The sequence below is a fragment of the Somniosus microcephalus genome, chromosome 19 (assembly GCF_052327205.1).
Source record: "Somniosus microcephalus isolate GS21.2 chromosome 19, FLI_Smic_1.0, whole genome shotgun sequence".
Classification (NCBI taxonomy): Eukaryota; Metazoa; Chordata; class Chondrichthyes; order Squaliformes; family Somniosidae; genus Somniosus; species Somniosus microcephalus.
This window is the reverse complement of record NC_141005.1, coordinates 13137530-13209618: the sequence shown is the minus strand read 5'-3', so window position 1 is coordinate 13209618 and position 72089 is coordinate 13137530. Positions and strand designations below refer to the sequence as shown.

General features: G+C 44.5%; 1 protein-coding gene and 1 long non-coding RNA gene across 2 annotated transcripts; one reads left to right on the top strand and one right to left on the bottom strand.

The window, feature by feature from the left end:
• Nucleotides 1-14649: 14649 nt before the first annotated feature.
• On the top strand, nucleotides 14650-33204 carry LOC147103558 (uncharacterized). The gene is made up of 2 exons (XR_015081792.1): nucleotides 14650-15032; nucleotides 31164-33204. It is a non-coding gene; the product is annotated as an uncharacterized LOC147103558 (long non-coding RNA).
• On the bottom strand, nucleotides 25532-69409 carry gnb1l (guanine nucleotide binding protein (G protein), beta polypeptide 1-like). The gene is made up of 8 exons (XM_086011997.1): nucleotides 69334-69409; nucleotides 66048-66154; nucleotides 44923-45055; nucleotides 38057-38182; nucleotides 35287-35449; nucleotides 32453-32551; nucleotides 29886-30101; nucleotides 25532-28911 (listed from the first exon to the last, which is right to left on the bottom strand). The coding sequence occupies exons 3-8, from the start codon at nucleotides 45036-45038 to the stop codon at nucleotides 28645-28647; spliced, it is 987 nt and encodes a 328-aa protein (XP_085868123.1). The 5' UTR covers nucleotides 45039-45055; nucleotides 66048-66154; nucleotides 69334-69409; the 3' UTR covers nucleotides 25532-28644.
• Between the last annotated feature and the right edge of the window lie 2680 nt (nucleotides 69410-72089).

The window sequence follows — 72089 nt, the reverse complement described above, 5'->3', positions numbered from 1 at the left end:
TGACAGGGTTCGATAAACAGGGGTGGGAGGAGGCTCGTGTGGAGCATGAACAACAGCACAAACCAGTTGGGCCGAATGGCCGGTTTCTGTGCGGTGAATTCTGTTTACAATTGCCTGCGGTAAAGGGGTGCATTAAAACACCAACTTTAATTTTGCAATAAAGTAGTTTACACTTGGTGTGCACACAGTGACGCTCACTAGTGATCTGAATACAGATCGCCCAGAATGTTGGAAGCGAAACACCTGAAGTTAAGGGGATTCTCACCCAAACTGCAGATCCCAGTTCCTCAGGTCTAAACACGGTTTTCCGCAGTGCACACAGTATGGTTACGGGCATCTTTCTAATATTTGTCATGTCAAAGTGTCCGAAAATCAAAAGACTGCAAACTGGTATCAAAATCCGGAAGAAAGATTAGGATTGGAAGAGCCGGTGTAAAGTGTAAAGTGTAAATGCACAGTAATATTATTCTGACGGAAGGCCTTCGACCCGAAACGTTAACTGTCTCGCTCTCCACGGATGTTGCCTGGCCTGCTGAGTTTTTCCAGCGTTTTCTGTTGTTATTTCGGATTTCCAGCATCCGCAGTATTTTGCTGCTGTAATATTGTTCCTGTCGTGTGTAAAAAAGACTCATTCATGCTTGTAATTCCCGCCCCCCCCCTCCTTAAGTCAGAAATCTTTTCATTAGAGCACTATTATTCCTGACATAACGTTGTTTTAATGATAACTGCATCCCACAATCAGTTTCTTTCACACTGTATGCAAGTCAGTATCATGTTCCCAGCATGCCAACTAAATGCAGATGTTTGTAGTTCTCGCTAAAGCAGCGAAGCTCTCCACAACAACTGGAGTTGGAGTTGCCTGCAAGAAGTCATATATACATAAATAAAGGCTTGCACCTAGCATGTCCATCGCACTCCCCGTGTCCAGCTATGTATAAAATACCAATTCATAAGAGAGCAATTTTTTTTAAACAAAAACGTTTTTTAAAAAATGAGAAAGAACAACAGTTATTTCCTGCTGATTTCTCTTGATTGTGAGCTGATGTTACTTCTCACTAAGGAAAGGGGCCAAGCAGCTGCCAATTTAGAGAAACGTTTGACAGAAAGAGCAATTAGCCATTAATTGATCTCGGGTTGTGCCCGTGACAGAAAGGAAGCATCTTGTCAATTTTGCCACGGGATTGTTTTTTTTCCACAGTGCAAACAGGGTTAAAAAAAACTAGAAATAACAACAGAAAACGCTGGAAAAACTCAGCAGGCCAGGCAACATCCGTGGAGAGAGAAATAGAGTCAACGTTTCAGGTCGAAACCCTTCTTCAGAAAAAAAAACTAGGTGCACTCCCAGAAAACTGTCCAGCTTATTTTGATGCACAATAGCCGCAGAATATAAACATGATTCCTGTGTCAGATATCCAAGGGAACGGCCGAGCCATTCAATTCAAATACTAACACCCTGTTGGTTTTGATTGGCAGCTCTATTAAGAGATACATATTTAAAATTCCTTTTACCCGGTCAAATGAAAAAACAAAGTAGCTAGAATCAGCAAGTGATTAAGAAGGCCAATGGAATGTTGGCTTTCATTGCTAGGGGGATAGAATATAAAAATAGGGAGGTATTGCTTCAGTTGTACAAGGTATTGGTGAGACCGCACCTGGAATACTGCATACAGTTTTGGTGTCCATACTTAAGAAAGGACATACTTGCTCTCGAGTCAGTACAAAGAAGGTTCACTCGGTTAATCCCGGGGATCAGGGGATGGACATATGAGGAGAGGTTGAGTAGATTGGGACTCTACTCATTGGAGTTCAGAAGAATGAGAGGCGATCTTATTGAAACATAAAAGATTGTGAAGGGGTTGGATCGGGTGGATGCGGTGAGGATGTTCCCGATGATGGGTGAAACTAGAACTAGGGGGCATAGTCTTAGAATAAGGGGCTGCTCTTTCAAAACTGAGATGAGGAGGAACTACTTCACTCAGAGGGTGGTAGGTCCATGGAATATGCTGCCCCAAAAAGCTGTAGAAGCTACATCATTAAATAAATTTAAAACAGAAATAGACAGTTTCCTAGAAGTAAAGGGAATTAAGGGTTACGGGGAGCAGGCAGAAATTTGGACATGAGTCTAGGTTCGGATCGGTCATGGCCCTGTGGGTAGCGGAGCGGGCCCAGGGGCCGTGTAGCCTGATCCTGCTCCTATTTCGTGTGTCTAATTCTGTTAGATTCAGGAGATGGTTCTGTGATAGTAGCTTGGCGGTTAGGGTCAGATCAGCCATGATCTTATTGAATGGCGGAGCAGGCTCGAGGGGCCGATTGGCCTACTCCTGCTCCTATTTCTTATGTTCTTATGTTAATCTTACAGCACAGAAGGAGGTAATTCGGCCGGTCGTGCCCGTGCCCGCTCTTTCAAAGAGCTGGCCTATTTAGTCCCACACCCCAGCTTTTCCCCCATAAACCTGCGAATTAGTCCTCTTCAAAGACATGTCCAATTGCGTTTTGAAAGTTCCCATGGAATCTGATTCCACCACCTTGTCAGGTGGTGCGTTCCAGATCTTAACAACGCTCTGTGTGAAAAAAAATTCTCCTCATTTCGCCTCTAGTTCTTTTGCCAATTATTTTAAATCTATGACCTCTGGCTATTGACCCACTTGCCAGAGTCTGGTTCCAACTGATTAGTCTATCTGAAGAGATCAGGGAGATATTGACATATTCAGGGACCTGGTGTACCTTGCAATTTAGCATGGCGGATACAACTATTTATTATTTTCCACCTTCACAACATAGTAGCTTGCTAGGCCACTTCAGACAACATTAAGGGTCACATGTTCCTGAAGGCCATTACTGAACCAGTTGGATTCTTATGACCATCCAGAAGTTTGATCAACTTTATTCCTGGCGTTAACCCATAAATCACCAGATTTCATGAATTCAGTTTTAATAACTTACCATGGTGAGATTTGAATTTATGACCTCTGAGTTGCTAGTCCAGTACCTTAGCCACTACAGTACTATACACAGGGCAGTGTCCTAGGTCCAACCATCTTCAGCTGCTTCATCAATGATCTTCCCTCCATCATAAGGTCAGAAGTGGGAATGTTCGCTGATGATTGCACAGTGTTCAGTTCCATTTGTAACTCTTCAGATAATGAAGCAGTCTGTGCCCACATGCAGCAAGATCTGGACAACATCCAGGCTTGGGCTGATAAGTGGCAGGTAACATTCGCACCATACAAGTGTCAGGAAATGACCATCTCCAACAAGAGAGAGTCTAACCACCTCTCCTTGACACTCAATGGCATTACCATCACCAAATCCCCCACCATCAACATCCTGGGGGTCACCATTGATGAGAAACTTAACTGGACCAGCCACATAAATACTGTGGCTATAAGAGCAGGTCAGAGGCTGGGTGTTCTGGGGCGAGTGACTCACCTCCTGACACCCCAAAGCCTTTCCACCCCCAAAAGGCACAAGTAAGGAGTGTGATGGAATACTCTCAACTTGCCTGGATGAGTGTAGCTCCAACAACACTCAAGAAGCTCGACACCATCCAGGACAAAGCAGTCCGCTTGATCAGCACCCCGCCTTAATCATTCACTCCCTCCACCACCGGCATACCATGGCTGCAGAGTGTACCATCTACAAGATGCACTGCAGCAACTTGCCAAAGCTTCTTCGACAGCACCTCCCAAAACTGTGACCTCTACCACCTAGAACGATAAGTCAGCAGGCATATGGGAACACCACCAACTCCAAGTTCCCCTCCAAGTCACACACCACCCTGACATGGAGATATATCACCATTCCTTCATCGTCGCTGGGTCAAAATCCTGCAACTCTCTACCTAACAGCACTGTGGGAGTAACTTCACCACATAGACTGCAGCGGTTCAAGAAACATAGGAACATAGAAGATAGGAGCAGGAGTAGGCCATTCGGTCCCTCGAGCCTGCTCCGCCATTCAATGCGATCATGGCTGATCATCCAAATTCAGTAGCCGGTCCCTGCTTTCTCCCCATACCCCTGGATCCCTTTAGCCTTAAGAATTATATCCAACTCCTTCTTGAATATATTTAATGAATTGGCTTCTATTGCCTTCTGTGGTAGAGAATTCCACAGGTTCACCACTCTCTGGGTGAAGAAATTCCTCCTCATTTCTGTCCTAAATCCTTATCCTTAGACTGTGACCCCTGGTTCTGGACTCCCCGACCATCGGGAACATCGGGAACATCGTTCCTGCAAGAAACCGCCACCTTGGGGATGGGCAATAAATGCTGGCCTTGCCAGCAATGCCCACTTCTCATGAATGAATAAATAAAAATATCTATACTCCAATTAACCCTGGAATTCCCTAGCTAACACCACCATGGAAGCACCCTCAGTACAAGGACTCAGGGGCTCAAGGAGAAGATCCACCACAACCTTCTCAGGGCAACTAGGGATGAACAACAAGTTCTGCCAGTGGTTTCCTTCACCCAGAGAACACATTCTCTGAGGAAGGTTAGTTAAGCCTGTAACTCTCGAAAATCTACAGTATGTCATTAACTCTGTTTAATTACTCATTTGCTGTTTAACAAATTTGCTTGGCAGTTTTTAATCCAAAGCCACATTCCAGCAACATGTTTGTCCACCATCTTCACTAGTCAAGGAAGGTCATAAGGGCATGTGATATAACTAGTAAGCTTAAACAGCAACAAGGCCTTTCTGTTCAACCCCTAGACATGCTACGAGTTACCTATGTATTGGGCAGATAAAGGCACAGTCGAGCACATGGGGACACCTCTCCTGCAAGAGTGCTCTGAGAGCCTGAAACTGTGAAAATCTAGAGTAAAAAGCCAAAAGATGCAGCAGTGCTACCTAGACCATTCTCCATAGGGAGCACGACCTTAAAGGGACAGGCCAGGTTAGCAGTTAAACATTACAACCATGCTCCAACCCAAGAGCAACATCACATAAGAACATAAGAATTAGGAGCAGGAGTAGCCTGTACGGCCCCTCGAGCCTGCTCTGACATTCGATAAGATCATATAGAAAGAAAGATTTGCATTTAAATAGCGCCTTTCATGACCACTGGATGTCTCAAAGTACTTTACAGCCAATGAAGTACTTTTTGAAGCATAGTCACTGTTGTAATGTGGGAAACGCGGCAGCCAATTTGCACTCAGCAAGCTCCCACAAACAGCAATGTGCTAATGATCAGATAAACTGTTTTTAGTGATGTTGATTGAGGGATAAATATTGGCCCCAGGACACCGGGGTGTTGCTCTTCTTTGGAATAGTGCCACGGGATCTTTTACGTCCACCTAAGAGAGCAGACGGGGCCTCGGTTTAACGTCTCATCCGAAAGACAGCACCTCCGACAGTGCAGCACTCCCACAGCACTGCACTGGAGTGTCAGCCTAGCTTTATGTGCTCAAGTCCCTGGAGTGGGACTTGAACCTACAACCTTCAGATTCAGAGGCAAGGGTGCTACCCACTGAGTCACAGCTGACACACATGACATCAGGCTGTGTTTTCCAGCAAAAATATCTCAAAATGGCGCATCTTGAATGTAAAAACAATATTATTTTGGAGTGAAACTTTTACTTATTTTCTTCTACTCTTATCAGTTGTTACAGAGTGCAGCAATGACATGAATCCATTATATGTCATAATTATAATCTATATACTGAACATAGTTTCCCAGTAATGAACGTACAGTGGTGAACTTGCAGCAATTACACCGCACTCAGTAAATTTTGAACAGGGACTTCACTAATCACTAATGAGAACGGTTGTGTGCAAATAAACATGAACTGAAAATGAAATGAATCTATCCACATGAATTCCATATATGCATTTTCTTTTAAATAAATACGCTGAAATAAACCCGAGCCTGGAATCTTATTCTGGGCTTCATATGATGATTATAAACTATTCAAGTTTAGATTTCTTGAAGTAGTTCATCTGGTGTCACCAAATCCTTTGTGCAATTATTGCATTCAAATCCTTCCCAGGTATCTATTCTTATGCGCTATATGATTATTGAATTAATATTAAGCAAGAAATAACTTACAGCACTTTTCACATCCTCAGGATGTTACAAAGCACTTCCTAGCCAATGAATGGCCTTGTTACTATTGTTTTATAGACAAACATGGCAGCCAATTTGGGTACAGCAAGATCCCATACTAACAGCAAATGAAATAAATAACCAGGTAATCTGTTTTGTTGAGGGATGTATGTTGGCCAGGACAATGGGGATAACTCCCCTGCTCTTCTTCAAATAACACGATAGGATCTTTTACGTCCACCTGAGAGGGCAGATGGGATCTCGGATTAACACCTTATCCAAAAGACACCACCTCCAACAGTTCAGTACTGGCACTGGAGTATCAGCCTAGATTTGTGTGCTCAAGGTCTACTTGGAGTGGGACTTGAACCCACAACCTTCATGACTCAGAAGGCAAGAATGCTACCCACTGAGCCAGTCTGGACACCATTGAACATACCTGTCTACATCACAACTGACACAGCTGCCACTCTTTGACAGCTCAGTATTTGTCACTGAGCCACAGATACCAAGAAGGTGCTAGAATCTGTGCTGAGCTACCTAATCCCAGCAAAAACAGACTGCATCAAGATAAACTCATGCGAATTGGCTATTATCAAAAGTGATGTCCCTTCATTAAGTTTTAATGGTAATATTATGTGCTTCCTTAAACTTTTAACGTCTGGGCGCACAATTACTAATTTACAAAGAACACTTTCTTTTCCTCAGCTGTACTGTACTATACTCATGTGAACATCAGCAAATTGGTTACCTCAGATATGAAGTGTGATCTGGAATTATGTGACTGGTTGGCCCTGTGTGTTGAATTAGATGAGGCTTTCTTGCCCAACACCCACAGAATTCAGTTCCCAAGAGCCCAGGGAACTATTAATTTATTTTTCTATTCATTCTTGGGATATGGGCGTTGCTGGGAAGGCCATTATTTATTGCTCATCCCTAGTTGCTCTTGAGAAGGTGGTGGTGAGCCGCCTTCTTGAGCCGTGGTGGTCCGTGTGGTGAAGGTGCTCCCACAGTGTTGCTAGGTAGGGAGTTCCAGGATCTGGATCCAGTGACGATGAAGGAACGGTGATATATGTCCAAGTCAGGAAGGTTTGTGACTTGGTGGGGAACTTGTCTCAAATCTTCTTTCAATAATAGGATAATTTCTTAAATACACCTCAGTCACTGATGCATTAAACACCTTACTAAGACTATCAATGATGTTTACAACTATGAAAGCAGAGAGGGAAAGTTTGCCTGACCCAAGCATCTCTTCTGCAGAGATTATACTTCCTAGACTAAATAGGTTCAAGGATTCTGAAGTGAAAGGCTTTCAATATCAAATTCTTCTAGTTCCAAAAGGTGCAATGGTCTATCAGCAGTAACTGCCCCTCGAGCCTGCTCCGCCATAAAATAAGATCATGGCTGATCTGCTACCTCAACTCTACTTCCCCGGCCTATCCCCAGTGCCCGTGCTAAGGCGATATCTGGAGCCGAATCTGTTCACCTTGCACAGGTAAGCATTTTAACTCTCATGGCTAGAAGCACTGGAGGAGCTGATGTTGGGCCAGATATATGGCGCAAGTCTATGCCAAGTGTTATTTAAAGCTGGTAATTTCATGGTGGTGAACCTCTACGCAATCTGATGATGCATGCTCGTAATATGAGAATATCAGTTGAAATGGACACTCAGTGCTGGCCATTGTCCATTTCCTCCCCTCCCCCATCCTCCCCGTTGCTGTAAGCTACTATGTATGACTGGTATCAATGAGTGGAATGTCAACTTTAAGCCCAAGTTGGCCTTTCCTTTCAATTTTAAATTGGCTTGAATTGAAATAATGATGTGTTCATTCACTTTTTTTGTTTTACGCATACAGCACAGTGGAGTGAACTATAGAATATTATAAAATAAATAGACTGGTTTAGGTGTGGTATAGGGTGGATGTTACAATTTGGGTCATCTCCAGCAGTCTTTACTCAGCCACAGCGAAATGTCAATGTCTGTTAGCAGACGCATATCTCCAATGATCTGGTAACTTAAAACCCTGTGCTTGTCATGTGTGAGATAGATAGTGTGTTGCAAGTCTGACAATTATACTTTTTCTTAGCGTGTTAAATGCTGCAGATCATGTGGGTAGCCCACTCCAAAAAGGTGACCATATCATTCAGGCTAAAACTTGTAACCAAATTTATTTACAAAAATATGATTACATAGAAGCAAAAGTTGACCAAATAATCAGCAATACAATGCTTGATTTATACAAAACTATCCCAAAAATTAATTAAAAGTCCAAAAGCTTAATGTCTTTTCCAGAATCTTTAAACAGAGTCTTTGATGAATGTAATATGAGTGCTTCAAATATATGGAGCCCCTCCCACTGCTGTGTCATTGACACCACTAGTCAAACAGGCAACTGGAGGAAAATCAGTAGCACTTCTATTAATCAAAGAATGCCGCAACACCTTAGATCAAAGAAGTTCTTTGGCTGCCAATCATGTTATTAATCAACTTCATTTAGGTAGATAGCAGACAACTGATAGCTTCTAGTAGCTTGATTATTTTTGGTGTCTGATTTGCATATCAAATAGCTTGGTTCCATGAACAACCATACAGTTTCCAACAAGTACTTGCACGTTTTGCATGCATTTAACATTTCAAACAATTTCTGATGCAGTAATCGGTGAGCACATGTAATGATTTCATAGGAACACAGAAACAGTGCGCCATTCAGCCCCTCGAGCCTGTTCTGCCATTTAGTTAGATCACGGCTGATTTGTACCTCAACTCTATTTGCCAGCCTTTGTGTCATATCCCCTGAAACCCTTACCTAACACATGCCTATCGATCTCAGTCTTGAATGCACCAATTGTCCCCCAGCAGCCACAGCCTTTTAGGGGAGAGAGTTCCAGATTTCCACCACCCCTTGTGTGAAAAAGTGCTTCCTGATTTCACTCCTCTGCTGCCGTTCATTTGTGATCTATTTTCATGGCAATGTGTAATCCTGGTTCCAATCCCAGCTATCCCAAAGTAGCCACCAAATTGTTACAATTAATTTCACAATTCAAGCTTTTCCTTGTAATTTCTTGTGCTCAACACAAAAGCCAATTCCTATAGGCAAGCCAATGCTTTCTATGAACTGAAGGATGACTCTGTATGCATAGGAATCATACCTAGCACAAAGGAAGTTGGCTGTGGTTGTTGGAGGTCATTCATCTCAATCACATGACATCACTGCAGGAGTTCCTCAGGGCAGTGTCCTAGGCCCAACCATCTTCAGCTGTTTCATCAATGACCTTCCCTCCATCATAAGGTCAGAAGTGGGGATGTTCGCTGATGATTGCACACTGTTCAGCACCATTCGAGACTCATCAGATACTGACGCAGTCCGTGTCCATATGCAGCAAGACCTGGACAACATTCAGACTTGGGCTGACAAGTGGCAAGTAACATTCGCACCACACAAGTGCCAGGCAATGACCATCTCCAACAAGCGAGACTCTAACCATCTCCCCTTGACATTCAATGGCATTACCATCGCTGAATCCCCCACTATCAACATCCTGGGGGTTACCATTGATCAGAAACTGAACTGGACCAGCCATATAAATACTGTGGCTACAAGAACAGGCCAGAGGCTGGGAATTCTGCGGCGAGTGTCTCACCTCCTGATTCCCCAAAGCCTTTCCACCATCTACAAGGCACAAGTCAGGAGTGTGATGGAATACTCTCCACTTGCCTGGATGAGTGCAGCTCCAACAATACTCAAGAAGCTCAACACCATTCAGGATAAAGCAGCCCGCTTGATTGGCACTCCATCCACCACCTTCAACATTCACTCCCTCCACCACCGGCGCACTGTGGCTGCAGTGTGTACCATCTACAAGATGCACTGCAGCAACTCGCCAAAGCTCCTTCAACAGCACCTCCCAAACCCGTGAACTCTACCACTTAGAAGGACAAGGGCAGCAGACGCATGGGAACATCACTACCTACAAGTTCTCCTCCAAGCCACACACCATCCTGACTTGGACCTGTATCGCCGTTCCTTCACTGTCGCTGGGCCAAAATCCTGGAACTCCCTTCCTAACAGCATTGTGGGTGTACCTACACCATATGGACTGCAGCGGTTCAAGAAGGCAGCTCACCACCATCTTCTCAAGGGCAATTAGGGATGGGCACTAAATGCAGGCCTAGCCAGCGACGCCCACATCCCATCAATGATTAAAAAAAAAAAAGTTATCGGGGCTAGAGTTCCCTGAGCATAGATCTGTTTATTGTTTCTTGATTAAATATAGGATTTCAACTATGCACCCATGTAACTTCATAAGACAATGGGTCAGATATTCCGATCCCTACGGGTGGGTACGCGCATTTCCGATCTGTCAAAAGAGAAGGGCCTCTGCGGGCGGAGAGTTCCGCTTTTTGGAGACCCTCCGCCCACAGAAAACACTTACAATTCTTGCACCTGGTAAAAGCAGGTAGCCTGCTTTTACCAGGATAAGAGTTGAAAAAAGTTTTTTTTTAAATTTCCACTGATTTATCATTTAAAAATACTTTTAAAAAAGTAAGTTTATTTTTAGCCCCGTTAAAAATTTTAATTATTTTTTTCAAAAATTTAAATTTGTTTAAAATAGTTAATTTATGTAATTTCAAGTCATTTTAAAAATGTGATTTAAAAAAAAATGTATTTTAAGTTTTACTATGTTTTGGGGATGATCTTGATTCATATAATTGACAGGTCTTCCTGTCAAATGTATGAAGGGAGATTCCCTTCTCTGATTGGCTCCCCCTGGCCCATGTGATCCCAGGGACGCTGCGAACCGCCTGCGCCTCTGGGATACGTGGGCCCTGCACACCGGCAGTTTGGAGAGGCTCAGCATCAGAACTGTGCGCCTCCCGGGAGCCCTCAGGTACGGGCGCAGATTTTTCCAGATCGCAGCCCTCTGCCCGCGGAAGGCCTGCGATCGGAATATCTGGGCCAATTAATGCCAGACACTTCTGTAACAGACTAGAAGGACAAGGGCAGCAGGCGCATGGGAACACCACCGCCTCCAAGTTCCCCTCCAAGTCACACACCATCCTGACTTGGAAATATATCGCCGATCCTTCATCGTCGCTGGGTCAAAGTCCTGGCACTCAATTCAATTCAATTCGCTTTATTGGCATGACAAGTTCCATCTTATGTTGCCAAAGCATCGAAAAACATTCATGTTTGTACACAAAAATACAGATCTATCCATACAGTGTATAAACAGATATATCTCTGAGTGTATAAATATACATTCATATATTTTATATATGGGGGTACTGTGGGGGTACCTTCACCACACGGACTGCAGCGGTTCAAGAAGGCGGCTCACCACCGTCTTCTCGAGGGCAATTAGGGATGGGCAATAATGCTGGCCTTGCCAGCGATGCCCACATCCCACAAACGAATAAAAAAAGACTAAATCACCAAATCGGGTTTAGTCACAGATAATCATTTATGGAGCAAGCAGCAACAGTGCATTTTTAAAGTTAGCCCAAGTAACACAGCAACTTTGAACAGAAAGATTTAAACAGGCAAATCCTCCAGTTGAGTTCCTTTAATTGGCTTTCTTTACAGTGAGTAGCACTCTTGCCTTTGAGTCACAAGGTTGTGGGTTCAAGTCCCACACCACAGCACAAAAATCTAGGCTGACCCTCCAGCGCAGTGCTGAGGGAGAGCTGCACTGTCAGAGGTGCCGTCTTTTGGATAAGAGGTTAGATTGAGGCCCTGTCTGCTTTCTAAGGTGGACGTAAAGGATTCCATGGCACAATTTCTCAGAAGAGCAGGGAAGATATCCCTGGTGTCCTAGCCAATATTTATCTTATTTATCATCTACATGCTACTCCTCAGCAACCGTCATCCACAAGAATGGGGTTAGCATTCACATGCATGCTGATCACACTGAACTCTATTTCTGCACCACCACTGACTCCAAGACTAATTGTTCTAATATCCTATTGGCTTTCCGGCTTTGAATCTTGGATGAGCTGAAATTGCCATCAGCATAACCAAAGCCATACTTCTTAGTGCCCTTCAGTAGCTATGTGCCTCTGGTTCCAGCTCTATTTACCTCCTCAGGCTAAGCAAGGTGGTGCACAACCTCAGCACTACCCTGACCGTACCATCCTGCCCCACCTCTAGGACATGGCCACTTATGCCTCTGTCGCACCCCCACCATTGCTGAAATCCTAAGCTATGCCTTCATCGCTTATAGAACTGAGTACTCAAAAGTGGTTCTCGCCAGTCTCCCCTTCTTCACCCTTCACGGACTCCAGTTAACCAAGATTCTGAAGTCCAAGTCCTTTCTCACACAAACCCCCATGTACACCAGCCATGTCCTTGCCAAGTTCCCCAGGCTCATTTCCCCCAGCATATCAACTTCAAGCTCCTAGTCCTTATTTTCAAATATCCTTTACAGTCTGGTCCACCAGATCTACAAGATCTTTCTGGCTCTCAGGTTTGTCCAGAGTATGGCCCTACGTGGCTCACAAGCAGCTCAGTTCTATTTGTGCTTGTATTTTTTTAAAACGCACTGGTTTGTCCTGTGGGAATTTCATGGGACTGGAAGTAGCAGGAGCTGTTCTTTACTAGTGGATCAATCCTAAATCCAAGCACCCAGACCTATTAGTGTCTGACAGCTTGAGATGTATTTAAGTCAATGGGAATATTCACTTAAGTTTTATATGTGGCTCACCGGGCTCCATGATATGCAGCCCACAAAACACAAACACTTGGACAGTCTGCTCGAACCATGCATCTCAGCTTGAAACTTCCATTCCTCCAGCTCAGGTTTACTGCCAATCCCTCACTCCCTCTGTTCCACCACTGGCAGCCAATCTTCCAGTCACTAGGCCCCTGCTCTTTAGAACGCTGCCTCAACCCCACATGGCATTGCAGCAGCTCTCTTGTCTCTTTTTTAAAAATCTGCCTTGTTGAACGTGCATTCGGTGCCCCCATCTTTCCTTTCTTTCCAATGTATAGTTGCTGTAATTTACAAACAGGAGCAACCTGTAGGAATTAACTGGCAGTGGTTGCTAAGAAGATTAATGGGAAGGAGCAGGGGGGTTTCTGTTTGAGTTGAAGCAGTCAAAAAAATTGACTCTTGGTCAAGAATTAATTAATATTAATGGCACATTCTATAAATGGAAGGAGCTGTTTTTCTTTACTGCTGTTACTAGCGGATCAATCCTAAATCAGAACACAGAGATTGGACACAGTTCTGGTCTCCATATTACAAAAAGGATATAGAGGCACTGGAGAAGGTGCAAAAAAAAGATTTCCAAGAATTATACCAGAACTGAGAGGCGAGAGCTATCGGGATAGACTAACAGGCTGGGGCTTTTTTCACTGGAAAAGAGAAGGCTACAGTCTTCCTAATAGGAAATGATGAAGGGGTTTGATAGTTTAGACATAGAGAAAATGTAGAGAAGACGTAGAGAAAATGTAGAGAAAACGTAGTGGAAAGCTAGGGGTTCATAAATATGAGATAGTCACTAATAAATCCAATAAGGGATTCAGGAGAAACTTCATTACCCAAGAAAGAAAAGAAAGACTTGGCATTTTATACAGCGTCTTTCACAACCTCAGGACGTCCCAAAGCACTTTACAGCCAATGAAGTGCTTACGAAGTGGAGTCACTGTTGTAATGTAGGAAATGCGACAGCCAATTTGCACACAGCAAGCTCCCACAAACAGCAATGGGATAATGACCAGATAATCTTTGTTTTTTGTTGATTGAGGGATAAATATTGGCCAGGACACCGGGGATAACTCCCTTGCTCTTCTTTGAAATAGTGCCATGGGATCTTTTACATCCACCTGAGAGCAGACGGGGCCTTGGTTTATTGTCTCATCCAAAAGTCGGCACCTCCAACAGTGCAACACTCCCTCAGTACTGCACTGGAGTGTCAGCCTAGATTTTTATGCTCCAGTATCTTGGAAGTGAGGAGATTTGAACCCTCAACCTTCCTGACACAGAGGCAAGGGTGCTACCCATTGAGCCACAGCTGACACTAGGAAGGGGTTAGATTGTGGAACTTGCTGCCACAAGGAGCTGAGGAGAATAGTATGGATACATTTAAGGAGAAGCTAGATAAATACAGGAGGGAGAAGGGAATCAAGGATATGCTGATGAGGTGAGATGAAGTAGGGTGGGAGGAGGCTGGTGTGGGGTGGCCTGTTTCTGTCCTGTACATTCTATGCAATGTAATAATACATTTACACTCGCACAAGTTTAACAAGCTTAGCAAGTTTAGCATTGGTGCAGCGCAGAAACTCCTGTGCAACAACACTAAACTTGGGAGTGTAAACTGGGAGCAAAGTGGAGCAAGTTTCTCCCATCCTGGCATCGGGTCAAGTGCAGTTACACCAGAAGGGTGCCCAAAACTAAACCCTTTCACACCAAGTAGTGCAAACACAGCCCAAAATGTGCAATCCATCATCATCATTCCATTTAAAACAATAAATCATTGTTGACACACACCTGGGACTGGACGCTGTCAGTCAAGCTTCAAAGAATTGCCTTTTCTATCCTCGTTTCCCTTTATTGACTTCCCAATTTACCTCAAATGATTCTCAGCACTTCCTTGCTCATTATGTTTTCGTAAATCTCTGCCCACATCTGTTTGCAATATTACAAGGATTCGATTTATCACAGAATAGACGGAAACCCCATTAAACGCCTGTTCTATTGCAGAGGTCTGAGTCAGTGATGGGAAGCTGTCAGAGACTCTCAAGGTCGGCACGGCAGAGCGGGGTAACTTTATGATTTTTCCACGACTGGGCCGCTCCGAACTTTTTTTTATTTTGAAGCCCACAAGTCGCGCCTTTGATTTCATTTCCTTTCCTGTATGCTGCTAGTTACTGTACAACAGATGCAAGCGGGAAAAAAAAGACAGACATATGGCTGAAAACATGCAAGTCAACAGGACAACCACGGATACCAGGCATCCCAGTGATATTCACCTGGGAGGAAAGGTCAGTGCTGAAAAATAACCACTCCTGCAATATCACTCGTCTGCGATTTGCGTCCATAACAATTGCTACACTTCAAAGTAATCCACTGCGTGCAAAGCGCTCGGAGACGTGTCTGAGGGACATGATGCGGTGCATCAATGCAAGTCTTTCTACTGGCCAGTAATAGAATAACAACATGGCCACTATTAAGAAGTGTATCAACATATTCTGAATTATTTACTGTCCGTCTAATTCATATTTATTATACAAACCGTGTTGATATTCTGATTTATTTATATTATATTCGCATGCTTCTATGCGGGATCTATTCCCACATTTTAAAATAGATATATTCGATAGATAGATAGATGGACAGACTCCTATTTTCCGCATGGTTTCTCCACAATGTTCTATTCAGTAATAATTAGTGGACCAGATGTTTTAATGCAAAACTTCAACATCTGTTTCACTTTCAGTGTAGAGTGCGGACTGTTTCAGCAATAAAAATCATAGCATTTGATAGCACAGAAGGAGCCCATTCGGCCCATCGTGTCTATGCCGGCTCTTTAAAAGAGTTCTCCAATTAGTCCCACTCCACCTCTTTCTCCCTTGCCCTGCAAATTTCTCCTGTTCAACTAGATATCTAATTCTACCATATCCAATATTGAGAGTTGGAAGAGGTAGATGGAGCAGCACAGAGAATGGGGAGGGAACGATAAACTACCCATTCAAACGAAATACATGCAGCAGAACGAGCTATCATGCCACAGGAAAGGGGAAGTATTTGGCTTGTGTAAAAGTGTACACTGTATTAGGAGTCTGTGCTCCAGTGGGATGGGTGGCCATGTCCATTCCAGTAACCTGGCACCTGTTCAGACAGCTCAAATAGAATATCACCAGTCTGCATACAGGCCACATATCCATGGCATCAACAAGACCGCCTACTTCCACCTCCATAACATCGCCCGACTCAGCCCCTCCTTCAGCCCATCTGCTGCTGAAACCCTCACCGATCCATGCCTTTGTTACCTCTAGACTTGGCTATTCCAATGGTCCCCTGGCCGGCCTCCCATCATCCACCCGACATAGACTTGAACTCTGCTGCCCGTATCCTAACTCGCACCAAGTCCCGTTCACCCATCGCCTCTGTGCTCACTGATCTACATTATCTCCCTGTCTGGCAACACCTCAATTTTAAAATTTGCATCCTTGTTTTCAAATCCTTCCATGGCCTTGCCCCTCCCTATCTCTGTAGCTTCCTCCAGCTGTACAAGCCTTCGAGATCGCTGCACTCCTCCAATTCTGGCCTCTTGCGCATCCCCGATTTTAATCATTCCACCATTGGGGACTGTGCTTTCAGCTGCTTAGGCCCTTAGCTCTGGAATTCCCTGCATAAACCACTCCATCTCTCTTTCCTCCTTTAAGGTGCTCCTTAAAACCTACCTCTTTGACCAAGCTTTTGGTTAGCTGTCCTAATATCTCTTTATGTGGCTCGGTGTCAAATTTTGTTTGATAACGCTCCTGTGAAGTGCCCTGGGATGTTTCACTAAATTAAAGGTGTTATATAAATGCATGTTGTAGTTGCAGAACACAATTTAACTACTTTAAAATAGCCGGGATATGGCGTCGCTGGCAAGGCCAGCATTTATTGCACATCCCTAGTTGCTCTGAGGTGGTGGTGGTGGGCCTCCCTCTCCTTAGAGTTCACGGACAAGCATACATTTACGGCATTGAAATGTATAACATTAAAAGGATGCAATGTTTAAACAATAGCTCTGTTTTGTTTGATATACAGTGTAACCACCTTTGAATATTCAGAGTAAATGTTACAAAATTGGCTATGCCCCACACTGCTAAAGAAAGTCCTGCATTTATATAGCACCTCAGGAGGTCCCAAAGTGCTTTACAGGCAATGAAGTACCTTGTAGTGGAGTCACTGTTGTAATGTCGGAAACGTGGAGTATGGTAGCATAAATCTCTTCTCTTAGGCAGTCCCTCGGAATCGAGGATGACTTGCTGCCACATTAAAAATGAGTTCTCAGGTGACTGATGAGTCCAATGCGGGACCTACAGTCTCTGTCAGAGGTGGGGCAGACGGTGGTTGAAGGGACGGGTGGGTGGGGTGCTTGGGTTGACGTGCGGTCCTTGCGCTGCCTGCGCTTGGCTTCTGCTTGTTCCCGGCGAAGAGACTCGAGGTGTTTGGCGCCTTCCCGGATGCTTCTCCTCCACTTTCTGTGGTCTTGGGCCAGGAATTCCCAGGTGTCGGTGGGGATGTTACACTTTTTCAAGGAGGCTTTGAGGGTGTCCTTAAAGTGTTTCCTCTGCCCACCTGGGGCTCGCTTGCCGTGCCAGAGCTCTGAGTAGAGTGCTTGTTTTGGGAGTCTCGTATCGGGCATGTGGACAATGTGACCCGTCCATCGGAGCTGATCGAGCGTGGTCAAAGCTTTGATGCTGGGGATGTTGGCCTGAGCAAGAACACCAACATTGTTGTGCCTATCCTGCCAATGGATTTGCAGGATCTTGCGGAGGCAGCGTTGGTGGTAGCATAGTGGTTATGTTACTGGGCTAGTAATCCAGAGGCCTAGATGTCACATAGTTCACAATCCCACCACAGCTGGGGCATTTAAATTCAGTTAATTAAATAAATCTGGAATTAAAAAATCTAGTGTCAGTAATGGTGACTATGAAACTACTGGATTGTCATAATGTCCTTTAGGGAAGGAAATCTGCCTCATGTGGTCTGGCCTATATGTTGACTCTTAACTGCCCTCTGTAGTTTAAGAAGGTGACTCACCACTACCTTCTCTAAGGACAATTAGGGATGGACAATCAATGCCCACAGCCCATGAACGAATTAAAAAAAAAACACATGGCAATGTGATAATGGCCAGATCATCTGTTTTAGTGATGTTGGTTGAGGGATAAACATTGACCAGGTCACCGGGGAGAACTCCTCCTGCTCTTTTTTGAAATACAGGAAACTTTTTTTTATCTGGCACCGACGGGACTGACGTGGTGCCGGTTCATCAAAAATTCCGGATAACCGAAAGCTATAGTAAAAGATATGGAGAGCTGAGAGCTCCGTATAAAGCAACAAACCCTGTTGCTTAGCAACAGGTTCAGAACAATGGCCACAAGTTCCAAGTGTCTCTGTAGCTTAGCAACAGCTGCAGCCACACCCTTGCACGGCAACAGATCGAGGAAGGCAAGTACAATATGAAGTAAAACTTACCTGAACCTACTCCTGAATTTTGCCGGTTAACCGAGATTTCCGGTTATTTAGGTGCCGGTAAATCGAAAGTTTCCTGTAGTGCCATGGGATCTTTTACATCCACCTGAGGGGGCAGATGGGGTCTCAGTTTAACGTCTCATCCGAAAGACGGCACCTCCGACAGTTCAGCACCCCCTCAGTACTGCACTGGGAGTGTCAGTGCTCCAGTCTCTGGAATGGGATTTGCACCAACCTTCTCGCTCAGAGTCGAGAGTGCTACCCACTGGGCCAGAGTAGCAGTGATTTTCCTGACAGCAATTTCGGATTTGCCGCAGATCAGAAATCTGGCTGAGTCTATTGATTTATTTATGGGGGATCCAAGGTTGCGCCGAATTGCAGGGCTCCGGATCTGACTCCAGCTCCTGTGCACTTCTCCCTGGGCATAAAACAATCGTCCCTTTAAGAAAAAGAAAGGAACTCGGGTGGGGCAAAAAGCAAAACACTGCAGGAGCTGGAAATGTGCATTAAATTGTCTCCACTCAAGATCAGTATTGCAGTGCGGGCTGTTCCCTGACCACTGCAAACAGGACTCAGGGTCCAACATAGCATCTCCAGGAAGCGGGTTTTTTTACGGGCTAACAAACCACCGACAGACAAAGTTTCTATTTAAATGAGGGAGAATACATTACAATCACACTTCAAAAGTACTCCATTGGCTGTAAAGCACCTTGGGACGTCCTGAGGGTTGTGAAAGGCGCTATAGAAATGCAAGTCTTTCATTTTTTTTTAAATATTTAAAATCTACTCAAGGCATTGCCGGAAGAGCCGCTTATATAGTGTGGCGATATGAACCCCGAAACAGTTGCACAATATCGTCAGACGGAGATATTTTTATTTCACCTGCTGCACAAGAGACTGATCAGAATGGGTAGGACCTCGCTTGCCAAGACACACACACACACACACGAGATTTAAGTGCAATGGGAGAGAGGGGGAGAGGGGGTAGGATTGTGATTTCCTGCCTCTCTTCAGTCATAAGTGATTTGCAACACCACAAGCTGTCTGGTTAAATATGTCCATTCGAGCATTATCGCCACTTGCCCCATTCCCAGGCGGACAGCTCGCATTCTCAATCTGGCCCCCCTGTACAACCCGAGCAAACCACACACAGGAAATCCACGATCGGTTTACCCAACACATATCCACTTTCGATCCCGGTGTCTGTCGGCTGATCCAATGACGCGATACTACTTGAAAAGTTGCAAGTCCTGACTGAGGCATACTTACCGTGAACAAGCCGATAAAGGTGAAGTGAGGCGGTAAGGTTGTGGAATCTTTATTTGGCTGCTCCCTCTCCTACAATACACCGTCGGCGAATTTAAAGACCGCACGGAGTTTCAGCTACAGCACCATTCTGAAACACAAAGGCAGATTGCCCGGGGAGATTAAATGGTTAATCGAAAATGCTGGAAATACCCAGCAGGTCAGGCAGCCTCTGTGGAGAGAGAAACGAGAGATAAACACAGAGTTCTGTTTCTCTCTCCACGGATGCTGCCTGACCTGCTGAGTGTTTCCAACATTTTCTGTTTTTTATTTCAGATTTCCAGCCGCCGCAGTATTTTGCTTTTGTGTTGAAATGGTTAATCGATTTGCTCCCATTTCAGGAGCTCTTTGCACTTTGCAGACCGGATTCCAATTGTGGATTGTTGTGCTGGCGGGTGCTAGGTAACCGTTTAATACAAATACAGGTGTGTAAAATAAGCCAGTGTTACTCACTATCAATCATTTGTCAGAGTCACAATCTGTCAGACAGGTATTTCAACTGCGGCCCATACAACTAGCAACATCCGGTACAGTAGCATAGTGGTTATGTCACTGGACTAGTAATCTAGAGGCTTCGACTAAGGATCCAGGGACATGAATTCAAATCACCACCATGGCAGCTGGGGAATTTAAATTCAGTTAATAAATAAATCTGGAATAAAAAGCTAATATCAATAATGGTGACCATGAAACTACTGGAGTGTTGTAAAAACTCATCTGATTCATTAATCAGCCCTGCAGCGGGTAGTCAAAACTGCCCAATTACCGGCACCCGGCTACCGACCATAGAGCACATATACCAGAAACGCTGTCTACGGAGGTCACGGTCCATCATCAAAGACCCTACCCACCCCAGCCACAGTCTGTTCGCCCTCCTGCCATCTGGGAGACGCTACAGATGCATTCGTACCCGTATGACCAGATTTAGGAACAGCTTCTTTCCCAGGGCTGTCATCCTACTGAACTCCACAAATAAACTCTAAAGCCTGCACATCTGCCAATGCACTTTATTATGGTTATGTTTATGTTAATGTATTACAAGCCAAATGTATGTTGAATGTTTAAATGTCTTAATCTAAATGTACACTCTCGGGAGCCGCAAGCCTACATTTCGTTGTACTGCACTTGTGCACTAACAATGACAATAAAAGTTGATTTGATTTTTCTGATAATGCCCCTTTAGGGAAGGAAATCTGCTGTCCTTACCCAGTCTGGCCTATATGTGACTCTAGACTCTGAACTGCCCCTCTAAAATGGCCTCACAAGCCACTCAGTTGTATAAGGTGACTCACCACCTCCTTCTCTAGGGCAATTAGGGATGGGCAATAAATGCTGGCTTTGCCAGCATCGCCCACATCCTATGAATAAATTAACACGCCTCATAGTCCTCCCCCTAGAAATGGGTTATTAGTAAGTTCAGTCAATTGTTTTATTGGTCACTATGAAATATTATTTTCAAATGCTTCCCGTTAATGCATACTTCTTTCAAGAAAAAGCTGTTGGCTAGATTGATTGATGATCACTCTTCAATGTACAATCATATCATCTTGTATAAAACATCTATAAAGGACATACTTGCCTTGGAGGCGGTGCAACAAAGGTTCACTAGACTGATTCCTGGGATGAGAGGGTTGCCCTACGGAGGAGAGATTGAGTAGATTGGATTTCTACTCTCTGGAGTTTAGAAGAATGAGAGGTGATCTAATTGAAACATAAAAGATTCTGAGGGGGATTGACAGGGTAGATGCTGAGAGGTTGTTTCCCCCTGGCTCGAAAGTCTAAAACTAGGGGGCACAGTCTCAGGATAAGGGATCAGCCAATGAAGACTGAGATGAGGAGGAGGAATTTCTTCACTCGGAGGGATGTGAATCTTTGGAATTCTCTACCCCAAAGGGCTGTGAATGCTGAATCATTGAGTATATTCAAGGCTGAGATCGATAGATTTTTGGACTCTGGGGGAATCAAGGGACATGGGGAGAGGGCAGGAAAGTAGAGTTGAGATCGAAGACCAGCCATGATCTTACTGAATGGCGGAGCAGGCTCGAGGGGCCTTATAGCCTATTCCTGCTCCTATATTTATGTTCTAAAAAACCCAGCTGCCGACGATGAGAGTACGGGTCCACTGAAGGTTTCAAGGAAGATCTCCTCTTACAATTTCATCAATAAATCAGTCATCTTTATTCATTGCTCAATGTTAGGATGCGGCATTCATAGAAACATAGAGATAGGAACAGGAGTAGGCCATTCGGCCCTTCGAGCCTGCTCCGCCATTCAATGAGATCATGGCTGATCTTCGTCTGAGATCTTAGCTGATCTTACCAGTTCAGTACCCCGTCCCCGCCTTTTCTCCGTAACCCTTAATCCCCTTAGCCTTCAGAAATATATCCAATTCTCTCTTGAAAATATTTATTGAATTAGCCTTCACAGCCCTCTGTGGCAGGGAATTCCACAGGCTCACCACTCTTTGAGTGAAGAAATTCTTCCTCATCTCTGTTTTAAATGATTTGCCCGCTATTTTTAGACTGTGGCCCCTGGTTCTGTGCTCCCCTGCCATTGGAAACATTCTCTCTGAATTCAGCCTGTCCAGGCCTGCCATAATTTTATATGTTTCGATGAGATCCCCTCTCAATCTTCTAAACTCCAGTGAGTACAAGCCCAAACTATTCAATCTCTCCTCGTAGGTCATTCCTGCCATTCCAGGTATCAGCCTGGTGAATCGCCGCTGCACTCTTTCCATGGCAAGAACATCCTTCCGCAGATGGGGCGACCAAAACTGTACACATTCAAACTAAAGCGGTAATGAAACCGCGCTAAATTCCTTTGATGGCAGTTCTGTAGAAAATAACATTCAGCAATGTGGGCCAGGCAGGTTCAAAACAAAACAAATGGATCAATATCTCATCTGTTTTAGTTATTTTCGTGCGATTCCCCGCTCCTAGTTAAATGTACCAGTCTATAAATGGCACTGGTTAGTTTTCACAGCTCATATGAAACCAACATAATGCCCAAAACAATTTGTAAAATGTATCGTGACTACAATTAAGAAATTGGACATAGAACAAAGTTATTCCCGACTATGCAGAAAATGCAATATGTCACCAAATTATTGACAGCTAAAACCTTAGGAAGTCACAAGGCTTGTGTAGATAGGGTCTAATCTACAGCTTTTTGAAGTGCCGCTCCTTGGGCTGTGGCATCATCGCTGCAGAAATAACTTGAATGGGACCTGCGTGTTGTTGGCAATTGCCTCCAGGGCACCTGGGCAGAATTGCACCATCACAAGATCAGAGACACAAATGGAATGGCACTTGGTTACTTCCGCTACTACAGTACTGAGGGAGTGCTGCACTGTCGGAGATGCTGTCTTTCGGATGAGACGTTAAACCGAGGCCCCGTCTGCCCTCTCAGGTAAATGTAAAAGATCCCATGGCACTATTCAAAGAAGAGCAGGGGAGTTCTCCCTGGTGTTCCGGCCAATATTTATCCCTCAACCAACACCTAAAACAGATTATCTGGTCATTTATCTCAGGGCTGTTTGCGGGAGCTTGCTGTGCACAAATTGTCTGCCCAGTTTCCCACATTACAACAGTGACTACACTTCAAAGGTACTTCATTGGCTGTGAAGCACTTTGGGACATCATGAGGTCGTGAAATAACAACAGAAAGTGCTGGAAACACTCAGCAGGTCACTCATGAGGTCGTGAAAGGCGCTTTACAGCCAATTAAGTACCTTTGAAGTGTAGTCACTGTTGTAATGTGGGAAACTGGGCAGACAATTTATGCGCAAGTCCTTTCTTTGAAGTTGTTTTCAAAAAATCAAAACAAAATTGGGTTAGTTGTTGGTACTGCACACACCTGGAGATTGCTGCAGCCCAATCCAATAAAGCAGGCAAGCTATATACGATCTGTTGGGAGCAGACTGTTCACAAACGTCCAGGAAAAGCCCCCAATACTGTGACAATAGCTGTCCGTTTGGCACCATGCAGAAACTGACTGCACAGTGGCGAAAGATACCCCATTCTCTGGATGAGGGAGGTGCATAGATTGGGTTACACAGTCTGCCAGTTTTAAAAAATAAAACTAACGTTTTAAGTCGGAGTTAAAGCTTTGAAAGTACCGTTCACACTAAGTTTACCACATTCTTTAAATTTTTGATTTTTTTTTGACTTCATGTAACTTGCCTCGTCTCTCCCTTCCTCTCCAGAAGTTGCTGACTCATGCTGAGGTACAGTTCTTTGGCTCCTGGCCTTCCCCCAGTAGTGTGGTCAAGTTACCACTCAATGTGTAAGCCTAGAAGGTGAAAGTTAGCAGGCCATTCCACCATGAAGGGTAGCAAAGTTGTCCTGATCCTCTTGTCACTGGACACCAGCACATGCTTTTCCTGCAAGGTTAACTGGATGCCAATCATGAGAGGGAACCTGGCAGACGGTTTCCTCCTCCCTAGCACTGGGGCACTGAGACTATTTGTACCATCCCAAAGGCCACACTGGCTGAGATTAGTCCCAGACTTGGAACTAAACCTGGGATCTTTCTATTTGCAGGATTCAGTACAACACCAAGCAGTGATTTTACCCACTAAGACATTACATTGCACTCCTACATGACAGTAGTGCAAAAACAGTATTTAATTGACTGTAAAGCACTCTGGGATGTCCTGAGGTATTGGAAAAAGTGCTTATATAAATGCAAGTCTTTCTTTTTTTCTTTTAAGACTGCTGACTCTATTAACGCTAACACTTTCCCCTTAGCAGAAACTTTAAAAACATTTCCTGACCCTCACTTTCCAATTTCCTACTGACAATTTTTGGAAGTTGGAATAAGTTTAGAATATTGGATGTTCATTGTCTTACGGCCAGCTTTAAACATGAGTATTTCAGCAATGAGAAAGCCCAGGAAGTGGAAAACCCACCAGTCGTATCAACTGTTACAAGTCCAACTGAGGATTGCCAAACAAGCATGTCCCTCAGTGGATCCCTAAACCCAATAGACAAATAAAGATGTCCATGGTGCTGGAAGGGTTAATAATGTACTACCCCATCTGTAACTGCAGACTGCTAGTACCAACTGTTTTCACTACTTGGGGGTTTTGTAATCAAAGGTTTTGTGCACTTGTCTGTCACAAAAACATTGGGTCTTCTTTGCAACATTCATTGGTTTGCACAGCTGCGGTCAGCTTCAGGAACTTGAGCAGTATATCTCAGTTCTAAACTGCTGAACATTTCCCTTTATGACTGACAAAAAAAAACCATAAGGTCATGGGTCAATGCCTAAACTGTACAAACACCATCCTTGCTTTATTACTCCACCATTGTATTCCCGTCCCTTTAATAAAGAAAACTATATTCAAATATTAACAACTCACCTTCACCACAAACACTTCAATATCTTCACAAAAGCAGGACTTCCTTAGTTCCTACCTGCACATCAAAAAAAATAACTGTGGCAAGGACAGGTCACTACAGCTTTAAGCAATCTCCCCTGCAACTAATTGAGGATCAGTCTCTATCACAGTCCGATTTCAAAATTCTCATCCTTGTTTTCAAATCCCTCCATGGCCTCACCCCTCCCTATCTCCGTAATCTCCTTCAGCCCCACAACCCCCCAGAGATATCTGCGCTCCTCTAATTCTGCCCTCTTGAGCATCCCTGATAATAATCGCTCAACCATTGGTGGCCATGCCTTCTGTTGCCTAGGCCCTAGGAATTCCCTCCCTAAACCTCTCCGCCTCGCTACCTCTCTTTCCTCCTTTAAGACGCTCCTTAAAACCTACCTCGTTGACCAAGCCCATCCCTAATATCTCCTTATGTGGCTCGGTGTCAAATTTTGTTTGATAATCACTCCTGTGACGCGCCTTGGGATGTTTTACTATATTAAAGGCGCTATATAAATACAAGTTGTTGTTCTTGTTATCCCTTTGACATTCCTGTATTGGGGGTTAAGAGTTGTCAGATAAACAGCATAAAGCAGTGAAACAATAAAATGCCCGTCAGATTATGTATTTTTAATATTGTATGCTTAGCAGACAAAGTGGTGCATTCTATAAATTTGGCTTTTCGTAAAATATGACCAAAATATAGATACAGGAACAATCTCCTCCAGGTGTTACATTGTGCCAGCAGTCACCTGTATTCAAAATGGTGGCAGTAGCTATGCTTCATCAGGTCTGAAATACTCAATTAGCTTTTTATTTAATACATTATAAAAGAAACATTATTTTTGCATTGCAAATGCCATTCCATTGATGGCATCTTTAAATGCACATAGATCTCCTGTCGCATTGGCCGTTAGCTGGTCCAGAGCACGGGATAAGGGAAGTCAGGGAAACGTTTCAATCGCACATGCATGCACCACCAAGGCGCAACAAAAAAAGCAAGAGTAAATGCCAAAGTCAGGAATGGACAAAAGAATATCACAACCCAAGGCCCATTTTATGGATCACAGATCCAGGAACACAGCAAGAGCCAAGACCAAGTCCAAAGATGTGCGGGTTAGGTTGATTGGCTATGATAAATTGACCCTTAGTGTTAGGGGGATTAAATACGTGGGGTTACGGGGGATAGGGTGGGATATGTGTTGGTGTAGGGGTTACGGGGATCGGGTGGGATATGTGTCGGTGCAGGCTCGATGGGCCGAAATGGCCTCTATCTGCACTGTGGGGTTTCTGTGATTCTGTGATTCAAAGTAAATATTCAAAAAGGAAGTGAAGTCGGGGGAACCCCACTCAATATATAAAATCTTAAATCGTTTAATTAAGACAATTCCCAAATGTTACTTTAAAATGAAACAGCATATTAGGACCAGAGATCATAAGTATAAGCTGGCGAACAACAAACTTAGATCACATTGCTCTCCTTAGAGCAAAAAAGGTTAAAGGGACACTTAATAGAGGTAATCAAAATTATGAGGGGTTTTGATAGAGAAAATAGGGAGAAACTGTTTCCACTGGCAGGAGGACACAGATTTAAGATAACTGGCAGAAAAATCCAGAGGGGAGATGAGAATTTTTCTTTTTAAACACAGTGAGTTATGATGATCTGGGACACGCTGCCTGACAGGGCAGTGGAAGCAGATTCAATAGTAACTTTCAAAGGGGAATTGGATAAATACTTGAAAAGGAAAAATGCGCAGGGCTACGAGGAAAGAGCAGGGGAGTGGAATTATTTGGATAGCGCTTTCAAAGAGCCGACATAGGTACAATGGGCCACATGGCCTCCTTCTGTGCTGTGCGATTCTATATCAAAAGGAACTTCAGGTAAAGAATTGGATGCTATGCTGAGGGAGCTGGGATACTAGAGCGACTTTCCTTGTCCTTGACTATTCCAATGTTTCTAATAGAACCTTGGCTCAAAATACCGTTTTGCTGTTCCTATATTCCTCTCGGTGCATTTTACCCTTTTGTGTGTGTGTGTATAGGGAAATAGATTAGAACACAAGCAAGAAATCAAAGAATTACAGGAAAAATACAGGCAAAAAACAAAATCTGTATTGTACAGGAAAAGTCTGATCCGGAAGCAGAATCTGCCAGATCAGTTAGGACTGTGAATTGTTGCTGGTGACCAAACTGGAATAAACTGTGCAAATAATAAAAGGGTGGGAGCTGATTCAAATGCCAAGCAGTTAGAGAAATACATGGTTTACTAGCATTAATTATATTATGTTAAGTTGTTAATGGCTAGCCCAAGAAGTAACGGGAAATGAGTAAGGACTTCAGATTGAAAGCAGGGGTTAGACCATATTTTTATTTTAAAAGAGACTAAAATAAAACGACGGCCTATGTTCAATCTCTGAAGAGACTGATCTCAGTCACGTCAATATTAGTGGCCACAATCCAAAAGGATCTGCTTGGCTGATGTCACCTCATTGTCCAATTCTTTGCTTGCTGAACAAAATGGAGAGTGTAAATACCTGTAGTTGCATGGAGGGTCATTGCAAATATGATTTTTTTTTTTTTTTAAAACATACTTTCAAAACAAAGACTTTTAGACTAACTCTTTATGGGTTTATGTTTAAAAAATCAACACGACTTCTGTCTCCTTTACGCAGGAAACATTGTGTTAAACGCAATGAAGTCTCATAAGGTATTAGAGTTAAATTGATTTTTTAATTTGCCTCGTGCCAACAAGTTGCTGTAGAATTTAGAGTTGTGGCACTCGGTGGCAATGCTTCTGTTTGCAACGTGCTACAACAACGTGTATTTATATAGCGCCTTTAACGTAGTAAAACGTCCCAAGGTGCTGCACAGGAGTATTTTAAGACAACGAATTTGACACCGATCCACATAAGGATAAATTAGGGCAGGTGACCAAAAGCTTGGTCAAAGAAGTAGGTTTTAAGGAGCCTCTTAAAGGGGGAAGGAGAGGTAGAGAGGCGGAGAGGTTTAGGGAGGGAATTCCAGAGCTTAGGGCCTAGGCAACAGAAGGCACAGCCGCCAATGGTTTCATGCGGTTATTTCTGATTTAAATTTTTGTTTTAAATCCCATGGCGCTATTCGAAGTAGTGCTGGGAGTTCTCCTGATTTTCAAGCCAACATTTACCCCTCCACCAAAAATCATGGATTAACTGGTCGCTCACCTCATTGGTGTTTGTGGGACTTTGTTGTGCGCAAATTAGAAACATAGAAGATAGGAGCAGGAATAGGCCATTTGGCTGCATTTGCCTGCAAAACAGTGATTACACGTCAAAAGTAATTCATTGGCTGTAAAGTGCTTTGGGATGTCATGAGGATGTGATAACCAATGTTCCCGTTATGCTGCGTGGTCATCTGAAATGTCCCGCGCAGGCCGGACACCGGCTTTTCCATTGTAGATACCGCGCATGCGCAAAAATTTGAGTGGGCCGTGCAGAAGGTAGCGCAGCTTACAGGGGGCGTTGGTGATAACCACTATATAAATGCAAGTTCGTTCTTTTTTCTTTAAATATCGATTCAGTAAGAAACAGTCCATAAAGGACATAACACAGTTACAACCATAATAGAATCACAGTACGAAATGCGCACCATGAGACTGACTTACATCATCCATCACCAATCAAACAATATTGCTCACACAGTCTTCAGCTTAGTGAGAATATGGATGATGCTTCCGTTTTAAATTAACTCCTTCATGCCTCGTTGTAGAGAGACCATAAGCTTATGCGCTGGTCTTTAGATCCGGCAGCCATAAATCTTTCACTTAAAACAGCATGGTCTGAGAAGGTCACGCAGTGGACGCTGGCTGTGTGGTACAGCAGAACTGCCAGGGGTTTCAGCTTCTTCCAGCCAAAGACACGGACTCGATGATCCCAACCAGCTGTGGCAAGTATCTTCTTGTCTTGGCGAATGCAGGCATGAGCTATCCCAGCATTTACTAGTGCCACTGTTTCCTGCAGCTAAGGAATTAAGTTGGAAATAATAATTACATTTTTTGTAAAATATTCAACATCTACTTTCTCCCCAGTGGTTTCCACTTTGTTCCAGCTTTAAGACACTAAGCTATTTTTATGCCAGCCTTTTAAAGAAAGTTTAATTGTAGTACCTTTCTAAAACTTGATATGTATAATATAGAGTAATAACTAAAATAATATTTTCTGCAGGATTTGGTTATAAATATGTGGATTTCAGCTACACTATAACTACAGTTATGACTCCAATTTTAGAACGATTGTTCACTTAAGTACAATGAACAGACAATAACAATTTAGCCAGAACATTTTTACCTCGGGGAAATAAAATGAATTACAGCATGATTGAATACAGCCATATCTTGGAAAATGCAACATTAAAAAAAGCTTTTAGATTTAATATTTAACTGTAAGCACGTGGACATCTTAATATAGCAACAGTTTTCAATCGTGATGAATAATGCAGCAGATATGAAACATCTTTTTGGTTTTGTGTTCTGCAGTTTGTTTTGTTAAAGAGAATGGGCAGATGAACACAGGCCAAGATACAAAATGCTAGCTATTGTACATAGAAGAGTCACTCCTCAACTTCGGCTTTCTATTGAATCATCAGCAGCCATAGCCTGCAATTAAATTGTGTGTGTTTTTTTTGGCATGAAGGACAGAGTGGAACAAACAAGGTTATACGAGGATAATTTGCCAAACCTAAAAATCAACATTTACTGTTACGACAACTCAGCAGTATTGACTTTCTAAAACACAGAACATAAAAATCGTTAAAATTTCAGTATCTGCTAGATTGACAATCCAGTCAACATACTCTGGGCCCATGTATTGTAACTGGTACATGATTAATTAGCTTGGGCTCTGCAACAACTCCTCTTCATGACTAAATATTTTTTCAGCATATCAGACTGTTGGTGCAACGCTGAATAAATGACACACAGGTCATTGTTGCTGACCTTAAGGTTCTGTTGCTTGTCAAGACCCCAAGAGCTGAGAACCTTTCCTGAAGAGCCGGAGATACCCTTGACCTTCTCGGGGTCAAAGTCAAGACACATGATTGGTTCTTTGTGGCAGGCGAGACGGCTCAACATTTTCTTTTCCGATAGGTCCCAGAGGGTCACGGATCCATCCTCGTATCCAACCAATAACAAAGGCCGAGAACAGGAACGAGGCTAGTCAGAAAGGGACAGTAATGCAGCATGTAACGTGCCATGACAAATTCAGACCTTTACTGCTATCCAATTTACAGCAGAGATTCAGACCTCATACAACCCATTCTGATAGCAGTAAAAATGTATACTTAAAAAACAGACAACTTACAGTTCTCCCAGTGTTGTTACAGAAAAAGTCAAGGTGGAGAATAAAATCTCACCCAGAAAATCGCTGCAGGGTTTTCAATGTGTTGGAACAGGCTCGAGGGGCTGAATGGCCTACTCCTGTTCCTACATTCTGGTTAACACCAGCTTCAGTACGTGAAGAGGCTTTTTTCTCCAGCATCAACAGGACTATGTTGCATGTGTTTAGTATCTGTAGATTAACTGATTTCCTCATATATGGAATCAAAGCCTTATCAGTGTCAACGTAAAGGCATTCAGACTGTTTTGAAATATAATCACGCCACAAATACATGCTCCTTGTTTCTTATCGGACCACAGATTTAAAAGAAATTGCAACATAAATATAAATATATTATTTTTTGATAATATACCATATATAGTGTTACTACAGCAGGAGTTAATCATGAAAGGTCCATGCTGTATAACAGTTTTAAAATTTATTTTTATTTTCCCCCTCCTTTCTGTTCCTCACCTTTTTTCTTTCTACTTTTTTTTTTCTAATTCCTATCTTTCTTCTGATGTATTTTGTTTCTTTCTTCATCTCTGCTATCTCCAGTCTGTTTATACTACTACTATTTTTTTTTTTGCCCTTTGTCCTTTAACCTTGCCCATTCCAGCTGCCCCCTTCTATAATGCTTCCCTGTACAGGTCAAAAATCAAGATTCTGTTGAGAAAACATAAATTATTTATGTTTTGCTGTTATTTGTTAAATTTCAGTACAATATGGATGATTTAGATTGTATTGGGTATACAAGACAGGAATTGATTCTATAAAAACAATAGACAATTATTCACAGCCAAGTTTGCAACCCCCTAAGTGCATCTAAATGTTGGACACCAATAAAAATATTAAAGAAGTAAAAATAAGTTGCTTGCTAAAGTGCATATTTTTCACAGATAAGTGTTACCAAAGGTCACGCCATGGCAAAGAAGAATCCGTCACAACAGGTGTGGAGCATTAAGACCCGTCCAAAAGACACGCAAACCATTTGGGATGGATGGAAAAACGTTAAAGGCTGCATCAGAGACTGTCAGCAACACTTCATCAAACCCCAGTGGACACTGCTTTGAAAAAAGCTAAATGAGATGTGCAACAACTCCCCTTTCTCCTGCTGCAGGTCTGATGGACACTTCAATGATCCAAATACAGAAAGATACATTGAAAGGCAAGCCAATGCCGGACATCGGCAGAATTATAAAATTCTAACAGGACTAGACACAGGAAGGATGTTCCCGATGGCGGGGGAGTCCAGAACCAGGGGTCACAGTCTAAGGATAAGGAGTAAGCCATTTAGGACAGAGATGAGGAGGAATTTCTTCACCCAGAGAGTGGTGAACCTGTGGAATTCTCTACCAAAGAAGGCAGTGGAGGCCAATTCATTAAATATATTTAAGAAGGAGTTAGATATATTTCTTAAGGCTAAAGGGATCAAGAGATATGGAGAGAAGGCAGGGACAGGGTACTGAATTTGGATGATCAGCCAAGATCTCATTGAATGGCGGAGCGGGCTCAAGGGGCTGAATGGCCTACTCCTGTGTTTCTATGTATGTTTTTATGTGTCACCATTTTGGTAACTTTTCCCTGTCAAGTTGTAATTATTGTGAATATTAGCAAAGACTTACAAAAACATTACTGTCAACTATGACATAGTTAAGTTGGGTAAGTTCAGAAATAAAATATTTACTTGGTTCCAATGTTGGCATGCCCATATATGCCAATAATGCACACTGCCACACAAACTACAGTGTGGCCATGACTGTCCAAAATTGCACCAGTCTTCATTGAAATATTGAAACTTATTTCACATTAACACAGAGGGTACATAACCAGTAGCTTTGTAATTAAACATCTTTTTGAAGGAGTGCCTTGTTAATCCCAAAATAGTCTTAAGCCAATATTATCATTTCCTGTTCGTGACATTGACAAAGTGCCAAGCTTCTCGGCCAAAATCCCAGCCCCCACCACACACAGTCACACACATGCACGCACGAAATAAACAGTGCCTGCTGTTCAACTGTCTACAACACTAAGTGCATCTGCGTTCTTGGAAAATTATAGTTTTCTAGATGAATCGGAGACAAGCTAAACAGAAAACAAAAAGAGCACCTGATCAAAACATGAATCACATGCTCAAGGCAAAATGAGTCAGTGTTCAGGTTTCCGCAACACATTAGGTGTGTATTACCTGCCACAGTTTCAGACACATGGGCATGCCCAGTTTAGCATCTGCTGGCGGCTTTAGGGTCCAGACTGGCGTCTTGTTAGGTAGATCTATAATCTTCACCTATGTTTTAGAAGAAAAAATACCAAACACCATTAATTCAGCACTATTCCAGGCCTACACTTGTTGCACCCTACATAGAAAGCCATGGGCAATAATATGGGGATAATTATGAAAGCGCAAAGCTGGCCCACATTATCTCTTTAAAAAGCAAAACTGCATTGTTACTAATCAAGAAACAGTTTGTCTCCATCCAAATTATTGTGCCTGCTTCAATACCTTCATTGTTTTCCGAATGTAAACAATCACACTACTTTTGTACACTGCTCCAAAAGCTGCAGATAGGATACCTGATGGCAATTTATTTTTTCTTTAAAAAAGAAATGGCAACCAGAAACGTTCCGTTAAAGGTGGCAGACATAATAATTGACGCCTAATAACAGGGTGCAAATCACAAAAGTTTATTGTAAGTATAACAATTGGGAAAGTAGCAATCCAAAATGAAAAGCTGCTAGTCTGGCAACCCAACAATACAACCTAGCAGAAACAGTGCTTTCACTCTGTATGTTTTAATTAATCACTGTTTGACTATTCCCTTCAAGCTGTCATGTATAATCTTGTAGTGTAAGTGCATATAATAGATATGCACACAAAGCAAATTAACCTCGTTGCAAAACTCCCTTAACATTAAAATGAAACCTTACATTTTATACTTATATTGCTACATGTATGGTGCGTTGTTACTCCACGATTGATATGGGCCTGTAATTTGCAGTCAGCGGAGAAGCGATGGTGATCGCCGCTGACCTCGAAGAAAGCAGCCCACAAAGATCTCGCGATCTCTGTGACGAGAATTTTAGCTTCCTCGACGTGAAATTGATTGTAGCGCTGTCAAAAGGGGAACTCCAGCGAGCAAGCAGCAGTGACATCATCAAGCTGTCTAAGCAGCCAATCACATTGAAGAATTCTCACAGACAGCAAATCAGGAAATAAAATGCACGGATTATCTGCACTTTTAAAAAATATTATTAGAGAACGAAATAAAGATTGGGACATTGAGTTAAGGTAGAAACTGAAATATCACGAACAAACTTTAAAAAAAACCCATTGTTTTTCTTAACAATCTAGTCATTTTTATCAGAATGGAGAAATTTGACATTCCACAAATATAAAATTCATTTTTCAGGGCCAGAACGGTTGTTCAGCAGTCAATACGCTGTTAAAACTCAAGTTACACCTATTCCATCAAGACTTAACATTTAATGCGGTGTTTAACAGCGATATTAGCGCAGCAAAGCTTACGTTTTTGTCAGTTCCACAGATTGCCGGCTATGGGGTGGGGGGGGGGGGGGCGTCCACAGCGCAGCCTGTGGCGGAGCAGGGAATGACTGACCGCAACTTCAGGATTTCCGCGTTTAGCTGCGCATGGGCTAAATCCTGAAGTTACAGTCGGTGTCAGAGAGGTAATGATGGTGAACGTTGACAGTTCGCCGTCATTACCCACCGCAAAATCCGGCCATGAACTTTTTCTGTGAGTGATTCACATTGAGAACCTTTGTCAAAGCTCAACATTTTGATGACTGGTCTGAACTTTTATTTCTTCTTTTCAAATGCTGACAACACTGCGTTTCAAGCATGTCCTGCTTATATGTGACACAACAACCCTCTTCACCGTGTCAGCCGTGGCTCAGTGGGTAGCACTCTCACCTCGGAGTCTGAAGTTGTGGGTTCATGCCCCGGTCCAGGGACTTGAGCACAAAAATCCAGGCTGACACTCCCAGTGCAGTGCTGAGGGAGTGCTGCACTGTCAGAGATGCCGTCTTTTGGATGAGACATTAAACCGAGGCCCCGTCTGCCCCCTCAGGTGAATGTAAAAGGTCCCATGGCAGTATTTCAAAGAAGAGCAGGGTAGTTCACCCCAGTGTCCTGGCCAACATCTATCCCTCAACCAACACCACTAAAACAGATTATCTGGTCATTATCACATGGCCGTATGTGGGACTTTGCTGTTTGCAAATTGGCTGCCCAGTTTCCTACATTACAACAGTGACTACAGTTCAGAAGTACTTCATTGGCCATAAAGCACTTTGGGACATCCTGTGGTCATGAAAGGTGCTATATAAATGCAAATCTTTCTTTCTTTATGCCGACTGAAGAGGCAGCTCGGAGTTCTTCGATGTGACATTAGCTTTGAAAATAATTATTCAAGTCAATGTAACCGACATCCAATGTATGCGCTGTTCATTCACAAGATGTTATGAAATGTAAAAATGTTTAAAAAATTTGCAGTGCTCCAGGTGCTGGTAAATGGGGTCGAGACAATATTAAGAGAAGGCACTGAGCATTGAATCAGACTTTTCATAAGAGCTCTACCTCAACAGACCCTAAGCAACAGCACTGAATATCTGTGTATTATGATTATCACATCCATATGGTAAGAAACATAAGAAATAAGAGCAGGAGTTGACCATACGGCCCCTCAAGCCTGCTCCGCCATTCAATGAGATCACGGCTGATCATCGACCTCAACTCCACTTTCCCAACCGATCTCCATACCCCTTGATTCCCCTAGAGTCCAAAAATCTATTTATCTCAGCCTTGAATATACTCAAAGACTGGGGCAGAGAATTCCAAAGATTCACAACCCTCTGAGTGAAGAAATTCCTCCTCATCTCAGTCCTAAACGGCCGACCCCTTATCCTGAGATGATGCCCCCTAGTTCTAGACTCTCCAGCCAGGGGAAACAACCTCTCAACATCTACCCTGTCAATCCCCCTCAGAATCTTGTAAAGTATTACCTCTGACAGAGCCTTGCCCGGTGAAGCTAAAAGGTAGCGGCCACTATCTTTTTCCATTAGCGAACATTGACAGAATCCATAGCTATCCAAAGGAATGCTCTCCGTCACTGCAGTGCGTCCTTCTGATAGGTCCCATGTGCAGACAGCTGAGTCACGACCTTGGCTGCATGAAAATATCAAAATCAAATCAAATCAACTTTTATTGTCATTGTTAGTGTACATGTGCAGTACAACGAAATGTAGGCTTGCGGCTCCCGAGAGTGTACATTTAGATTAAGACATTTAAACATTCAACATACATTTGGCTTGTAGTATATTAACATAAACATAACCATAATAAAGTGCATTGGCAGATGTGCAGGCTTTAGAGATTATTTGTGGAGTTCAGTAGGATGACAGCCCTGGGAAAGAAGCTGTTCCTAAATCTGGTCGTACAGGTGCGAATGCATCTGTAGCGTCAATATGGAACACATCAAACACAGCAAAACCATGGCCACATTTTCTTCATTAAATTAGCATTAATTTGCAATCAGAATAAAGCTTTCCTCAGTTGCAATGATTTTAACTCGTGAGCAATGAAGTCATGGCTTAAACATTTGTGAATTTTCTTTTCTTTTAATAACAATTCCAAGTCAAGCAGAGTATCCCATTATAAAATAAAAACAGAAACTGCTGGAAATACTCAGCAGGTCAGGCAGCATCGGTGGAGAGAGAAACAGAGTTAACGTTTCAGCTCGACGACCCTTCTATTGTTCAAAACACATTTTTGTCCCTCCTCTCCTGAAACACTGATTCCAGCAGTGTACGATTCCATGGTTGCCAGTGGTTCGTCAGTACTTATTCCCAGAGACCACAGACCATGTGTGTTGCTAAAGCTCCCTATAGTTCAAATCAAGGGCCACGTGCAACGGCTTACTCGAGAGCCATGCTCAGGAATGCTGCGACACAAAGCATCACTGTGTGACGGGGCCCAGGTCTGCACGCGCAATTTCCTACACCGTGCAAGCTTCGGATTTCAGTCATGGGTGGTTCTCAAGTGCAAGCTGGGCACTTCTCTAAAGGAAGAGGGACAAATAAAAAAACCTATAGCTCCAGAAGGATTTTTTTGCTGGACTGTAAGAATAACAGAGAGAACAGCAGTCAATCAGAGCTTGGCCAACATGCCACAGCCAGGCAGAACTAGAATAGAGGCCCCAAGGCAAATAGAGCAGCAATATTGTGAGTATCAGCACTCAATACAGCCAAGCCTAAGAAAGGAGAAAGAAAGACTTGCATTTATATAGTGCCTTTCACGACCACCGGACGTTCCAAAGCACTTTACAGCCAATGATGTGCATTTTGAAGTGTAGTCACATAAGAACATAAGAAATAGGAGCAGGAGTAGGCCAATCGGCCCCTCGAGCCTGCTCCGCCATTCAATAAGATCATGGCTGATCTGATCCTAACCGCCAATCCACTATCACAGAACCATCTCCTGAATCTAACAGAATTAGACACACGAAATAGGAGCAGGATCAGGCTACACGGCCCCTGGGCCCGCTCCGCTACCCACAGGGCCATGACCGATCCGAACCCAGACTCATGTCCAAATTCCTGCCCGCTCCCCGTAACCCTTAATTCCCTTTACTTCTAGGAAACTGTCTATTTCTGTTTTAAATTTATGTAATGATGTAGCTTCTACAGCTTTTTGGGGCAGCATATTCCATGGACCTACCACCCTCTGAGTGAAGTAGTTCCTCCTCATCTCAGTTTTGAAAGAGCAGCCCCTTATTCTAAGACTATGCCCCCTAGTTCTAGTTTCACCCATCATCGGGAACATCTTCCCCGCATCCACCCGATCCAACCCCTTCACAATCTTATATGTTTCAATAAGATCGCCTCTCATTCTTCTGAACTCCAATGAGTAGAGTCCCAATCTACTCAACCTCTCCTCATATGTCCATCCCCTGATCCCCGGGATTAACTGAGTGAACCTTCTTTGTACTGACTCGAGAGCAAGTATGTCCTTTCTTAAGTATGGACACCAAAACTGTACGCAGTATTCCAGGTGCGGTCTCACCAATACCTTGTACAACTGAAGCAATACCTCCCTATTTTTATATTCTATCCCCCTAGCAATGAAAGCCAACATTCCATTGGCCTTCTTAATCACTTGCTGCACCTGCATACTAACCTTTTGAGTTTTGTGCACCAGGACCCCCAGATCCCTTTGTACTTCAGTACTTTCCAGTTTCTTGCCATTAAGATAATAACTTGCTCTACGATTTTTCCTGCCAAAGTGCATAACCTCACACTTTCCAGTATTGTATTCCATCTGCCAAATCTCTGCCCACTTACTTAGCCTGTCTATGTCCCCTTGCAGGTTTTTTATGTCCTCCTCACTCACTACTTTCCCTCCCATCTTAGTATCATCTGCAAACTTTGATATGTTACACTTGGTCCCCTCCTCCAAATTGTTAAGATAGATTGTAAAGAGTTGGGGACCCAGCACTGACCCCTGCGGAACACCACTAGTTACTGATTGCCAGTCTGAGAACGAACCATTTATCCCAACTCTCTGCCTTCTGTTAGATAGCCAATCCTCTATCCATGCCAGAATATTACCCCCAATCCCGTGATTTTTTATCTTAAGCAATAATCTTTTGTGTGGCACCTTGTCAAATGCCTTTTGGAAGTCTAAATACTCAGGAAATTCAACCACCGTGTAGTGATCTCTATGTTTGTCCATCCATTTTCCACTGAGAAGGAGCAGATTCCAGAGCAGACTAACCTGATGAGGGAGTCCCTCCCTTGCAAAGTTTGTATCCATAAAACAGACTCTCCGCCGTGGCTTTCCAGCACTGTATCTGCCCTGTGTGTCGTTAAGTTCCATATGTGTATTAGTCCATTAGCTGAGCTGTTAGAAGAAAAATTTAAGTCGTATGGTCAACATAAGATTGTACATCATATTAAAAATACAGCTTAAGCTTTTACATTCAGTTCTGCAAACAAAAGCCCATGGTATCAGTAATATTCAGTGGCAGAGGTTGATTTACAGTAAAGTGTTGACTCTAAGCAGTCTGGTGGTGTGCAACAGCTGTAAACACAGTTAAACAAGATTTTCAGTGACTAATTTACGTTCTAGTCTGGTGCGCACTCATCAAAGCACAACACAAGCACGACAAAACAAAGCCTAACGGGCAGCGATGGTGCTCAGCGCTAGAGCTCCAACGCACTGTCAGAGTGTTACGGTGCAAGTTCACGCCCATGGTCCCCCACACAGGCTGAGCTCCTGATTTCTACTGTGCCGAGGAGGAAGCATCAAACTCAAGTCTACTATGTCCCACGGAGGGCAGAAACGAGGAATCAGAAGTCGCTTTAGATCACCGCCGTGCAACACAAGAGCATTTGCAGAGGCCTTGGGAGTGGGATGGCCAAGGATTTGCATGACTCAGAGACCAAAAGAACTGGAAGCCAATAAAATGCTTTAAATGAAATGAGGTCTCGACCTAATAAAAACCACAAATTATATTTTTCAGTAAATACAGTATGATTATTTTGAGTATCAAAACACTATGGCCCGTATTTTCTGGTCGAAGGCTTCCTGCGGGCGGATGCTTCCGATCTGGAAAAAATCTACGCCCTTACCTGAGGGCTCCCGAGGTCCGGCCATTTCCGCTCCTGGGCCTCTCCACGACAAAATGCGCAGGGCCCAGGTATCCCAGGGGCGCAGATGGTTCGCAAACGTCCCTGGGATCACGTGGGCCAGGCGAGCCAATGGGAGAAGGGAATCCCCCTTCATACTTTTGACAGGTCTCAGCTTAGACCCATCAAAAGTATGAAGGGAGATCACTCCAAAAACACATCAAAACATTAAATACATTAAAAAATCATGTTTTTAAAATTAGTTAAAATTACATTAAATTAAATATTTTAAACAAAAATTTAATTTTTTGAAAAAAAATTGAAGTTTTTTACGGGGCTAAAAATAAACTTACCTTTTTTAAAAGTATTTTTAAATTATAAATTTAAAAAAAAAAAACTCTTATGTTGGTAAATGCAGGCCTTACACTTGCTTTTACCAGGCGTAAGATTTTTAAGGGTTTTCAGCGGGCGGCGCTTCTGCAGAAAGCGGAACTCTCCACTCGCAGAGGCCCTTCTCCAGGGCAGGCAGTTTAAATTGCAGATCAGAAGTGCCGGTTTTCAGCGCATGTGCTTTGCATGCCTGGAACCGGCATTTGCGAGGTCCCTACGGGTGTATACACAGCTCGTACACACCCGTAGGGATCGGAAAATACGGGCCAATGTGTTAATATTTGTATAACATTTTATTTTGACGTTTCTCCCATTTCACCTCACACGGTTACTTTGACCCCCCCTTCCCCTACCAACCCCTGGACAAGACTATCTAAAATGTGGTGCTATCATCAGCACCCTCAATTACTGGCCAACAGTACTGAGCTTCTGCAGCGTGGAACTGGTTCCGTTAATACTTCACTCATCTCTGCCCCCCATTCGCAAACTTTCTAAACCAAAATTGATGCTAAAGCCTTGTCCGAATGTCAGTCACAGCTTGGGTTCAAGCAACAACAACTTGCGTTTATACAGCGCCTTTAATGTAGTAAAACGTCCCAAGGCGCTTCACAAGAGCATCATCAATAAAAACATTCGTGACACCGAACCACAGGAGGAGAGAGCAGGACAAGCATTCCGAAGACCAAAGGCAGTGAGCCTCCCAGGGCTTGTGTGCCTTGAATCTCGGAGGACTGAGTATCAGTCGAGAAACAAGCAGGCTTTGCCAAGTATCTCTCCTAAACCAATACCTGCAAAAATAGAATGTTAAAGCAAGCAATTTAAACTAAGCTGAGAAGACAGAGCAGCACGCAGTCAAACACAAATAAAGTGACAAATTCTTATTCTGCCTGCTACTGCAGTCGTGAATATCCCTGTAGAGACTACAAGAAACGATGAATAAAAGGAGCTACTTCTAATCCTCTTGAAAATAGACGGATATTAGGAGGGGAAAAAAACAGCTTGTAGATTTTCATTTTGCTTTTTGGACAACACTACTTAAGTCAAGAAGAAACCTGACCACATCCATCCTTTCTTCTAATAGATCGTAATTAATCTGGAAAAATTCCAAATGATCTTTTCTCTAGCTTCAAAATACACCTTTGTAAATGACGGTGTGAAGCAATGCTGGAAATCACCAGGGATCTGGCAGCGCTCAAAGCCAATAGCTTGTTGAAGAGCTCCATTAGTCCAAGTCCCACATCAAATCCGACGTCACACCACAAGACCAGACAGCGGCAATTATAATTTAGCTTCTTTAGTAGCAATTATCCTTAGTTATCGCTTTGGAGCAAAAAGATCACAAGGAATCATTCTTCTTTGGGCCACTTACACAAAAGGACAATTACAATAAGCTTGAATTATGTAGCAATTGGCAATCAGCTCAACCCTCAAAACAATTTGATGATGGTGTGTGCTGGGGCGAGGCAGCAAGTGAAACATGTAATTTGCTAACACGTTCATGACAGAATCTTCCCGAGGAGGCTGGGCAGGTAGCCCACTTGGATTTTTTTCTTTTTATGATAATTTTGGGCCTAGTGTTCAGACTCATTTTTTGACATGCAATCAGTTCCAGTCACATTCTGAAACAAAACCAACTTTTCAACTCCAACTTTTGTTCTTCAAACTTTAAAATTCAAACAAAGAAAATGCAGACTATAGTCGCCACTAGTTCAGAATTAAAACCTCGAGGAAGTGCAATCTTAGTCATTGCAAGGCGTCACGATTTCCCATTTCCTGATGAATCATTGATTCAGACAGTGTACAATCTACTCCACCTTAGAGTAGGAGTGTGGTTGCTGCATGTATTGATTTTTCCCCACTCATATCAACGGGGCTAACTTCCAGATCAGCCGACCAATTGCTCTTATGAAAAGGAGGTTCTCCTCAGTTTCAACACGGACTATAATGGCAAGGAAGCTAGAACTGTATGTGACATGATGAAACGATAACTATTTAGATTATGCTGTACCTTTCTGAAAGTCACTTAATTGTGCTATACAGCTTCCTCCACATAAAAGCAATATATTTCCTATACATCAGTCATAGGAACAGGAGTACGCCATTCAGCCCCTTGAGCTATGTTCTCTGTAAGCGGAGCTTTGTTCTGCGCGGCCTGTTTCTTTTAATGCGCGGTCCCTTTAAACTTTTGCACATGCATGGTATTAACAATGTGAAAGCCGGTGAGCGGCCTGCACGGGACCTTTCAGTTACTGCACGCGTACCTTAACGGGAACATTGCCCTCGAGCCTGTTCTGCCATTCAAATAGATCGCGCTTGATCTGTATCTTAACTCCATTTACCCACAGGGCCAATTAGTATCAGTGGAAAGTATTTGCCTCAATTTTGTGAACATGAAACTTAAAAATATTTTACAAGTTATATTTGATTTTAATTGGGAAGTTCTACTAGAAAGATGGATTGTGATATAGATCTGTTTTTTCTGCAGGGGGCTAATTTCTCCACTTTCTTCTATGCTAGCGACCACTGTCATCCAGTGGAGAATATCGAAATTTGTGGTCCCGCTGTTGTAGATGATAGTTGGAGGAGTTCTCAAGATATTGTTTTTTTGCCGGTATGAAGCTCGTTAATTAAAGCCCCTTTGTAGTATTACTGGTTCTGCCGGAGCTATCGTCTGCTGATCTCTACTTAAATATTCTAGTCGTCTGTCCTCACTTTCAACTGAAGCTGAAGTAACCAGAATGGTGCAAATCTGCACAGTTCACAAAATGTGTGGCATTGCCAGTATTTATTTGTATTTTGTGCATAGGCACAGAGGCAGAAATTGGATGCATAGAACCCCGACAGCCCCAGGAAACGATATAGACAGTCATATTTTCTGCAGCCTTCACTGTCGCTGGGTCAAAATCCTGGCACTCCCTACTTAACAGCGCTGTGGGAGCACCTTCACCACACAGACTGCAGCGGTTCCAGAAGGAGGCCCACCACCACCTTCTCAAGGGCAACTAGGGGTGGCCAGCCCATGCCCACATCCTAAGAACGAAAGATATCTCAGGACCAAATATCTGGATAAGGCTGAAGAGCACTGCACGCAACACCTCTGTTGGGTACTGAGCAATTGTGAGCACAACTCTGCCTGTGACTCTTGAAATAACCAGAGCCCTGCCTCAGTTTCCTTCCTAGATCCCACTGCTGATTTGACAAGACTGAGCCATTCCTTGGTGCGCTGATATATCCACAGTGTTGAGGGGGGTCTGCAAAAGGTACACGCTGCACTATCTGCATTCTAGCACCTCATTGCAGCAAGGCTTCTTCGATATCAACTACTTCCCAAGGATCCAGCCCATTTGAGTGCCTCAGGCCAATTAATACCGTACAGAAACTGTTAAAAGATATTACTTAGTCAACGTGCAGATAGTGTGTGATGTCAAGCTAAGCATCTTCCAGATATCTCAGGAGCCAAGATGACTCTTAATCTTGCGCTATTCCAACATTTTTTTCCCCAAGGAGTGGATGGGCAGCTCCTGGGAATTTCCGCCTTTCCTCCTTGACTTTGGCTGATGATAGCAGTCACCATGACAACAGGGCTGATGCTTAAGATACAATGGGGGAGAAATTGGGTGAGTAGCGCCACCTGTTAGCGCCTAAAGAGGCAGTCAGTGGCTGTAGCGCCACTGGCTGCGCCTCCCGCAATATTCAGCAGGGGCGCTAATGGTGGCGTTAGCCTGTTGCGCTGCGCCGCCACCGATGATGTCATCGGTGTGCGCAGCGCCCCATTAGCGCCCCGTTCGCGATATTTGGTAGCGAACGTTGCTGTAGCACCGTTCGCTACCCGCGCCCGGTTCACGGGGCCTTGCTGTGCCGGCAGCGGCACAAATTAAGGTGGAGGTGCGGGGCGGCCGCCTTTTTCGGCGGCCGCCTGCCAGCACCTCCATCCCCAGCCTCCTGACGCCCCCTGCGGCATTGCCGGCTGTTTCCCGGGCTCTTTTGCCGGCACTCGCGATCAGGGATCGCGCTGTTACAGGCCCCTCCCCCTTAACAATGGGAGGAAGGCCTGCAGTACCGCAGCGTGCCATGCCGCAGCGTGGCGCTGCGGCACGTTGCGCTGCGATATTCAGTTTCAGCGCCCTAAGAGGGACGCGGAGCGCCTCGAGCCTTGCCCCGTGTCCCTCGAGGGTTTCTGAAACTGAATTTCTGGCGATCGGTATTACTCCCAACGCAACGCAAAAATCAGCGCCCAGGCGAACTTGGCGCCAGTTTGGCGCCTCAACCCAATTTCTAGGCCAATATATTTAAAGTGAACAATTAGCCCATGTTTACCTTATGCATCGTGCCCCTCTAAATTTTTCTCAGCCCAAGGGTATATCCATAGACAGTCACATTTTCTGCAGCCTTCATCGTCGCTGGGTCAAAATCCTGGAACTTCCCAGCCAACAGCACAGTGGGACTGCAGCGGTTCAAGGAGGCCCGCCACCACCTTCTCAAGGGCAACTGGGGATGGGCAATAAATGCTGGCCTTGCCAGCGACGCCTACATCCAAAGAATGAATTTTTTTAAATGCCGGAGGGCTGCCAGATAAAGAAGCCCCACTGCCTCCATGCACAAACGTCTCTATTACACCCAGGCCCAGCAGGCCTTGGTTGTAGTGTAAACTACCAACTCAACGTTCAGTTGTTGGTGAGCCAGCACTTCAATGATAGAAACTGAGACAGCAGCGTCAAGGGGAGCTGCCATGGTATCATTAACTGAATGGTGGAACAGGCTCGAGGGGCTGAATGGCCTTTTTATTTTATTCGCTCATGGGATGTGGGCCAGCATTTATTGCCCATCCCTAATTGCCCTTGAGAAGGTGGTGCTGAGCCGCCTTCTTGAACCGTTGCAGTCCGTGTTGCCTACTCCTGTTCCTATGTTTCTCTACCCTCCACAGCTAATTCAGTAGCTACACCACTCTTATCTAAATGTTTATGGCTGTTAAGGCACTTAACAGGTGCTGTACAAGTCACATGCTGACTGGTTTCCTTTGTATCAAGAGCAGCACAAAGAGTTAAACTACTGACCAGGAGAGGGCAGGGCCATCATCAGGGACACGCCAGTGGCCAGTAATTATTTGCCTTATAAACATTGCTGTCAAATACTCCAAAAACCCTACACCATGGTTTTATTTCTATAGCAGTTTTCTATTGGATTGATGTTAAACATATAAAATATCCCTTCCCTCCGCCCAAAAAATACCCCAGTTAGGAAAACATTTACTCACTAGCATGCCCAACATCAGTTTAATTACTATATATGTTGCATGCGTATTGCAGATTTTAAAATGGTCAAGGTTGTTACAGAAAACTGCTGCCTGATGGCATCATTGCAGTGGAACATGTTGGAAATATCACAGTAAGCAGTAAGTTTGTTTAAGTATCTTCCTGCAAACAGCAGCACACCACAGGGTGCCAGCACTGGTAGCCAAACCCTTTCACCTTAACGCAATGGGAAAGCTTCCATTTTATTAGTTAAACACACACACACACACACACACACACACACACACACACACACACACACACACACACGTGCTACTTTTGTATTAAGTTTCAGCAGGCTACTCCATGCACCACAGGAAACGTTTCTCACCCGGAGAAGAGTATAGGATCGCAGCCCTCCTGATCTCTGCGGCAGAAATGCAGAGTGTTAACTGAAGCTCCAGTCCCTCGAAGCACAAACTTTGGGTCAGGGGGATGCAGGGCCATAGGGTCGCCACGGAAATCTGCAGAGAGGACATTCAATGAGTAACGCAACAAGGGTTTCAAAATGGATCTAATATTCCTTCATTCATAATGCATTAGCTATGCCTGTTGCTGCACAAATGCATATTCTAGACTTTTTAAACAAAATAGCAAACACCACATGCTCCACTACAAGCCACATGAGAACAGCGGAAGTACATTCTATAGCAAATCGACAGCACCAAATAGATAAACATTTGCAATCACAATGTAGATTTAGAAAACCACAAATGGATATTCACCAAGTGGACTTACGGCACAAAACAGGTACTATTTGGATAATATACATTGTTTAAAAATCATTAACATCTCTGGGTAGCCCTGTGCAATAGAATGGCTAGATACAGTTTGACATTCATAATTTATCATATGGTGAATTTCTGATTTTAATCAAGCAATTAAGGGGAAATATCAAATAACGCCAAGACATTTCCCTTATATGAATGCAATGGAGGGGAATGCAGTCTCCATATATGTTCAAGAGACGTCCGGTGGTCATGAAAGGCACTATATAAATGCAAGTCTTTCTTTCTTTAAGATCAGCATACACCAGAGCCGGTCAGCGCGCACTCTTCAAAGCTGCACCTCACACTTCTCCACATTAAGTTTCATCTGACATCCATCGACCCAGTCTAACTGTCAATGTCCTCCTGAAGTCACTTGCACTCACTCTTCACAGTTAACCATGCTCCCTATTTTTGGGTCATCTGCAAATTTTTAAATGATGTCCCACCATACCCAAATCGAGTTCATATTATATATAAAAAATTTAAATGGTGCACGGTCACAAAATTCCAAAGAAACCACACCAGTAGGTGGTGTTATTAATATAACGTTACGTGACAAACTGGAAAGCAATGGGGCAACATTGAACATAGCGCGACAGCCCAAACAGTACCTTTAGGGAATCCCTAAACTAAGCAAAGAAATGGCAGGACAGCAACCCTATTTACAGTATCAGAAAAATAAGCAACCAAATCCAATATGGACAGCTGCAGACAGAGGCAATAATGCAAAACGGAGGACGCCAGAGAGGTTTAAAATGTAAAATGAGCCATGAAGAAAAATCTCAGAAGGAGAAGAATGAACTACTTCAGTTGAAAATAATTGCAGGATGTCTGTGGCCCAATAATGGCAGAGAGACCTCAAGAGAAAAAGTCTCGAAAGACGTGCAACTCAAGCAGGATGCTCTCTTAGAATAGTGGAGCTTCCTTATCCCTCTCCCTCCCCCCAGCCTCCCTCAAATGTTGAGCAGATATTTGGCGGCCGGCCTCCTGAGCCCCTGCCCCGACCCCACCTCCTGCACGGTTTGCTGTCAATTGGTAGTTTTTATCCCCATTTGCTATGTGCTCATTGGTGTGTTCCATATCTATTCAGTTGTGATTTCTTCCTGTTTTTATGAATGACATTTCAGCCAGTCAGGTACAAGTGTGACACATACTTCACACATCAAGTGCAACAGATAAGAGTGCATGCTACACGTAAGACTCCAGCTTCCCCCCACCCCACCCCCACCTTCTGGGGGGATTTCATTTAGCTCATCAGGCCAAGGGTGCAATGACTGCACATAAAAGTTCTTTTTCCGCCCAATAATAAGTCTCATGTTTTTTTTCAACGCTTCACGTGAGCTCGCTTCTGCGGGTAATGTCAGCAACATCTAGAAGAACTGGATATCCTGTCTTGATCAGAAAACTGCTTGGTTAAGGACCCTAGCTTAATTGTGCATTGCTAATCTGTCAGCCACACAGATTTGTCAGCCCAGCCTCCCTAATTAAGGCCAGCGCCGGGTAGTGCTTCCTAAGTAAATGTTGAGCGATTAAGATAGCTGTTCTCACAGCCATGTACTCTTAACAGTTAGGAAGTATGTTCTGTGCTAGCGCATTTCTCCTTTGAGGAGATGTTTGTTCAAAGGCTTTCACTTATCAACATTTGACCAAACACGAGAAATGCTATTTTAGTGTAACACAAAGCAATTAATTTCACATGGTTGACATGGCTAGAGATCTATTGACATAAACATTCATGATTCATGCTACACTATTAGCAGTCAGGCGATTTTAATAGTTATATATAGTACAGAAATTTGGGCATAGTACCTAGATTTAAAAACACAAATATCAAAACTTAGCACATTGTTTGATATTCAAATGTTTTAACTTTGTATACTGTGCTGGTACAGGACACAGACTGTTTACAGAAATTAGTCTGTAATGTATTGTGTTAAATACCAAAACAATAGGCGACATTCACTTTGTGGCAAAGACTGCTAAAGTCAATCAGAACACAGCACCAGTTCCACTTCTATTACTTACACTAAGGACCTGCAGGTTATGAAAAAAGGAAAAGCACATTTTAACAAAACCCAACAAATGCTAGCTACGCTATATCAGCATAAGGCAATAAGCAGCTTCGGACCCATTGAGTAATAGCACAGATTCTTATTCATCGCATTTCCAAAGCTGAAATTGGATCACTTTGGTAATTTAAACTTTAAGACAGCGATAATTTACGAGGGGGGGGGGGAGGAGGGGGAAGGAATTAATTTAGTTGGAATGAATCAAAGAGATTTTCTTTTTCAATATTCTCATCCCAATCCCATATATTGTGGGATCCCATTCCTCTTTGAAGAAGTAACCAAGAGTCAGCCTTGTAGTCAGCAGAAGCAGATAACACAGGAACTGTAATCTGACTCTAAGCCTTGGATAAAGAAAGTTTGTTTCCTTGTGACCATATGATGGCTTGTCCATCAACACATTCTCACTAATTAGGCCTAATTATCAGCCGAAGCTCGCTTCCCCTTCATGTTATTAAATCAGAAATAATCACATGCCCAGGCTTCTGTCAGCACCTGAGAGACCGGAGACCCCAATTCAATTGAAACCACTATCAAGCCCGGCCTTTGGAAGAGCTGGCTTGGCAATTTCTCCCGGCTTCAAAAGATCCAGGTCCCACAGCCGCATGCCAGCAATGCAGTCTCGGGAGTGGATGCATCCATTTGACTGACAGTGACACCCTTGACCCCTGCATTATTTCACAAATTACCGCTCCAGAAAAAGATACTGATTAGCTATTGTGCGTTAATATTGGGTAAATGGCACACCAAACTTTCAAAAATGCATTCGTAACAAGCCACAGCGCAAGGACAGAGTATAAGAAAACGAATCACTGTCAGCAGAATGGACTCTGTACAAGTCCCCACATTTTGACAAAGGCAGGACAGATTGATTAGAATCAAACAGCCACGATTGTGTTACTCATGGGCATTTATAGAGGAATCTGTAAGCCGGGGATTTAGATAAAGTTTGAAAACAGGGATTTCGCTGAAATTTGAGGAAGGTTTCAAAGTCAACACTGAAAAAATCTTGCCAATTCTACCTCCAGTTTGCAAACTTCTGGCATGAAATTGTGTTATCCCCAAAAACTGGTCAATGTCACTTTTAATTTGATTACAGAATGTTTACTGCTAATTCAGAAAAAGCTACATGACTGCTATCTAGTCTGCAAACTTTGGCGAATAGCAATGAGAGAACAGTACATGAAGTGTTACAAAAACTGTATGAAGTAACTAAAACGCTTAGGACTTGAAAAATAACTTCAGACTGGGCTATTTCCCAGTGATCAATTATTTATCATTACCAGATAAAATCTGCAGTGAGTAGGTCGCAATCATTAACCCTTCAGCACATACCCAGAGACCACAAGCTAGTGCTAGCATTGAACGGTCAGTAAAAGCTGACCCAAAACAGGACAACATGATTCCATTAAAAAGCAAGGGCTTGGAATCTCACCTGTGGACGCAACGTGGGAATTAGGCCCGAAAACACGTCCATTCCGCCGGTGTCAAGTTGCGCTCAAATTTCCTGCCAATCTCATTAGAATTCGCCCACACGTAAAAACAGGCATAAATGGGCATAAATCAGCGTAAACAATCGGGGCCCAAGGAAAGCACCGAACTCACACCATATATTTCTTGAAAATAAAAGTTTCAACTCATTCAACCATAGCAAAAAAAAAAAGACATTTAGATTCTGAAATTAAAATGTTTCTGAACTGAGTGATATTACATAGACTGGGACACAGATCTGATTTCCCCATGCCACTGGACAGGAGGAAAAAGTCAGTAGCAGAGGAATTCCCCAAGCTCCTTTTGTATGCCTCCTGTCTGCTGTTTTGAGTGGTGCAGTCGCAGACCTTGGATCAGGTAGCCCATGTGGCAATAGCTGATGTGTGGTCTGGTCGCGCCTGGGAGAAAAATAGGACTTTCCCCCGAAATGGGAGAAAAAAAAATCGATTCCTTATAAAAGTCTTAAAAACCCCATCTCCGAGGTCTAACAATGGCGTAGTGCAAATTGTAGCAGTATGCAATGTTCCTCCCTAAGGTACCCTCCTGCACAGACCGCTCACCAGCAGCTGACGATGGAAAAAATACCATTTAAAGGGAACGCACACTGAAAAAAAAAAAGAGGGAACACTGGCAGTATGCCATGTATTTTACATGTTGAAGCATCTACCAGCTCTTTTTGCAACTGGGCAATACCTCACATACAAAGGAAAAGGTCTTGGAACCAAAAAAAACACAGCAACTTCCTCCTCCAGGTTTAAAAAAAATATTTATTAGAAATTCTTTCAGTGAACCAATGTGTAGCTTAAAAGTACATCATATCAAGCATTTTTACAGAGTTACATTGTACAGATGGAGTGCCCAGAAGCCTACTGTGTCTCCAGTGCAGTACTGAGGGAGTGCTGCACTGTTGGAGGTGCCGTCTTTCAGATGAGACGTTAAACCGAACCCCCGTCTGCTCTCTCAGGTTAACGTAAAAGATCCCACGGCACTATTTTGAAGAAAAGCAGGGGAGTTCTCCCTGGTGTCATGGCCAATATTTATTCCTCAACCAACATCACAAAAAAAAATTGATTACCTGATCATTATCTCCTTGCTGTTTGTGGGAGCTTGCTGTGTGCAAATTGGCTGCCACATTTCCTACATTACAACAGTGACTGCAATTCAAAGGTACTTCATTGGCTGTAAAGTGCTTTGGGTCGTCCTGAGGTTGTGAAAGGCGCAAGTTCTTTTTTTCAAATATTTTATGCAAATAAAGATAGTTGTGTTTTACTGAGCATGTCAATCTACGCCCTTGTTATTACAGAACAGAAAAAGTACAGAAAAAGTCTGCCACACCCAGCCCCTTCAGTATACATTTTTAACACCAGCCTATGGTGAACGCTTTCAGCTCACCTGTCGTCACACACACTACTGTTACATTTACATAGCTGGCTCAGTGCCGACAATGTTTCTGCCGTCAGCAACAGGCCGGCAATGTAGAAAGTTGGTGCTCCCACCACCAGAGGCCGTCAACACCACCAACAGGCGGTATCCCTTGGATGTCTTTGGCAGTAGCGCCTTCTCTGCTGGTAACATGAAGAGAGTGCAGCTTGCTGTCAGAGGTACAGGCAACCACCTCTTTTGGCCCACAGGTAGACGGAGTGTAACCCAGCCACTCTGTACAATCCAGTGACGTGGTTTTGTATTCGCTGGCCAACATGGACCTTCCCAGTTATTGCGAAAGCTGGAACAGCAACAGCCACATAGCTGCAAACCACAACTTTAAAACTGCACAATTTCACACATGCAGTGAAGCCAGCTGCCGCAGAAACTGCCCTGACGTATAAACAGGGTCCTTTTCCTTACAGAACCTGGGACCGAGGTGGTGTTGCAGAACTGCAGTTCCTCAAGCAGACTTTCAATAAAAATGCACCATGTAACATCTGATGGAAAAACTCTTCAAAGAAAGGTATCATTCAAATATATAAAAAAATGATTCACTTCCAGGTCCTGATATCTTTTTCTGGTAAGCACACATCCACGGTAAGTATTCTCGTTCAAAGCATACACGCACACGGTGGACATTTGAATATTAAGGAAATCAAGGGATATGGGGATAGTGCAGGAAAGTGGAGATGAGGTCGAAGATCAGCCATGATCTTATTGAATGGCAGAGCAGGCTCGAGGGGCCGAATGGCCGACTCCTGCTCCTATTTTTTATTTCCACTCATCTGTGCTCTGAAACTAAAATACCTATCCAATACTTCATGGGGAAGTGGGAGGCCTCTTAAAGAACTGTATTCCCCAGTAATGTTATCTGTTTCCTTCAAGGATAATTAAATCGACTGATACTGTTATATGATCCTGAAAATTATAGAATCCTAAACATTATAAAGAGAAACATACTATTTGTCAGTACAGTACTTATTTTATATTATCCAACTGCTGTTTAAAGGCTACCTATAAACTTTTCCGTATAATGAAATTGTGAATAGGGAGCAGACATCCGATGTCAATTAACTTGAGGATTCAATATGATTTATTCCATCGTGACCTTGTTGCGATTAAGAGGCTGGATAGTGAGGGAAAGAATAACAAGGAAAGAAAGAATAGAAAAGGATACCGAGGAGTATAAATGTGTCAAGGTTGTAACGCTTATATACAAATGTGTAAAGCATTAGGAATAAATTCAGGGAACTAGAGGCGTTAGTTAGAATGGAGGGATGTGATGATGTAGCTTGAAAGAAACTTGGCTTCAGCCAGAACTAATCTTGGTTATAACATTTTCAGGAGAGACAGAGAAGGAAAAAAGGGAGGAGGGTTGATCTTATTTAAGACATGGCTACAGTTACAGAAGTTTTTTTTTTATTGATAATGACAATCAGACAGAGCATGAGGTGGAAATACAACCCACACAGATAGAGAAACGGCTAGGGGCACAGAAAACAAAAAGCAGAGCAAATGAATGAAGTAAGAAATAGTGAGGGGTCTGTTACCATATTTGGAGTACATTATACTATTATTAAAGCTAGGGGTACAGCAGCATAGTGGTTATGTTACTGGGTTAGTAATCCAGAGGCCTGGACTGATGATCCAGAGACGCAAGTTCAAATCCCACCACGGCAGCTGGGGAATTTAAATTTAATTAAATAAATAAAATAACTAGTATCAGTAATTGTGACCATGAAACTACCGGATTGTCATAAAAACCCATCTGGTTCACTAATGGAAATCTGCCATCTGGCCTATATGTGACTCCAGACCCACAGAAATGTGGTTGACTCTTAACTGCCCTCTGAAATGGCCCAACAAGCCACCTTCTCGAGGGCAATGAGTGCTGGCCTTGCCGGCGACGCTCACTGCCCATGAATGAATTAAAATAAATACTCCACTGAGTAGTGAGAAAAGAAATCAAGGATGAAATTATCAGTCAATTTAAAGAGCTCTGCAGTAATTCATTGGCTGTGAGGCGCTTTGGGACATCCTGATGTCATGAAAGGCGCTATATAAATGCAAGTTCCTTCTTTAATGACAGAGGGCGGCACGGTGGCATAGTGGTTAGCACTGTTGCCTCACAGCGCCAGGGACCCGGGTTCGAATCCGGCCTCGGGTGACTGTGCAAACTCCACACAGACATTCTCCCAGTGTTTGCATGGGTTTCCTCCGGGTGCTCCGGTTTCCTCCCACAGTCCAAAGATGTGTGGGTTAGGTTGATTGGCTATGATAAATTGACCCTTAGTGTTAGGGGGATTAAATACGTGGGGTTACGGGGATAGGGTGGGATATGTGTCGGTGCAGGCTCGATGGGCCGAAATGGTCTCTGTCTGCACTGTGGGGTTTCTGTGATTCTGTGATCTGTGAGTTGTAATATTGGGCGACTTTAATTATGCTAAGTTAGAGCGGGCTAAGACCTGTGGTCAAAATAGGGAGGGACTCTTAAAATACACTCAGACCTGTTTCCTTAATGTCCAACCAGGAAGAGAGCTGTACTGGATAGCCACGCAGGACAAGTAAGTGACCTGCAAGTCGGAGAACACTTACAAAATAGTCATTGGAACCTAACTGGTTTACATTGAAATTGGAGAGGAATCAAAAATAAAGGCACTGGACCGGAAATTAGCCAATTTCAGTCAGGTGAAAAGGTCCCTAGCCCAGACTAACTGGTTGGAAAAAATGGCAGACCAAACAGCAGTGGGAGATATTTAAATACAAGAAGGATAAAGCACAGATTTAGTGCATTCCAACTAGAAGAAACGCCAAGGGCAAAGGTTCCATGGATAAATAGAGAGCTCAGAGCAAAAATCAGATCTACAAGAAAAGGTATATGATAAATATGGGAGGGAATAATAAAGGATATTCTAGTATAGAAGGGAAGCAAAAAAGGTAGATTAGGAAAACTAGGAGGGAGCATGAGAGAAGATAAGTGATCAACAAAGGAAAATGGCAAGGGTTGTTATAAGCACACAAGAAGTAAAAGAAAGGGTAGACATAGAGGGGATAAGGATCGCTTACAATGGGGCAATCTTATACAGTAGTTGAGATTGAGGAAATCAAAGAGATGCTTTAATCATTTGTTTGCCTCCATTTTTAGAGAAGAAGGTGAAAGCGGGACTGCAGGATTTGCGGAGGAGGATATTGAAGAGCCATTGCTGGAGATAAGTATGCAAAATAAAACTGAATTTAAAAAAAGTTAATGGGGCTAAGAGTAGAAAAGTCACAAAGCCCCAACGGTATGCATCCACAGTACTGAAGGAGGTTGGGGAGGAGACAGCAGAGACACTAACCAGTAATTGGGCCAAAGAACAGGGGAGTAGCAAGTGTTATATCTCAAAGGGGAAAGAGATAACCATGAAACTTCCCAAAAAGGGGAATGGGATAAGCTGGGAAATTTTAGGCCAATTAGTCTTACCTCTGTTTTGAGTAAACCTTCAGAGTCCATAGTATAGAATGATATGAGTGAACACTTAGAAAAACATGGGTTAATCAAGGCTGGTCAGAATAGATTTGCAACTGGCAGGTCATGCTTGACTAATGTAATTCTTTGATGGTATCAGAGTGCATAGATGAAGAGAATACATTGGATGCTGCATATATGGATTTTCAGATAACATCTGAGAAAGTGCTACTCAAGAGCATTGCTACGAAAATTAAGGAAAAATAGCCGCAAGAATAGCGAGATAGTTAGAGGATGATAGAGTAGGAGTAAATGGATGTAAAGGGATTTGGGTAGCGGCGTGCCACAGGTATCTATGCTGGCATCTTTTTTATAAAAGAGTTGAACATTGATACAAGCGGGATAACGTCAAGGTTTGCTGGTTATAGCAAAGTAGAGGGCATTGCAAACTTTGAGGAAGAACACAAGGAGAGCATCAACAGGTGAGGAAGAACACAGAGGGCATTGACACGTGAGGAAGAACACAAGGAGGGCATCGACAGGCGTGGAAGAACACAAGGAGGGCATCGACAGGCGTGGAAGAACACAAGGAGGGCATCGACAGGTGAGGAAGAACACAAGGAGGGCATCGATAGGCGAGGAAGAACACAGGGAGGGCATTGACAGGTGAGGAAGAACACAAGGAGGGCATCGACAGATGAGGAAGAACACAAGGAGGGCATCGACAGGTGAGGAAGAACACAAAGAGGAGATAGACAGGTGAGGAGAACACAAGGGGGGGATAGATAGGCAAGGAAAAACACAAGGAGGGGATAGACAGGTGAGGATAGACAGGTGAGGAGAACACAAGAAGGGCATCAACAGGTGAGGAAGAACACAAGGAGGGCATTGATAGGCAAGGAAGAACACAAAAAGGGGATAGACAGGTGAGGAAGAACACAAGGAGGGGATAGACAGGTGGGGAAGACTCAAGGAGGGGATAGACAGGTGAGGAAGAACACAAGGAGGAGATAGACAGGTGAGGAGAACACAAGGAAGGGGATAGACAGGTGGGGAAGAACACAAGGAGGGGATAAGACAGGTGAGGAGAACACAAGGAAGGGGATAGACAGGTGGGGAAGAACACAAGGAAGGGGATAGACAGATGAGGAGAACACAAGGAAGGGGATAGACAGGTGGGGAAGAACACAAGGAAGGGGATAGACAGGTGGGGAAGACTCAAGGAGGGGATAGACAGGTGAGGAGAACACAAGGAGGGGATAGACAGGTGAGGAGAACACAAGGAGGGGATAGACAGGTGAGGAGAACACAAGGAGGGGATAGACAGGTGAGGAAGAACACAAGGAAGGGGATAGACAGGTGGGGAAGAACACAAGGAAGGGGATAGACAGGAAGAAAACACAGAGGGGATAGACAGGTGAGGAAGAACACAAAGAGGGGATAGACAGGTGAGGAAGAACACAAGAAGGGGATAGACAGGTGAGGAGGAACACAAGGGGGGATAGACAGGTGAGGAGAACACAAGGAGGGGATAGACAGGTGAGGAGAACACAAGGGGGGATAGACAGGTGAGGAGGAACACAAGGAGGGGATAGACAGGTGAGGAGAACACAAGGAGGGGATAGACAGGTGAGGAAGAACACAAGAAGGTCGTAGACATGTTAGTGCAATGGGTAGATATAGTTCAATACAAAAATCGGTGAAGTAGCGCATTTTGGGGAAAAAAGAACAGTGAAATGAAGCATATCTTAAATACTAAGATTCTTAAGTAAGTGGAGGGAGAGAGATTTAGGGTGCAGATACACAGATCTTTACAGATGGGTATGCAGGTAGAAAACATCATCATAAAAACAAATGAGATTCTGGGTTTTGTACCTCGAGGCAAATTGAACATATGAGCAAGAAAGTAATGTTGAGTTGGTTCAAGACATCACCCTGGGCCACAGTTGGAATACTGTACATAGCTTTGGGCACCCAAGTATAGCAAGGATATTAGAGCCATAAAAATATTATGGTGAAGATTCAGTAGACTCATAACAGGAAAGAAAAATTATAGTTATTAAGAAATTGGGGCTTTTTTGTCTAGCACAGCGAAGGGGAAAGGGTGAACTAATAGAGGTTTTTAAAATTATGGAAGATTTTGAGAGGATAAATAGTGAAAGATAATTTCTGCTAGTTGGTAAATCAGTAGCAAGGGAACACAGTCAGGTATTTCACTAGAAGTTTATAGCAATAAGTTAGATATTTTTCACATAAGGCTATTACAACAGATGGAATGCTTTACCATAAGTGGCTACTGAGGTAGAGACTATAACATTATTTATTAGTGGATTGGATAAGTATTTGAAAAGGAAGAATACAAAAGTACAGGGAAATGAGATTAGAGTAATAGAAACAGACCTAGTTGAAGAATTAGACCTGACATAGATGCAGTGGGTTAAATGAAAATAGGATCCGTAATAGCTTTTAGAAAGGAAGTGGATAAATATTTGAAAAGGAAAAATGTAAAAAAGTATATGGAAAGGGCAGGGAAATTGTACTCTGGAGGTAGCTCTTTCAGAGAACCAGTACAGGTGCAATGGGCCAAACGGCCTCCTTCTGCATTGTAATTTCTATAATACACTACAAAGACACCATGTGTACACGATGCATATAGCATTATACAGCAATACTGAGGGGTGGTCATGGAAACACATCGGAGACGTTCAAGCACTGGAGGGCAATTCAGCGAAGAGCCACAAGAGTGATCCCTAGCATCACAATAAGAAGTTGCAATGAAAAACTGCAGAACTTTGGGCTTTTCGGTCTTGAAAGGAGGCGACTAAGTGGGGACTTCGCACAGGTAACACTTTTCTATATAATGCCCTCCTTCATCTGTAATTGGATAAATACTTGAAGGGGTAAAATTTACAGGGCTGTGGGGAAAGAGCGGGGGAGTGGGACTAACTGCATAGCTCTTTCAAAGAGCCGGCACAAGCACGATGGTCCAAATGGCCTCCTTCTGTCCTATATCATTCTATGATTCTATGAATTAAGAATAAGAATTACGAGCAGGAGTCGGCCATATGGCCCTTCGAGCCTGCTCCGCCATTCAATAAGATCATGGCTGATCTTTGACCTCAATTCCACTTTCCCGCCCGATCCCCATATCCCTTGATTACCTAGAATCCAAAAATCTATCTATCTCAGCCTTGAATATACTCAACCACTCAGCAGCCACAGCCCTTTGGGGTAGAGAAGTCCAAAGATTCACAACCCTTAGTGAAGAAATTCCTCCTCATCTCACTCTTAAATTGCCGACCCCTTATCCTGAGACTATGCCCCCTAGTTCTAGACACTCCAGCCAGGGGAAACAATCTCTCAGCATCTACCCTGTCAATCCCCCTCAGAATCTTGTATGTTTCAATGAGATCACCTCTCATTCTTCTAAACTCCAGAGAGTATAGGCCCACATTGAATTATCTTTGTACGATATATATATGGTAAACAGTATAAATGAAATAAATCTGGCACAGTACTTCCAATTAAACCATGATAGTGGCACATGGGGACACGGATTCAAACTGGCAGAAAGGCAAATTTAGGGCAGATGTCATGAAATTCTTCTTCACAATCAACCCAGATTGACTTCTCGGTAGAATAGTAGAGGCAAAAAGCCTGGAATTATTTAATAGTTGCATGCTGTGATTTGGGGAAGAAACAGTAAATTATTTTTAGATGGACGAGATGGGATTGGTACGAACCGGACGGTTTGCACCTGGGCAGGGCTGGAACCAATGTCCTAGGGGGGAGTATTTGCTAGTGCTGTGGGGGAGGGTTTAAACTAAAATGGCAGGGGGTTGGGAACCTGAGCAGGGAGACAGAGGAAAGGGAAACAAGGATAAAAGCAAAAGATAGGAAGGAGAAAAACAAAAGTGGCAGTCAGAGAAATCAATGGTTTAAATCAAACATGGCCACAGTAAATAATAATTCTAATAGGTCTAAGAGCGTTAAAAAAACAAGCCTGAAGGCTTTGGCCTAGAAATTCAGTTAGGGGCGCCCAGCTCGCCTGAGCGCCGGAATTACCGCTGCGCGCGGAGCCACTTGCGCCAGCGGGAAATTCAGTTTCAGCGCCCCAAGTGGAAGCCGGCCGCTAAACAAGGGTTTCGGCGCCCCGCTTGGGGCGCTGAAACTGAATAGCGGCGTCTAAAGTGCCGCAGCGCCACCCGCTGCGGCACGGCAGCCTGCGGTACTGCAGGCCTCCCTCTCATTCTTAAGCGGGAGGTGCCTGCAACAGCGCGATCCCCGCTCGCGAGTGCCGGCAAATGAGCCCGGCACCAAGGAGAAGTGCCGGGCTCTCTGGAAACAGCCGGCAATGCCGCGGGTGGGGGGGGGGGGGGTGTAGGAAGCCGGGGAAGGAGGTGCGGGCAGGCGGCCGCCAAAAAAGCAGCCGGCCGCACCTCCACCTTAACTCGCCCCACTACCGGCACAGGTAGGCCCCGTGTACCGGTCGCTGTTTGCGGCCGGCGCGGGCGAGGCGGCAGCAACTAAATATGGCCAGCGGGGCGATAGCGGGGCACTGCACACACCGATGACGTCATCAGTGGCGGCGCAGCGCTAATGGCTAACGCCGCCATTAGCGCCCCGCTAAATATCGCGGTAGGTTTGCACAGTGGCACAAAAGCCCTCTTTGGGCACAAACTGGTGGCGCAGGCCACTGAATTTCTAGGCCTTTGTGTCTTAATGCAAGGAGCATTTGTAATAAGGTGGATGAATTGGCTGCGCAAATAGAAGTAAACAAATACGATTTGGTTGGGATTACGGAAACGTGGCTCAAGGAAGGCCAGGACTGGGAACTCAACATCCAGGGGTATTCGATATTCAGGAAAGATAGGCAAAAAGGAAAGGGAGGTGGGGTAGCATTACTGGTTAAAGAAGGGATTAACACAATTGTAATGAAGGATATTAGCTCTCATGAGGTGGAATCTGTATGGGTAGAATTGAGAAATACTAAGGGGAAAAAAACGTTAGTGGGAGTGGTTTATGGACCTCCAAACAGTAAGGCGGAGGTTGGGGATGGCATTAAAAGAGAAATTAAAGAAGCGTGCAATAAGGGCACAGCAGTCATCATGGGTGACTTTAATCTACATATAGATTGGGCCAACCAAATGAGTAACAATACTGTGGAGGAGGAATTCCTGGAGTGTTTACGGGATGGTTTCCTGGACCAATATGTCGAGGAACCAACCAGAGATCAGGCCATCTTAGACTGGGTATTATGTAACGAGAAAGGATTAATTAGCAATCTTGTTGTACGAGGCCCCTTGGGTCGGAGCGATCATAATATGATCGAATTCTTTATTAAGATGGAGAATGAAGTAGTTGACTCGGAGACTAGGGTCCTCAATTTAAATAAAGGAAACTATGATGGTCTGAGGAGCGAGTTGGGTAGGATTGATTGGGGAATGGCACTCAAAGGGTTGACGGTGGATAGGCAATGGCAAACATTCAAAGACCGAATGGATGAACTACAGAATTTGTTCATTCCAGTTTGGCATAAAAATAAAACAAAAAAGTGACCCAACCGTGGCTAACAAGGGAAATTAGGGATAGCATAAGGTCCAAGGAGAGGGCATATAAATTGACCAGAAAAAGCAATAATCCTGGGGATTGGGAGCAGTTTAGGATTCAACAAAGGAGGACAAAGGGATTAATTAAGAAAGGGAAAATAGAATATGAGAGTAAGCTTGCAGAGAACATAAAAACTGACTGTAAAAGCTTTTATAGATATGTGAAGAGAAAAAGATTGGTGAAGTCAAGCGTAGGTCCCCTGCAGTCAGAATCGGGGGAATTTATAATGGGGAACAAAGAAATGGCAGACCAACTAAATACATATTTTGGTTCTGTCTTCACAAAGGAGGACACAAATAACCTCCCAGAGATGCCGGGGAACATAGGGTCTGATGAAAGGGTGGAACTGAAAGAAATCAGTATTTGTAGGGAAGTGGTGTTAGGAAAATTGATGGGACTGAAGGCCGATAAATCCCCAGGGCCTGATAATCTACATCGCAGGGTACTTAAGGAAGTGGCCCTAGGAATAGTAGATGCATTGCTGGTCATCTTCCAGAACTCGATAGACTCTGGAACGGTACCCATGGATTGGCAGGTAGCTAATGTTACCCCACTATTCAAAAAAGGTGGTAGAGAAAAGGCGGGGAATTATAGACCGGTAAGCTTGACATCGGTAGTGGGGAAAATGCTAGAGTCCATTATAAAAGATGTAATAGCAGAGCACTTGGAAAGCAGTGACTGGATCGGACAAAGTCAACATGGATTTACAAAAGGTAAATCATGCTTGACTAATCTACTGGAATTTTTTGAGGATGTAACTGGTAAAATAGATAAGGGAGAACCAGTGGATGTGGTGTATTTGGACTTTCAGAAGGCTTTCGATAAGGTCCCGCATAAGAGATTAGCGTGCAAAATTAAGGCACATGGGATTGGGGGCAAGGTATTGACTTGGATAGAGAACTGGTTGGCGGACAGAAAGCAAAGAGTTGGAATAAACGGGTCGTTTTCCGAGTGGCAGGCAGTGACTAGTGGGGTACCGCAAGGATCGGTCCTAGGACCCCAGCTGTTCACAATATATATTAATGATCTGGACGAGGGAATTGGATGTAATATCTCCAAATTTGCAGACGACACAAAGCTGGGGGGGAGGGTATGCTGTGAGGAGGATGTCGTGAAACTCCAGCACAATTTGGACAGGTTGGGTGATTGGGCAGAAACATGGCAAATGCACTATAATGTGGATAAATGTGAGGTTATCCACTTTGGTGGCAAAAACAGGAAGGCAGATTATTATTTGAATTGTAATAGATTGGGAGAAGGGGAAGTGCAAAGAGACCTGGGTGTTCTTGTACACCAGTCGCTGAAGGTAAGCATGCAGGTGCAGCAAGCGGTTAAGAAGGCAAATGGTATGTTGGCCTTCGTAGCAAGAGGGTTCGAGTACAAGAACAAGGATGTCTTGCTGCAGTTGAACAGGGCCTTGGTGAGACCACACCTTGAGTATTGTGTGCAGTTTTGGTTGCCTTACCTGAGGAAGGACGTTCTTGCCATGGAAGGAGTGCAGCGAAGATTCACCAGGCTGATACCTGGGATGGCAGGAATGACGTATGAGGAGAGATTGTGTCGATTGGGCTTATACTCACTGGAGTTTAGAAGATTGAGAGGGGATCTCATCGAAACCTATAAAATTCTGTCAGGCCTGGACAGACTAGATGCAGGAAGGATGTTTCTGATGGCCGGGGAGTCCAGAACCAGGGGTCATAGTCTAAGGATAAGGGGTAAGCCATTTAGGACTGAAATGAGGAGGAATTTCTTCACCCAGAGAGTGGTGAACCTGTGGAATTCTCTGCCACAGAGGGCGGTGGAGGCCAGTTCATTAAGTATATTCAAGAAAGAGTTGGATATATTTCTTAAGGCTAAAGGGATCAAGGGATATGGGGAGAAGGCAGGGACCGGGTACTGAATTTGGATGATCAGCCATGATCTCATTGAATGGCGGAGCAGGCTCGAAGGGCCGAATGGCCTACTCCTGCTCCTATCTTCTATGTATCTATGAATGAGTTTCCTCAACCGTATCTATTTTATGAATTATATGAAAAAAAAGAGGGTAGTAATTATTTTTAATCAGTGACTTTGAAAAAAGCTACAATATCACTCCATCCGCTCGGAAAATAGCATACTTACAGACAATCAGACATGATAATGAGCCGATGCTACCTGTCCCTGCACCCTACACTGCCTGGGAAACAGGGTCAAAACTGTAGGTGGGTGGGAACATGCAGTTACACTTCCGTCAGCCCACCCACATTGAATAGAGCAGCACCTGTCAGAGGGACTGAAAATTAACTTTAAAAAAAAATTGGCACATTAGTATTGCAAAATTGATAAATGTACTGCCAACAATATGAAATTGAAGCTCATCACCTCTATAAGTGGAGTTTCACTGTCTAGTGACCAAGGGCAACAGAATGCAATATAGGTCTATACTTCACCTGCAGTCTCTGATGCTACCAGGCAGCTTGATCTGAAGTACTTGTACAGCAAGCCCAAAAACACGATCAGCTGTGACTCAGTGGGTAGCACTCTCGCCTCTGAGTCAGACGATTGTGGGGTCAAGTCCCGCTGCAGAGACTTGAGCAGAAAAATCTAGGCTGGCACTCCAGTGCAGTACTGAGGGAGTGCTGCACTGTCGGAGGTGTCATCTTTCGGATAAAATCTTAAATCGAGGCCCCATCTGCTTTCTAAGGTGGACGTAAACGATCCTACGGCACTATTTCGAAGAACAACAGGGGAGTTCTCCCCGGTGTCCTGGCCAATATTTATCCCTCAATCAACATCACAAAAACAGATTTATGGGATGTGGGCGTCGCTGCCCATCCATAATTGCCCTTGAGAAGGTGGCGGTGAGCCGTCTTCTTGAACCGCTGCAGTCCGTGTGGCGAAGGTACTCCCACAGTGCTGTTAGGTAGGGAGTTCCAGGATTTTGACCCAGTGACGATGAAGGATCGGCGATATACTTCTAATTCAGGATGGTGTGTGACTTGGAGGGGAACTTGGAGCTGGTGGTGTTCCCATGCACCTGCTGCCCTTGTCCTTCTAGGTGGAAGAGGTCGCGGGTTTGGGAGGTGCTGCCAGAGAAGCCTTGACGAGTTGCTGCAGTGCATCTTGTAGATGGTACACACTGCAGCTACGGTACGCCGGTGGTGGAGGGAGTGAATGTTTCAGGTGGTAGATGGGGTGCCACTCAAGCGGGCTGCTTTGTCCTGTATGGTGTCGAGCTTCTTGAGTGTTGTTGGAGCTGCACTCATCCAGGCAAGTGGAGAGTATTCCATCACACTCCTTACTTGTGCTTTGTAGATGGTGGAAAGGCTTTGGGGAGTCAGGAGGTGAGACATTCACCGCAGAATACCCAGCCTCTGACCTGCTCTTGTTGCCACAGTATTTATGTGGCTGGTCCAGTTAAGTTTCTGGTCAATGGTGACCCCTAGGATGTTGATGGTGGGGGATTCGGTGATGGTAATGTCAAGAGGAGGTGGTTAGACTCTCGCTTGTTGGAGATAGTCATTGCCTGGCACTTGTGTGGTGCGAATGTTACCTGCCACTTATCAGCCCAAGCCTGAACGTCGTCGAGGTCTTGTTGCATGTGGGCATGGACTGCTTCTTTATCTGAGGAGTTGTGAATGGCACTGAACACTCTGCAGCCATCAGCGAACATCCCCATTTCTGACCTTATGTTGGAAGGAAGGTCATTGATGAAGCAGCTGAAGATGGTTGGGTCTAAGACACTGCCCTGAGGAACTCCTGCAGTGATGCCCTGGGGCTGTGATGATTGACCTTCAACCACCACAACCATCTTCCTTTGTGCTAGGTATGACTCCAGCCAGTGGAGAGTTTTCCCCTCCGATTCTGGTCATTATCACATTGCTGTTTGTGGGAGCTTGCTGTGTTTCCTACATTACAACAGTGACTACACTTCAACAAGTACTTCTTTGGCTGTAAAGCGCTTTGGGACGTCCTGAGGTCATGAAAGGCGCTATATAAATGCAAGTCTTTCTTTCTTTTGAAATGCGTTCACTTGGTTAGGCAAACTACTATAAGTGCTATGTAAGCTCCCACATTAGCTAATATATGGCGATATTTAACCGGTATCATGTTGTAAGAGACTATATTTTAATATTTGGATGTCAAAGTAAAGCAGGGATATAATTGGAGTGCTGTTTCGAAGCTTCTTTAGTCAATATCTACTTTACCTGGCAGCTGCAAGCTCGGGCGAGTGGAAAACTCTGTGGATGTCCGATTTCACATATAAACTTCCCCTCATGGAGATGAGCTGAGCTGAGAGAACCTTGAGTTGTTTCGTTGCAAATTTTTGTAAGCTATCTGAACCATGTTAGTTTTATATATCTGCTGTGTTTCACTTTTGGTTCTCCTCATTTTATTAATAAACCCGATTTGTAGTTGTAACCTGGCATAAGCGGCCTGAAAGAGTGTTGCTTGTCCTCCACTCGGAGAGCTCAGGAGTTTATTTATGGTGGCAATCTCTGTCAATTGCAGTGTGTAGCTCATCAGTATGAGCTCATTGTCGAAGGCCAAATTTCAGTTTGTCGGAAGCTCGGGCTTCCCTTTGAAAGTGTCCCTTTGTGTTGGGCACAAGAAAGCATATTTGGGGTGCGATTGAATCGAAACAATCACATTAAACTTTGAGAACCTTGTGACATTGGCCCAGAAATTCGGGTCGGGGGCTTCCCGCGGGTGCAAGCCTCCGACCTGCACTTACCTAGCGCGCCGGCTGTTGAGCTGTGGGCCCCCCCGTGGGATTCCGATCCCGGGCCTGCTCCAACTGCCAGCGCGCAGTGCTTTCGTATCCCAGAGGCGCAGTTAGTTCGATGCGTCCCCTGGGATCACGTGGGCCACAGAGAGCCAATGGTAGCAGGGAATGCCCATTCATAAACTTGACAGGAAGAGCTGTCAAAATTATAAATAATATAAGCCTCAAAACATCACTAAAACTTCAAATAATTTTTTTTTTAAATCACATTTTTAAAATAACTATAAATTACATAAAATAACTATTTTAAACAATAATTTAACTTGTTGAAAAAATTAATTACATTTTCTAACAGGGCTAAAAATAAACTTATCGTTCTTTAAAGTATTTAAAAATCATAAACTTGTGGAAAAAATGTTTTAATTTTAATTAATTCACCACTTACCTTGTTAAAAGCAGGCCTTGCGCCTGCTTTTTACATGTGTAACTCCTGGAGACTTACCCTCCCGGAGAAACCTGCAGAAAAAACATAAGTTCCATGCGCACGCGCTGCCTCTCTGGCGTACGCGTTCGACCTCTGAACCCCTTCCTTTAAGGGAACGGAAGTTCCGGTTTCCCGCGCATGCGCAGTGCATGCACGAAACCGGCACTTTCGTTGGGCCTACGGGCGAGTGCCCCGTGCGTACTCACCCGTGGAGACCCGAATTTCTGGGCCAAGGGCTAGAAATTGGCCTCCTCAGCACTTCCCGTTATTGCCTCCGGGGGGCGATAACAGGGCACTAATGACTTACCGCCTGGGCGCAGCAATGTTACCGCCGACAGCGAAATTCACCTGCCGGTTTGCGGTAGTGGTAACCCCTAGCGCCACGATCTCCTGTGCCCGGAGATCGTGACGTCATCCGGCTGCGCAGCGCCCCGAACCCGAACTTCAGTTCCGCCCCCTGCAGCATCGCCGGGCGAAAACACCGGCAGCTGCAGGAGGCGTTGATCAGGAGGCCGGGCGCTTTGGGAGCGGTACTTAAAGGCGAGGTGGCTGGGGGGGGGGAGGGGGGGGGGGGAAGTAAAAAAAATTCTGAAATGATCTTTCTCTTTTTTTTTTTCCTTTGTCTTCGCCAGCGATCGATCAGCCCGGCACTCCGCTGCAGCGCATTGGGCTGAACGGGCCGGATCACGGCTGCTGTCGGAAACCAGGTAAGTTTTCCCCTTGCAGAGCCTGCAGTGATGGCCCTTCTCTTTAAGGGAGGGAAGGAGCCTTCCAACGCGGCAGCACTGCACGGCCCATTGTGCAGCGCTGCTCACCTATCGCCTTGCCTGCTGCGCTCCAGGAAGGATGTGGATCGCTTGATTCCCTCCTGGAACGCTAAAACCCAATTTTTTAAAAGCTAGGAATCATTAGCGCCTGCCGCTAAGTTTCCCAGCTTTCAAAAGTTACCACCCCCAAACGGGGCGATACTGAATTTCTCCCCCTAAGTAATTTATGAGGATGTGATAAGGCACTATATAAGTGCCAGTTGTTTCTTTAACAGGAAATAGATCTACCTATGCAAATACAATTCCTGTATCTATTGCACATCCATCACACATCTAAAGTATATATTTTTTTTAAAACAAGTCAGTCATTCCCTGCTAGTTTGCCTGAGCTTCCTAACCTGGTCTTTCCCCATGGGCAGCAGAAGGAATTTACAAGCAGCTGCCAATGTACGGAAACTTCTCTCAGCAATTAGCCTCTAATTGACCTCGGGATGTACAGTGGCCTAAGGCCAAGTTAAACACAGCTCTGTCATAGCACTAGAGCATCATAACTATGCTCCAGAAGCAAATCACTTGTAAGCTACATCAATGTTATATGTATATTAATAACTGTACCGTATAAAACATACTGCTCCTTTAAGCAAAACATCTTTACGTTTAATAAAGATCTATTAACCCAAGCATACGTACCTGCACGAATTCTTTTCACTCTAAATGGTTAATTATACTTATATGTTGGTGTTCAGTTATGATCTGAAGGAAACAGGAAAACAGAAGCACTTGTACTTCGACACCTCCTAGCAAACAGAAAGGCTTCAGTTAGTTGTCTGCACCCAGGAGTATGGACATTCATCAGTACAATGTAACTTTATCAAGTCCATGCAAGTACAACAGGCGAGTTCAGTTTGTATCTACTGCGCAAATACAGCAACTTCACGCCCTTCAATGCATGTCACTGGTGAGCCAGACAGTGAGATGCTGTTTTCCCGAAGCGAAATGGCAGAGCAGTGCATCTCGGACAGCACCTTTTGATATTCGCAGTTAACTGCGCACCTGCCCCTCGCCTGAAGTTGCTGCACCATTTATGCATCAATAAGGGTGAGCGCCATTAGCCTCACCGTTATTTTGACAGCAAAATCTGCCCAGAGATGTTTAGAAACCTACATTTTCAGTAAGATATGTGACTGGAACTTTAGAATATATATGTATACATATTTTAAATATGCATCTATACTTACTTTCCACAGCAATCTGTCCATATTCAGACCACAAACTCAACCTGAAGATTCAGCTACATTTACAAATCTTAGTTTTTCATATGGCTTGGTGCATGATTTTATTTTGCATTAAAGTATCTAAATCTTACAGGGTACAACAATGTTGTACTGGTACAGGTAAATCAATTCCAATGGTCAGTGCAGAAACTGAGGTACTGTTGTTGGAGCAGACACTGATGTGTCCTCTACTTGTGTAACTCTTAAACAGTCTTTGGTGTCAAAAAATGTGCCCTGTTACCATCGAGTCAGAAATGACAAATTCTGCAACTTATGATGAAAAATAGTCAACTGATTTACATCAAAATATATAGTTATACATAGAGAGCTTTAGATGACTATTTCATCATCTGCCCATTGTGATCTATCAGGCTCTGACTGAATCTTTTGACTTCACGATCAGTTTGCATAAAAACTGAATCATTCCAACCTTCTGAAAATGTGATATTCTAGTCACGTATGTATAAGAATCTTTAGAAAGGATATTGTGCCAAGCGTGGAAACCGTCAGATTCAAGTTATTGTCACCTTATTACGAAGTTGCAAGTTATACACTGCTCCGTCGAAGGCATTTCGCTGTAGAGCATGAAGGGCTGTTAACAAGGCCAGAGCTATACTTAGGCTTGTAATGTACACTCTGTGCGTACCAGGACCGCTTTACTATCCCAGTAGCTATTTTTTCTTTAACATTAATAGAGTGCAGGCAGCAGCATCTGGCCTCAAACATTAAAAAGACTCCGTGCTAAGTTGATAAAGTGTCCAGGAGACCACTTGAGCACTTTTATAAACACAGCCTCACATCACAGTAAAGTTACGTTCCACCGGGTGCAACACTCAGGCAGGTGAGACGGCAGTACATTGGCAGGCTTACATAAGACGTAGGAGCAGGAGTCGGTCATTTGGCCCCTGGAGCCTGCTCCGCCATTCAATAAGATCATGGCCGATCTGATCTTGGCCTCAACTCCATTTCCCTGCCCGCTCCCCAGAACCCTTGGCACCCTTATCATTCAAAAATCTGTCGATCTCCATCTTAAATATATTCAATGACCCAGCCTCCACAGCTCTCTGGGGAAGAGAATTCCAAAGATTCACGACCGTCTGAGAAGAAATTCCTCATTTCTGATTTAAAAGGGTGCCCCTTATTCTGAAATTATGCCCCCTAGTTCCCCCACGAGGGGAAACATCCTCCCTGCATCTACCTTGTCAAGCCCCTTCAGAATCTTATATGTTTCAATAAGCTCCCCTCTCATTCTTCTAAACTCCAATGAATATAGGCCCAACCTGCTCAACCTTTCTTCATAAGACAACCCCTTCATCTCCAGAATCAACCTCGTGAACCTTCTCTCCCCCAGACCCCCCTGTACAGTGAGGGGCTCCTCTCCCCCAGACCCCCCTGTACAGTGAGGGGCTCCTCTCCCCCATACCCTCCTGTACAGTGAGGGGCTCCTCTCACAGACCCTCCTGTACAGTGAGGGGCTCCTCTCACAGACCCTCCTGTACAGTGAGGGGCTCCTCTCACAGAAACCCCCCCTGTACAGTGAGGGGCTCCTCTCACAGACCCCTCCCCCGCCTGTACAGTGAGGGGCTCTCCTCTCACAGACCCCTCCCCCGCCTGTACAGTGAGGGGCTCCTCTCCCCCAGACCCCCCTGTACAGTGAGGGGCTCCTCTCCCCCAGACCCCCCTGTACAGTGAGGGGCTCCTCTCCCCCAGACCCCCCTGTACAGTGAGGGGCTCCTCTCACAGAAACCCCCCCTGTACAGTGAGGGGCTCCTCTCCCCCAGACCCCCCTGTACAGTGAGGGGCTCCTCTCCCCCAGACCCCCCTGTACAGTGAGGGGCTCCTCTCCCCCAGACCCCCCTGTACAGTGAGGGGCTCCTCTCCCCCAGACCCCCCTGTACAGTGAGGGGCTCCTCTCCCCCAGAGCCCCCTGTACAGTGAGGGGCTCCTCTCCCCCAGACCCCCCTGTACAGTGAGGGGCTCCTCTCCCCCAGACCCCCCTGTACAGTGAGGGGCTCCTCTCACAGAAACCCCCCCTGTACAGTGAGGGGCTCCTCTCCCCCCAGACCCCCCTGTACAGTGAGGGGCTCCTCTCCCCCAGACCCCCCTGTACAGTGAGGGGCTCCTCTCCCCCAGACCCCCCTGTACAGTGAGGGGCTCCTCTCCCCCAGACCCCCCTGTACAGTGAGGGGCTCCTCTCCCCCAGACCCCCCTGTACAGTGAGGGGCTCCTCTCCCCCAGACCCCCCTGTACAGTGAGGGGCTCCTCTCCCCCAGACCCCCCTGTACAGTGAGGGGCTCCTCTCCCCCAGAGCCCCCTGTACAGTGAGGGGCTCCTCTCCCCCAGACCCCCCTGTACAGTGAGGGGCTCCTCTCCCCCAGAGCCCCCTGTACAGTGAGTGGCTCCTCTCCCCCAGACCCCCCTGTACAGTGAGGGGCTCCTCTCCCCCAGACCCCCCTGTACAGTGAGGGGCTCCTCTGCCCCAGACCCCCTGTACAGTGAGGGGCTCCTCTCACAAACCACCCCCGCCCCCCGTACAATGAGGATTTAAACCGGCCCCGCCGCCTGCGGCCTACTTGTGCCCGTTGCCAGGGCAACCGCGGCCCAGTCCTGCCGGAAGCCCGCCCCAGACCCGCTGCCGCCTACATGACCCCGCGGGAGAGTTCAGATTCAGACTTTGAACTCGTCCGGCGACATTATTTTACCGGTTAAATATGCAGGTAACCGAGGGAACGCGGCACAAATCCGTTTAGTCTCTTTGACCAGTGACTTCCTGTCGTTGCTGGGCACTCTGGGTAATGTAGTCTGGCCTGTGTGTCAGTGAATTTTCTATTTAAAATCATTTTTTTATCTTAATTATTGCAAGGATTCACTCCCCTAACCAGCATCCATTCCACGTACTGGTCAGTCTTTGTGTGACAAATTTGCTTTTCACGAGTTTGATCCTCAACTTCCTTGATCAACTGTCACTTTAATTTGAAGTGGTGTCCCTGATTTACATTTTCTCTACTGTTTATTAGCTTGTATAATCTCCTATATGGTCACCTCTCAGTTGCCTCCTTTCTTCACAGATTCCTCCTGTGATCGAGATCAATCCCACATTACAACAGTGCTACACTTCAAAAAGTACTTCATTGGCTGTAAAGCGCTTTGGGACGTCCAGTGGTCGTGAAAGACGCTCTATAAATGCAAGTCTTTCTTTCTTTCCTCCTCTAGCTCATTTCTGTATCACCTCCAGGGTTTGAAGGTCCCCTTGCGTCTTGCTGACCAGAACTGGACACAGAAGTCAAGGTGTGGTTTTCTTAGTAATACCATAAGGGGACGCTGGGTGTCATCAAACAAAAGTGCCCCCTTTTTTTTAAGAGGGGTACAACTAATAAAGAACTAAACCATAAAACAAAGGTAACTTAACCAATTAAACAATAACATTATCATCCGTGTATGTCCAGTACACACTCCAGTCCCTGCGGTGCCCACCAGTCACGGAAGGCCACAAGAGTGTGTGTTAACTGTGCTGATTGTTAAATCCGTGTATTTTTGATGTTGTGTCCTTCAATAACTAGACACGAGACTGCAGGAACAATCAACAGGTATTTACTGGATGAGGGTTACTCTAAAACTAAAGGTACAGATCCCTACGCAGGGTTTATATACAGGTGTGGTCACTGCCGGTACTACAGTATACAGGAGCTGTAAAAAGTAGTTCTCCCTGTAGTGTATGTGCTTTAAGTCAGAACTACTTTTTACAGCTCCTGTATACTGTAGTACCGGCAGTAACCACACCGGTATATAAGCTGTGCGCATGCCTCTGTACTCCAGTCTAGAGATGACCCTCCTCCAGTAAAGACCTGTTGTTTGTTATATACAGCATCCGTGTAATTCTTTATCCACTGAACCACGGATCTAACAGTGGCGACGAGTGTTGATGCGAATCTACCTGCAACATTAAACAAAAAAAAACAAAAAAATAGTCGAGTCCAGGAACACGGGCGTCGACCGCGAGCAACCGCCCAGCAGTCAGGCAGAGATCCAACTTCGCTGGGGAGGCTGTGGAGAGCCGGGCTTGGTTCCCCAGCCACAACGAACAGTAAGAGACCGACGACAGGTCCTGAGCAGACCCTTCCCGAGCAACGGTGGCTGCAGCCGACCGACGGCAGAGAGAGAGAGCCGGGCAGCGTCGACGGGGTAAGAAAAAGGGTGCAGAGAGCAGGGCGCAGCCGGTGGTTGATCACTGAGCGGCGTCGTGGAAAAATACTGCAAAACCGGAGAGAGAGAGGGTAAGAAACAGCCGGGTTCTAGATCGAGCGGCATCGACAAATATCAAGAGAAGAACGCGCAGAGCACAGCCAGGGATCACGGGCTGATCAGGGTCCGCGGGGCGAAGCAAGGGGAGACGCCATTGAGCCGCGGAGAAGCAGGGAGAGCGCGGGAGACGCCATTGAGCCGCGGAGAAGCAGGGAGAGCGCGGGAGGCGCCATTGAGCCACGGAGAAGAAGGAAGAGCGCGGGAGACGCCATTTTGCGAAGCCGCAGCGGAGAAGACGGGCGAGCACGGGAAGGAAGGAACGTGCGGGAGACGCCATTTTGTGCCAGCGGAGAAGAAGGGGAAGCGCGGGAGGCGCCATTGGGGATAGTTAACGCACAACCAAGGATGCCAAAGAGTGGCAGTATCTCTACGTTCGACAATGAAGTCGAAGATTGGGCGACATATGTGGAACGTATTGAGGTGTACTGCAGGGCGAATGAAGTGCCAGATGCAAATAAAGCACTGGTTCTGTTAAATTCCATGGGTGCAAAAAACTTATGGGTTACTGCGGAATCTAATAACCCCAGAGAAGCCAGTAAACAAGGATTTTGGAAGCATAGTAGAAATCCTACAGGACCACTTAAGCCCCACACCGCTGCTGCTAGCAGAACGATTTAAGTTCCATAAAAGGAACCAACACAAAGACGAAAGCAATGCTGAGTACCTAACGGAACTGCGCAAGCTATCGAAATACTGCCAGTTTGGAGCGGGACTAGCAGACACGTTAAGGGACAAGTTTGTGTGTGGGCTACAAAGTGAAGGAACCCAGAAACGGCTTCTATCAGAAAAGGACCTTACGCTGGACAAAGCTTTCAATATGGCAGTATCACACGAAGCAGCCGCAAGGGGCGCTGCAGAGATACAATGGAGACCGCAAGAATACGGCACCAACTAAATGACCTATGGAACAGGGAAGTGCTATCGCTGCGGCAGAACAACACATGACCAGAAAGATTGTTGGTTCAAGGACCAAGTGTGCAGACAGTGTGGGAAAGCAGAACACATAGCAAGAGTCTGGGAAGGAAACCAACAGTAAGAAATCTCCACAGGAGAAGTACAAAAAGGTACACCAGGTGATGGACAGTGGTTCAGATGAACAGAAAAGTGACACAGACTCCGGAAGCAAGGAGCTGGGTTGTCTGAAACTACATAATGT

Coding starts and splice junctions, on each gene's coding strand:
- gnb1l (XM_086011997.1), bottom strand. CDS start 45,038: ATGGCCCTGCATCCCCCTGACCCAAAGTTTGTGCTTCGAGGGACTGGA. Junction 38,183..44,922: donor GATCCTATACTCTTCTCCGG/GTGAGAAACGTT, acceptor TTCTTCTAACAG/CTCAGCTAATGGACTAATAC. Junction 32,552..35,286: donor CGGGCAAGGCTCTGTCAGAG/GTAATACTTTAC, acceptor TCTAAAACATAG/GTGAAGATTATAGATCTACC.